General features: G+C 38.9%; 3 protein-coding genes and 1 long non-coding RNA gene across 5 annotated transcripts; 2 read left to right on the top strand and 2 right to left on the bottom strand.

The window, feature by feature from the left end:
- Positions 1–1,727: 1,727 nt before the first annotated feature.
- Positions 1,728–5,555, bottom strand: LOC134324200 (uncharacterized). 2 transcript variants are annotated; one of them, XR_010014158.1, is made up of 6 exons: positions 4,973–5,555; positions 4,554–4,657; positions 4,291–4,382; positions 4,013–4,201; positions 2,912–3,055; positions 1,728–1,915 (listed from the first exon to the last, which is right to left on the bottom strand). It is a non-coding gene; the product is annotated as an uncharacterized LOC134324200 (long non-coding RNA). The 2 variants fall into 2 exon arrangements; XR_010014157.1 differs by lacking the exon at positions 4,973–5,555 and having other exon boundaries at positions 4,554–4,932.
- A 9,022-nt stretch (positions 5,556–14,577) lies between these two features.
- Positions 14,578–31,054, bottom strand: ankrd50l (ankyrin repeat domain 50-like). Its single transcript, XM_063005901.1, has 5 exons — positions 30,990–31,054; positions 26,617–26,856; positions 24,799–25,505; positions 21,532–21,779; positions 14,578–20,450 (listed from the first exon to the last, which is right to left on the bottom strand). The coding sequence occupies exons 3-5, from the start codon at positions 25,233–25,235 to the stop codon at positions 16,864–16,866; spliced, it is 4,272 nt and encodes a 1,423-aa protein (XP_062861971.1). The 5' UTR covers positions 25,236–25,505; positions 26,617–26,856; positions 30,990–31,054; the 3' UTR covers positions 14,578–16,863.
- Positions 31,055–35,794: 4,740 nt separating this feature from the next.
- On the top strand, positions 35,795–39,099 carry hpxa (hemopexin a). The gene is made up of 10 exons (XM_063005895.1): positions 35,795–35,917; positions 36,124–36,149; positions 36,342–36,506; positions 36,767–36,921; positions 37,061–37,214; positions 37,508–37,720; positions 37,818–37,919; positions 38,027–38,151; positions 38,265–38,424; positions 38,572–39,099. The coding sequence occupies exons 1-10, from the start codon at positions 35,853–35,855 to the stop codon at positions 38,826–38,828; spliced, it is 1,422 nt and encodes a 473-aa protein (XP_062861965.1). The 5' UTR covers positions 35,795–35,852; the 3' UTR covers positions 38,829–39,099.
- A 91-nt stretch (positions 39,100–39,190) lies between these two features.
- Positions 39,191–44,682, top strand: gatd3 (glutamine amidotransferase class 1 domain containing 3). Its single transcript, XM_063005896.1, has 7 exons — positions 39,191–40,815; positions 41,813–41,865; positions 42,129–42,242; positions 42,497–42,616; positions 42,746–42,838; positions 43,595–43,751; positions 43,922–44,682. The coding sequence occupies exons 1-7, from the start codon at positions 40,687–40,689 to the stop codon at positions 44,048–44,050; spliced, it is 795 nt and encodes a 264-aa protein (XP_062861966.1). The 5' UTR covers positions 39,191–40,686; the 3' UTR covers positions 44,051–44,682.
- The last annotated feature ends 11,345 nt before the right edge of the window (positions 44,683–56,027 follow it).

Below are 56,027 nucleotides of genomic sequence, written 5' to 3'. Positions count from 1 at the left end.
TCAGCCAAATTGCTTTTTGTCTGTCACTAATGGGTGGTTTTCTGACTTTGTTTTAAAAACCCATTAACTCAACTTCATTAATTAAGCACTTTGTTGTTGTATTTACCTGGCAACATTTTTCATAAGCACTGTTGTATGTGAAAAATACAGTGTTTAAATACAACCAAATAAAATACTTGAATGTAAGTAGTAAACAGTTCAGCAGTGATACATGCTTACATTCACACTGTCCTTTTAATTGTGTAATGAATACACATGAATATACTGTTAGTGACTGTTCCTCAAACTTACCTGTGATTAATACAAAAAAGAAAAACAGTTCTCCTAAATTCTTAAACCTTGCTCAATTTGTTGTGCCCCTGATGCTGCCCACTCAGTGTTGCCAACAGTCACTTTGCCCGCCCCCTGTCACACTATGTTGCCAGCTTTTTCTTAATAAATGGATCATTTTTGGGTACTCATTTTCACCTTGTCACAGCTGGTGTAAATGCATGGTCACAGAAAAAGTGCCAGAAGCAACTGTGCCAGTCATTGTTGGCATGTTGCTGCAAGGTAAGAACCCACAATGAATGAGAGTGGATTGAATGGGTCATTCTCAGCAGTGGCGAATACAGTACACATGCTTTAGATGGCTAAAAGATTCCGTCCATATATTTATGGACTTTTACATACACTTTTTATTTTGCTTACTGCAAGACAAGAGTTTGTCCATACATGTATGTGTGCATTATAGGACCTTTTTTTTTTTATTTGTAGATTTTTTTTTCTTGATTGGAGAACTGATGTTGAGTTGATGTTTGTGGCTCATTATCTATGCAAACCTGCTCCTGTAAGTTGGCTTAGACTGAAATGGTTCAGCAATTCATGTGCGTACAGTAATGTCTAAAACCCGGAGAAGTGACCTCACCCATTCTTTCTTCAATAATGGAAAAGGACTGTATGGAAACTGTCAAATAATGAATGTTCACTAAAATATTTTTTTATATTTAAAATCTGAAAATGTACAGTGTGATCTCACTGGGGGAAAATCAATGGTTAAATCTGTAAAACACTAAAAGGGAATGTTTTTATTAATTTATAAATGTTTTACCTACAAATATCTATGATTTCTTGGTCTTTATTGAAGTGTGTTAAAACAACAACCAGACAAAACTAATGATATGATACTAAATCAAACATGGTAAGGACTCATGGTACTTGCCCCTCCTAGTGTATGCAATCAGTTGAGATTTGAGTTCTGTTCCTCTTGTTACTGACACAGTGAGGTCATTAGTCCAGTTTCTTTCTAACAGTTGTTTTTGGGCTGCATGCAGTGCTGTGGAACACAAGTGATCCCCTCAATTTCTCTGTCCGATGAAATTATCATGACACAGATCCAGGGTTCGAATCCCCAGAGGTGCTTTTTATGTTATGTTGTTATGTTATATTATTATATATAATTATTATATTATACTAATAATGTAGGGCAAGTCGTAGCCTAGTGGTTAAGGTACTGGACTAGTAATTAGAAGGTCGCTGGTTCAAGCCTCACCACTGCCAGTTTGCCACTGTTGGGCCCTTGAGCAAGGCCCTTAACCCTCAAGTGCTCAGACTGTATACTGTAACTGTAATGTAAGTCGCTTTGGATAAAAGGCGTCTGCTAAATGCCGTAAATGTAATGTGTCTACACCACAAAAGTAGACACTTGTGTCATGTGCCAAAGGTTATTAATCACTTATTTGTCCACGTAATTAACTTTTTTTTATTATTATTTATTTTTCATTGCTCAATCTTGACTCCTGTGTTCAGAGCATCCACTCAGCCGTCCTCATCGATCAGTGGTAGCAGAGTGAAGAATGCTGCACCTTGTGACTGCGAGACAAGTTCAGCGCTGAGCTCAACGCAGACATCACTGGGTGGTGTGTGAGTGAAAATCCTGGTAAAAGTGCAGAGAAAGCAGGTATGAAGATGGACAAACTAATGTAGCCTATCCAACACCACCACCACCCCAGTCCAGAAACTCCTGTTTAGTACTTCTCTAATAGTATAATCTAACGAAGTGTGCGTTGTATCCAAACCGGTTTAGTAAGCATGAACCAAATTTCCTATAGACAAATTAAAATGCCCATATTTAATTTAGATGAGAAGTAAAATCGTGTTCTGTTTTGTGGGAAAAGTATAGTTAAACAATGCATTGATGAGAAGCCAGTACCGTTTGAACCAGCAGTACTTTGTGAACTTTTACCCTTGGATCAGCATTTTCAAAGGTAACGCCTGATGCACATTGTAACCTAAGGGTACCAGTCTATCATAGAGCATCTCACACTTGCCTGTTCTCACACTTAACTGGTTTAAAGTATTCTTTTGCACATATGGACATGTTTTCTGTGAGGTGTTCTAGAACACCCAAGCCCTTCTTCAGAGCTGAGGTTCGAGCTGAGTTTGATCTACCAAAAAGTATGAGTTGCATAATTTACGACCTCCTCAAATTCAGTGTACCAAATGGGAAAACAGAAATACTTTGACTGGTGTGTCCATGCACCAAAATCTCATTAGCGTGTTTACAGTCCATGTCATACATGGAAACAAGTACTGTATCTGTTTGTCGATTGATCTGAAGTACTCTAGCAATCTTATTAAAAGAAGGGTGTTTTTAGTCATTTTTAGTAGGAATTTGTAGTTGAGAGCCATTTTTTTAAAAGTTTTTGGATGCTCATGTCCCTGAAACTGTGTAGCGCTCACTCTCCCTGCTGTGCCACCATCCAGCCCTGCTGTTTATTTAAAAAAAATCAATAAATCACTTTTCAAGGAATAAAAACATTCTGCTAAGCACTACTAACAAGCACAACAATATCTTTCCATTAATGAACTCCTTACTCTTCTAACTGTTCCCTTCAATAGATAATAAATCTTTTATCCAAATCTGACTTACCAAACTGCGAGAGCAAACTCATTCTTCTGGGCTCAGATGTTCTGACTGTTATCAGACTATTGTATTCAGGGGATTCATAGCGGGCCCATCGAGAGGATATGTACGAGCAGCCAGCTTCCAGGCTGTAGTCCACCTTCACCTGGCCTGCGGGCAAGACAGAAAGCCTGAGGCAGGAAAAAGCCAGTGGTGTGTCGGGCTCCAGGTGCAGTTTGGTCCAACACTCACCTTCTAATATCTGCAGGCTATTTTTATTAAGAAGTCTGAGGACCCAAACAGAGGGCAAGATGTTCTAAAGAAGCACTATCCAAATGGTCACCAGGAGTGATATGGTTGACCATATCGACTTGACAGAATTTAATAATAATTATAGTAATAATAATAATAAAAATTTTCTAACTTTTAATAAACTTCTGGCTTTTCTGTGCCCATATAATTACAACTAGTTTGAGTGCACCTAATACAAACTAACAGAACAGTAATCTTTGGCCAAAGTCGAGAAGAAAATCAAATCTGTCATTTGATGTTGACAGGAAATCTGTCTGAATTGTCAAAGCAAGCTTCACATTGCTATAGGCTTAGATGTTCACAAGCAGGGCTTTGTGTTCTGTGGCAACCTTTAAGAATATGATGGCGTAAAACTCTCTTGGTGATTTTTAACTATCTGGACAAATTTAGCATAAGATCAAAGTTATTTTCTTTGTGTCCTAAGTTTGTAAATGTACTTTTTAAAAGGTGTGGTCAAACTAGGCCTATTATTATGAGCACAGAGAAGTCCTAATTATAACCACTAATGAGAAATTAAAAGCTGCTGTTTGTAAATTTCTGACCTCATTTGCAATTAAAGCAAGCCACTGACAGACCCTACATTCACACTACTGTGGCTAATTGACTTTATTAAATAAGAACTGTCAAATGAATCTTATAAAAAAGATAAGCTCTTTCAAATGGTGCATGAGCTGCTGGATTGTTCATACCTGTTGGATTTAGTTTGCTCTTCTGACATTTAGCTTTGAATGTAATGCTTACTAGAAATTAAAAAGCTGCTGGATGTGGTTTTTACGTGTGAGTGAGTGGATTTGATTGGTTTATATTCGGCCCTACCTTGGTCATTACACTCTGCCAAATTTCATCAGCTCTTTCAAGTTTTAGGCTGTCTAGCCTTGCAGCGTTCAAACAAGCCATGACTAACAGAGGCGCAGTCGGCTCCTGAACTCCCCACCAGCAAGCAAACGCAAGTCACCTTCTCATTAGCTGAGTGAGATGTGGACAGAGGAACATGCTTCCTATTGACTGTAAGAACAGAATCAGCTGATGTCATAAAGTTCTATACTGTTACATTAAACCTTAAAACAGCAGGTGCTGAAAAACAACTCAAACACCTCAAAAGATGATTCATTCATTTATCATCATCTTTAGTAACCACTTCATTCTGGTCAAGGTTCTAGTGGGTTCAGAGGTTGTCTCTGTAGTGCTGTGGGAACAATGCAAAACACATAGAAGATAATTAACCATTCACATTTATTTCTTTAAATGCTTTAAAATAAGCTTTTTAAATCTGACTTTGACTAATATTAATAACTAAAACTTTTGGCCATGACTGTATTCATAATTACCATCATAAGAGGGATATGATAAAACTCACCTCTATTCTCTGTTACCATGGGAATATCTTTGTCCTCATCCCCATGAATATTTGCATTAATGTGCTGTAATACTTCTGTCCCTGTTCTCATGCCACTCTCTTTGCTGTATTTCATACACAACCAAAAGTAACAATTTGTTAAATATTTTTTATTAGGTACACTTGCCATATAGGTGCACACTGTCGGGAATTGCTAACTATACCCCATGGAAAGGAACCCCTACTGGATCATGCACTGCACACCATCATCCCAACAGTGAAGCATGGTGGAGGGAGCGATATGATATAAGGCTTTACTTCATTAGGGCCTGGATGGTTTTCAATCATTAAAAAAAAACAATTAAATGAACATGTAAGAATATGTAAATAATCTATGTCCAAGTAGGATGAACCTATTAAAGCAGAACTGGATGTTTTACCTTTATTCAATAATTAGCAGTTGGTGTGTTGGTGCAGTATAGAATTCGAATCCTGGGAACTTAGGTTTGATACTCAAACTGATCTTCAACTGTTCAAGTACCAGGACTGGTTGCTGTGTGAGTGATGCCTCGTGATAAACTGGTGCCATGTGATGAACTGGCACCCTTTCAAGGGTGTATTCTTGCCTTGAACCTGGTGATTCCAGGTGGCACCAGACCCACTGCAACCCTGACCAGAATAAAGCAGTTGGTAACACTAATTAATAGTTAATTATCATGTTGTATTTCTACTTAAACACGACCCCTAAGGCAGTCGCCTCTGTCCCAAGTTTCAAACTTGGAAAGCAAGCTCATTTTTCTGTATCTTAGCAACATCAGCAAGTCCTGTACACTGAAAGAGGAAGAGGGTGGATTAGTTTTGTTAGAGATACACTAACAGCTGGTTTGTGCACATATACCTGCAAACTTTGCATTGGTAAGACATTGTTTTCTCTTTTCATACATTAATTGTTTTAATATAATGAATACTGTATGTGCTTGGATTAAGAAAAAACATCGAGTACCTGCAAACATGGATCAATGAAGCATTTAAATGGAAGGTTGAGAAGTGGACAAGTAGCTTTGTGAAGTGTAAATCTGCGTTGCATAATAGCCAAGTTATACTATATAGCCAAAAGTATTTGGACACCTAACCAAAGTTGTAAGCATATAGTTGCCATGAATTCAATAGTTAAAAGGGGTGTTCCAATACTTTTTGTCCAGATAGTGTATTTTTGATCACCTGGTTGCACAAAATAATCAGCTCTTTATGTATGAAGTGTTTTGAAACATAAATGAATGTTACTATCTGGGATTTCTAATTGAAGTAATAGCTTTAATTTGTGAATCAGACACTTTGTTAAAACAATATTTTTAAAGAATTGTTAAAGAAATGCATATGTCAGTTATTTATAAGTACTCATCCCTTGTGTAGTACTTGGTTGAGCCACTTTTGGCTCCTACAGCAAGTAGTCTCTAACTGTTTTGCACAAACTGATCAAATTGCTTTATTCCTTTTGCTGTCCAAGCTCTGAAATTAAAGCTGGTGAGTGATTGTTAATACAAATATTTAAGTTTACTCCAGTTCTACCTCAATTAAACAAGTACATTGCTTCCACATTGATAAAATGTCCCAATCATCTATCCCATTTTATAATACTGCAATTGTTTTGCTGTATAATATCTTAATAATGTGGTGTAGGTGTATAAATAAATACATTTAAATATGTTTTTTAGTGTTTTCCAGACTCAAATAAGCAGAAATTGCAACCTTGAATATAAAGGCTTTAGGGGTGTGAAAACTTGTTCAGAGTACTGTACGTGTGCTTAAAATGTGCTTTTATTTTCTCAGTATCAGTAAGTTCTGATAGTAACTAGCAGCAAAAACCCTCATGAGTAATTTATAATGTAAAGAATACCAAACATCCACATGAATAATTTAGAATGTAAAGCCTGCCTAATGGAAACCCCACAAGCATGCTGTTAGTATATATTAAATATCCTAAACATTAAAATTTACTCAGGTACTAAAATGCTTTCATAGTACACTCTACATAAAAGCATGTGACATGTGCGATCATACCTGCCATGTTGCTAGGTAATCTTACACAATATATATTTCTTTATCTTTAAGAATCACCACATTTTTATCATGGTTGTGGTCTTGCACCACTCAGAAACACTGGACTCGAGGCAGGAAAATATACTTTATCAAAGGGAATCACACACTCACCCATCACACTTTTTCATGTTTTGGGTAGGTGAGGTAATCAGAGGAAATAGGAAACTTAAACTGACATTGGATAAAACACCACCACTCTGCTGTAAAAAAAAGTATTTGCCCCCTTTTCATTTTTATATTAATAACTTGAAAGATGTATTTTATGTTTCCTCATGTTGTCTTCATCTTATTTTAAAAATAGTTGGAAAATCTGATGCATTTATATGTGACAAATGAGCAAAAAATAGAAGAAATCAGGAGATGGGCAAATACTTTTTCACAGCACTGTAAATACCACTGAATAGAAATAGCAATCATAATAATTTGTCTCAAGTCTTGTGATAAATGGTGTTCAATTAGAAATCAATAACTGTATTAGGGAAATTCAATTACCCACAATAAAGCCTGAAGAGTGCAGTGTGTTTCTCAAGCACATGGAAAGTTTTCATTACAGTTACAGCTTTCACTCTAGCTGTTCTTCATCGGCATGAATTAAATATAAGATTTCCATGCGGATGTGTAATATGACACTCTAGTGAGAGATCAGATGTGTGTGTGGAAGTGGGGGGGGCTGAACTTTAAAAGGCTGACTTTACCGCCCACATGCAAGTGTTACTGTATAAATTTACTGTGCTTCATTTCTATCTCATATTTATCGTCCTCCATTTTCCCACATATCTCCTTTTTTTTCTTCAAACTCCAGTCCTCAGGGCACTCCAGTTTTTTAACATCTTCAACATGCATGCCAGTTAGTGGATTGACAGTTCGAAAGCGTTTTAGCAGATTATTTAATCCAAAGTGATTTACGATTGCGACCAAAACAGAGCAACCAGTTAAGGAATTAAGGGCCTTGCCCAGAAGCCCAAGACCAACAACTCGACCTTCCAATTACTAGTTCAGCACTCTGTTTGCTGAGCTACCACTGCTCCTTTCATAGGTGTAATGGCCAGACAGTTTGCAATGGCCTGGTACTCTGTGCCCAATGTTTATGGTAAACAATTTTGAACTTATTGCAATTAAGATCAGATAGTAAAAATGTTAATGTATATATTTAAATGTTATGTTGAACTGTTTGTCATGGTTTTGTTTTTATACAGGTCCCTGCAGCAAGACAACTTTGTAATTACAATCCATCATAGATCACATCCCATTTTGCAGCTCTGTACAGTGATGCTTCCTGAATCTCCAGTGAGCACCAAGTCTTCTCTTAGTACATCTCTACAGTCCCTGCTGAGCCCAATGGAACAATCTGATACAGAAGGTCCAGAGGAGCAAGAACAATGTACCACCATTTCTTCCCTTCCTTTGGCCTGTTGGGCCACACAAGCCCTCTGTGACTTGGCGCTCAGTGAGACAGAGCTCAGGCGGTTTCAAGAGCGGCAGGCAGTCGAAGCAGAGACAGTGAGCCGAAGTGTAGAACGTGCTGTGCAGGGAGTACAAAGAGAAGAATGCCGTCTTCTGGAGAGGGTGGAGCAGGATCATCGAGAACTGCAGTGCAAACTGGAGCAGTTACAGAAGGAGAATTTAGCATCTATTCGAGCTGGACAGGCGCTGGTGGATCAACGTCTGCACAAAATATATCAGTTACGAGAAAGCATCAAGAAAAGTCAGGAGCAAAATACTGATGGAAATGAGCATGGTTGCAACATGGATCCAAAGTGTGATCTGCTTCTTAAGGATTTGGCAGAGCTGCTTCAACCATGGGAGATTTCACTTGCTCTCCAACATGTTTCCTTTAAGCCCAGTGCCCAACCCAATGCTGTCACCTTTGGTGAGATTAAGCTGCAGGATCACAGTAAGCATTTTTCTATAGGTGGCAGTGGGTCGCAAGGAAAGTCATGTTCTATTCATGCCACTAAGAAGCAGTGTGACACATGGACAGAGCCAGAACGAGAAGGTAGAAGCAGCCCTGATGGAGCAGGCTATAGACAAGCAGGGATTCTCATGTCATCAAATAACTATTTAAGCAAGAGGGTGGTCAAAAAGATCAAAATGTCAGCCCAAAGTGATAAAGAATATGGAAAAGAGGTAAAAGCACTGTCACCACAAATCAAGCACTGGTCATCAAAGATAGCCCTTAGTAAGCAGGATTCATCAAACAAAGAGAAGTGTGACTCCCTCTCATCTGAATCCAAAGATGAGACTTTCTTAGCTGTACCAGAATTGCTAAACAATGCAGAGTCAAAATCTGAAAACTTAACGCATCAGCAAAATGGACTCGCCAGACGTTTTGCCTCACATCAAGTAAGGAAACAGAAAGAGCTATCTCAGTCAGATAGCAGAGACAACTCTTTCTGTGTGGATTTTGATTATAAAGATTTGAGGTCAGATATGGGTAGGTCCCAACAAAACCCCCCTAAAGTGACTTCTCGATTTATGTACTGTTCACTGCAGTCCCCTCAGGACCTAAAAGAATCCAGATCTAGCCAAAGCTGCCATAATCTGTTGGCGCATGGCCGCCCTTCGTCTACTCTAAGCACATCCTCTGATGACCATGCATACAACCGTGCTCCATCTCCAGCTGACAGTGTAGATTCAGGATACACTTTCATTGTCAGCTCTTCTAGAAAGAACTCCACCTCAGATCCCAGACTCTCTAGATCCAGTGTTGATCTTTCTTATTCTGATCAAGCCCTCATTAATAAAAAAGTCAAATTAAGCAAGTGGAAAGCCACTAGACAGCAACAGTCCTCACTCTCAAGTTCTTTTACCAGAAGAAAACCCTCAGCTTCAGATAGTACATCCTACCCCAGTCATGGTGATCCTTCTCAAAAACACCTACAGCAACAAGCAAGATATTCTTGCAGAGTTTCACGTTCCCAGTCTATGTCATTTATAGATGGGTCATCTCACGCAGGTCCTGGTCAGAAGTCCAAGAATGGGCCCAGGCTCTGGGGAGACAGAAGTAAATTAGCATTACTGGAGACTGAAAAAAATGCTAAGCCAGTGGCAGCGGAGGAACTGCATCTTGTCCGACAGTTTGGTAAACAGGGTTCAGGGCGGGCAGACCTTACACTGCCAAGTGGTGTCCACGTGACACCTCAAGGTCAGCTTTTCTTGGTGGACAGTGGGAACGCCCGTGTCCAGGTAACTGATCAGTATGGAAATGTTCTTCAGCAAGTGACCTCACAAAGTAACGATATAGGGGGCTTATCAAAACGTTGCCGCAATTACTTTGATGTAGCTGTCAATGACAAAGGTCTCATAGCCTTGAGCTGCACAGCTGAGCGAGCCCTTCTCATCTTTAATCGACATGGGCGACTCCTCCAGACTTTTGGGGGTGGATCATATATTGCAGGGGTACCACGAGATGAGCTGGAAGCCCCCAGGGGAGTAACAGTGACACAAAAGGATGAGTTCCTTGTTGCAGATATTCGTAAAGGCACATTAACTGCCATGAAGCTAGAGCCCAAAACTGGCTCAAGGCTGGAGCGAACAGTAGTGCCTGGATTCCACCGGCCTTACCTAGTGACTGCTTGTCCACACACTGGTCTGGTGGCAGTGTCTGAGAGGGGCAGTGAGACAAATCGACAGCCCTGTGTCAAGGTTCTTGGACCAGACTGGAATACTCTACGTATCCTGGGAATGTGTTCTGGATTGGGGCCTGTCCTTACCAGCCCTTGGGGTCTCTGCATCGATAGAAATGGAGCAGTACTGATAGCAGATTGGGCGAGTCATCATCATGTAGTGCTGTACCCACCTGAAGGGACAGGCAGAGTCATTGTTAATGATGGGCTAAGTAGCCCTCGGGGGCTTGCCTTGCTACCCAGTGGATTTTTAGTGGTGTCTGACAGCATGCACCACTGCATAAAGATATACCAGTACAAATAAATAATTCATTCAAAACTACAATGATGAACAGTCTCCCTGACATCTTTTGTTAGGTATTTTTTGCATAGGCTTTTCTGGCTCCGCTCCATTTTTGTTCAGCTAAGATGTTAGCTGTCTGTTAAGTTCACTTCGTTTTTACTTATTTATTTCTCAGTGTGTTGCTGCTGGTTATTTCTCTTGGCCTTTAAAACTGTTCAGAGGCTTTTTCAACCTCAAAAATGACACAGCTACAGACAAAGCCAGAGGGTGGCACCTACGCACATTTGTAGCTGTAACAACAGAAATGAAAACTGTTTCAAGTATTTGATATTCTTTTCCTGTCAGTTTGAACAATGACTAGAATGTAGTTCGACATGAACAAGTCTTTGTAATCCGTGTAAACTTTGAATGACTGTGGAATTTTGAGAAGTGTCTCCAAACAGCTCTGGAATGTTTCCCTGGTAGCTGAAGGATATCAAAAGTCAGGGTTTTCAATGACTGAAATCTTCCCTCCGAGAGAAGAGAATGGCTTGAAGCCAACAAACATACAGATTCCTCTCGGAGGCATTCAGACTTTATTTAAAGCTTATACATTTTAAATTGGTTTAAAATAGTGAGCTGTCTGGGTAGAAAACAATCATCCTCCGGGCGGCACGGTGGTTTGGTGGTTAGCACTGTCGCCTCACAGCAAGAATGTCCTGGGTTCGATCCCCAGGTGGGGTGGTCCGGGTCCTTTTTGTGTGGAGTTTGCATGTTCTCCCCGTGTCCACGTGGGTTTCCTCCGGGTGCTCCAGTTTCCTCCCACAGTTCAAAGACATGAAAGTGAGGTGAATTGGAGATACAAAATTGTCCAAAAACTGTGTTCGATATAAACTTGTGATGTAATGAACCTTGTGTAATGAGTAACTACCGTTCCTGTCATGAATGTAACCAAAGTGTGAAACCATGACGTTAAAATCCTAATAAACAAACAAACAATTATCCCCCAAAGCAAAACTATTAGTAATAAGAATAAGAAAAGTAAATTAAGTAATATTAATTCATTAATTTTTCATTGTTTTATTTCACTGTTTTTACACCACTTTATCCTATTCAGGGTCGCAATGGGTCTGATTTACTGGGCAAAAGGCAGGAAATACCCTAGACAGCTTGCCAGTCCATCACAGGGCAAACATGCATAGGAATATGATTTAATGACTTAAATGCTTCTTGCTTCAGTGCATCACATATTGTACAACAAATAAATAATACATCTTAAATACATTAATTAAAATTCAGATTCTTACAATTATATTTTTTAGAAAACAGCAGCTTTAATCTAAAGTACAATGTTATGACCTATTTTTGTAAAAACTGATGTAGCATTAGATCAGGTAAAGCAGTTTTATGTGGACAACACATATTATTTACTCAGTGGTAGCTCAGTGGGTAAAATTCTGAGCTGTTAATTAAAAGCTTGTGGGTTTGAATCTTGGCTCTGTTAAGCAGCCATCGTTGGGCCTTAACCCTCACGGCTCCAGGGGCGCCATACAATGGCTGAACATGCACATACAATGGCCGAACATGCACATACAATGGCCATGCAAGCTGGGATATGTGGAAAAATATTTTATTGTACTGTACACGTGTGTATGTGTGTGTGTGTGTGTGTGTGTGTATTTGACAAATAAAGGCATTCTGTTCTTTCTCAAGCAATGTTTCAGCATCAGCACTTCTCTACTCTATTATCAGCCAACCACTCTCAGTACATGTGTTTTTACTGAGCTTTCATCTTACACCAGCATGGTCTTTTATGAGCATGTTTTTTTTCCACAGTAACTCTTTATGTTTACACTGTTTTTAAACTACAGTCTCAGGATTTACAGTATTAGGTGAGTAACTTACATACATACAACATACATTTGTTAAACTATTGCTTATATCAGCTAAAAATTTAATCTGGTGCTTCTGCATCAGATGTATTAGTAATTGTTAATTTATAAGCATTTGAAATGGTTTGTGGTCTGGGTACTGGAGCCAATACTGGTTCAGATATTTAAGCCAGTGTTTGCGCACATCTTTTCCATCCTGTAAAACTTCCAAGTAGTTTCACACTAGGTTCCTTTTCCCAAAAGTGAGACAGTTTTCACAAGGCAATGTGATGTATAAGCGTGTGAGAAAATATGGGCTGATGACATTTTCAAAGTATTAAGATGGCACAGAAACCTGTTCTGCTTCTGGACTGTTTTGTTAAGTCAGATATAAATACCTGCATGTATCTGCTGTTCAACCAGCCGTTTATTCAAAATCAGCTTTTCAAACAATTTACCCTAATATAATTGTAGAACTTCAGAATGTATTTAAATTTGTATTAAATACATTTTCATATTACAGTAAAATAAATAAATAATAAAATAAGATACCAGGAACTCTTCTGAATCTGGTACTACAGGATATGATGAAAAGTAGCATAATTTACATAATGACATCTAATGTATGAAAATCTTTTTAATTGAAACACCATAGTAACTACCACATCCGGGTATTGCACCAGTATAATATTTCAAAAGTTTACCAGGCCACTGGCAGATCAGGTGTGCCAACTTTAGAGAAACAGGCTGCTTAACCGTTGAAGCTGTAATCCATCTTAATTACCTCAGTACAATACATTGGGAAAGGTAGTATTCAGACAAACAATAGTCTCAATTATCATGATTGCACAATGCTTGATAAAAACAGTACTGTATAAGAAGCTATCTATGAAAGGGGAGTGGACAGAGGCTTGATTTATGGCATAGTTTAATTTATACATGAAATAAAAAAATCAAGTAAAAAATGTGATGTGCCAACGGAGAGTGGAATTTTGTAATACTTTTAGGAATGTTAAATTGCTCAATGCACCACATGCCACTTGCCGGAATCCAAAGTTTGTGAAACAAAGTACTCTACCCACAGTGCAACTTATGTTTGATTAAAGAGGAATGCTTATAGCCAACATCACAGACGGTCTACAGCAGTCTATCCTGAGGACAAGCAGATTTGGCATAGCACAAGGTGCTTTCCATGGGTGCAGCGTGCATTACTTTACGCATGGTCACGTGTAATGCTTGTTTTCTATTGGCTGACATGAGTGGATTCATTCTGTTTAACCTGACAGCTCTAAAGTAGATCTGCTTTAGAGCTGTTTATTTACAGCTGTAAATCAATGTGCCATATCAAACACAGTGAAACCCCGTCAGAGTCTGGAGTATAATCATTACAACCATAAATACAGTTTATACTAGACCTGTATTTACATTTTATAATCATAAATTAAACAGAAAAAAAGAACAAATTAATGCCTTTAAGGTGCATGGAAATTAATGGTCTCCTGGCCATGTGCAAGTGATTGGACCTAATTGTTTTGTTTTCACCCATGCCACTGGTGGTATAGCACTAGAGTCCATCATGTTTGTGTTTAAAGAATGCAGGGTCCATAATGGCATGTCTAAAATGTGTGTGACAAGTTTCGTGAAACTCACCACATGGACCACAACTCCACTAAACACCTGTGGGATGAACTGAAGTAATAATTGCAAGCCAGGTCTTCTCATTAAACATCAGGACTGCATATTCACAACTTTCATATTAATACAATTTTGGAATGTTATGTTTAACAATCTGTAGTTTCCACATATGATATGATAAAGCAAAATGTACAAATGCTCAGTTTTCTTAACTGGAATTATTTCCTACATAGTTAACTTAAGTGTATACTAATATAGATAATAAAGAAGTGTGCACTATTTGCATTTATTTGTGGAAATCTGTATCTAAACTTGTATACGTCTGCTTGTGTGTTTAAGTGGTGGTTTGACTAACTTGGTTCTGTTTGGCTTCAAGCTTAAAGGAAATAGCAAGTAGGCTTTAGAAATGCAATAAACAGTTCCCTTTACTTAGATCTGTGTCTGTGAAAACAAAAAAAGATCTGTCTGTAAATTGAAGGAATGTTTGACATTTTCACACAAACTTAACAGGACAGCAACACAGATGGCAGAAAGAACAAGGTAAACATGAAAACATTTGGCACAGTTGAAGTTTTAATAGTGAAAGATTTAGCGCCTGTAAACATGAAGGACCTGAATATTAAAATATAAAACCAACTCATTTGGTGAACTCTAATGCTGTGATCTGTTTTGATCAAACTGACCTAGAGTCATTACTTTGTTTATGTATGGGAGGAAAGGAGACAGACAAGAATAAAATGTAGGTGCATGTATATAAAAGATCAACATATTCTCCTAATTTGTTTGAGGGAATGACAAAGTCTGTGACAGCAAGCCAGAAAAAAGAACACAGTTTTAAGAGCAGTCTTAGCAAGCGGAGAATTAGCAACTTCTTCACCAAAAACAAGTGACATTTTTATTTTAATTAAAAAAATTTAATTAAAGTAAATTAAATTATAAAACACTGAATATCACACCTGGCAGAAATTTGTGTTTTGCTGGATCCTTAAATAAACACTGCATATATCTTTAAATATACTTAAAATGTTAAAGAGGAACAGTCATACAGACAAATAACATGTGATCAATTGCCCCACCTCCTAACAATGGAAAAGAAGCAACATTTATTTGATGGTATGTTATGGACTATTTAATTACAGACGCTGTTGGGTAAAAACAAGCACATTTCTAAGTGCCTTAACAAAATGTACAAACGACTCCACATCTTGGTTCGTAAACTGTTGCATGACAGCCAAATGAGCTTCAGGGAGGTAAGGGCACACTCATCCATTTATGTGTATTTTGCATTTAGCATTTCTCAATTCACCCTCAAAATGAGTTTAATCTGAGAGTAATTGTTACAGGATGTGTATATGACAGTGTTTTGGTAGCCACAAAGTAAATTTAAAGAAGAACAAAAACTGAAACTGAAAATAAACAGGTCAGCAGCGTTCAACACATACGCTCATGGTGTTTTGCGGGGAACATTTACAGCTGCAATCAGAAATATTCAATCCCCCAAAGAAAATTTGGATTCATAACTCCTAACTTTTCTGCAAACTCAATTTTGCTTCAAGTCTTAATCAGTTGAATAATGCAGTAAATGGATGTGGTGTTAAAGAGTAGCAGTTTTGTTATACTGCCACAGTTACAGCTACAGCAAATTAAGTTACAGCAGGATTAAAACATTGGAACTTAATAACTAGCCTTCATCTGCTTCAGCTGTGATGTGTTATATAAATACCACCAGAGATTGTCAAATTATGTTCTCAAAGTTGCTTGTATGTAGCAATAAATATTCATTCTCTGTTTACAGAAGACTTCTTGTTGCATGTTTTCATTCAATTCTATACACATCATGAATCACAATACTGCTTAATGTGACTGTTCCTCTTTAATGCTTACGCTTGTCTGTTTTTGCATTGTATCAATTCTTACATTTGTTCCAACTGTAACATTAACATTTGTGGAGTGTTTATTCACTGTTTCCACAAGACACAAATATAAATATACTAAAAATAACAATTGGCGACAAATTTTTGCCAAGTTTTAAAAGCCAACAGAACCACATAGTCATTATCACTAATGACCTAAACAAATTATTAAATACAAAATCCTCTGAGATGGAGATAATTGTTGATCCATTTTGTCAATGCATGAGCCCTTTTGTAGCAGTCCTGGCTCTGAGCATTGCATTGTTACGGATGCATTCCAGAAAGGGTGGATAACTCCCAGTTTAGTCCTAAGATTTAACAGATGATTTAGCAAAGATGAAAAAACCCTAAAATGTGCATGACACTATGCATACTATAGATATACTATGCACACCAGTTCACAAGGGAACATGCACTGGATGGCTCCCTGTTGTCCTGTTGTGTACTTGCATGTCCTTTTATATTGAGTTCCTTGATCACACATACTATACCACCCCATCCTGTATGCAACAATTCCCTGCTTTGGGTTCCTGTGTAAGCATTTTCCTGCAATTGTTTGCTGCTCCATTTTGACTGAATGTAAAAGATAATGAATGGAATGCACACAGGATTTACCCTTTCAAGTCCTTTTTCCCTATTTTTGCTCCTTTTTGCCTCTTTACCTCTTACAGAGGTCAAGGGTCAATGCGTTGGGGCTGCTGGGCACCATTTCATTAACTGTTCCCCTCTACCCTGAGAGACTCACCTCCAGCAATTACCCACAACACTCCCTCCCCCTCTTTTGCTCCTAACCTTTAATGGTTACTTACAACAGGCAAAGGCATTAGCATTCCATACATTTTTGCCCAGTAGGCTGTGAAAATGTTACCCATGAGCAAAGTGTTTAATACAGCGTTTATAGGCTATTACTGAACTGAGCATATATTAAAGTGGTGTTTCCCTTTTGTAAAGTGCTGCACTGGTTGGCCCCTCAAACTGTAACTTGATGGCCTGTTTAAGGTTAAGATGGGGGTCTGTGGTTGTAATATTGAACACAGATTCCTTTACTAAGGCACTATGTTGGGAGATGGATAAAAGGTCAAAAGATGGGGAAAGAGATGTTTTTTGAAGGCCTTCCCAGTTTTCTCTTTGTGCATGGGACTGGAGGTGAAGGGGATGATAGCCTAACAGTGGACTGTCCTTACATTTTGTCTGGTTAATAGCTCCTTTTTGGATTGGTGTCAGTCCCAGGGACATCATTACTGAGTTCCACTTGTCGGCTTCACCTTTCTGAGGACTCTTTTCTGGCTTCTCTTCAATTAACATTGGGGCTTTGGGTTTTAAAAGGTAGTCAGCAGTTTCTGTGGATCCAAGCTCTTTAGGGCTATCAGGGTAAGTGTAATGTGTAAGATCACAGTTACCTTTGGAAATAACCTTCTGCTCATTCCCGGCAGTACTTCTCTGTAAACTGGAAGGGTTTGGCCAAGGCAGTGTAGATGGCCTACTGCGACAACGGGGTAGTGAGTGCTGCTGGATCTGCTGTATGAAGCTTAGAGTGTCAGCAGGCACAGTCTGTACAGTGGCCAGAGAGTGACATGTGGAAGATGCTTGAGATCCTGCCATTGAATGGAATCTCTCAGCAGTTGATGCAGGTGAATAAGAGGCTGACAATGAGTTTGAAGAAGTGGAGGAGGTAGCTGCGCCTCCATTGACAAATCCCTCTGAGGAACTAATGCAGGCCTGAGTTTTGAATATAGAGGAATGAGTGGATGAGTCTAAAGCCCCACATGTTCGTTGTGGAATAAATCCAGGAAATGGCTTTGCACCAAAGCTCTCTAGGAGGCGGACAATGCTGAAATAACCTTTCTTTCCAGCAACTTTTACAGGGCTGCGACCATAGCGATCCACGAGGTCTGGTTTTGCTCCTTTTTCCATAAGCATTGCAACAATTTCGGTGTGTCCTTCCTGTGCGGCAATGCTGAGTGCTGTGGCACCTTGGGTTTTGCAAGCTAGATCGATTTTAATGCCCCTAGCTTTCAGGAGAAGTTTTCCAGCACCCACATGACCTCTCCATGCCACAGAGTGCAGTGGTGGTCGACCATCAGAGTCCAGTGAATTTGGGTCTGCACCATACCTTAACAATAGCCCAATGGCATTCAGGTCACCGTGCCAAGCTGCTACATGTAGTGCCGTACGACCCTCTGCATCTTTTGACTCTAGTGAAACACCCCCTTTCTCTATAAGCAGAGTGGATATATTTAAGTGGCCTTCTAGAACAAGCAGATATAGAAGAGGTCTTCCTTCTGCATCTCTGACATCAGTATCAGCACCACGTTTCAAAAGTAGTTCCACCACCTCCCCATGTCCCTGAAGAGCAGCTGCACTAAGTGCAGAGTGTCCATCATAATCTCGATGATTTATGGGTGATTTTCTGTCAAGCAGGAGTTTCACTGTACTGCAATGACCTTCCTGTGCTGCCAATATGAGTGGAGTCCGTCCTTCTACGTCAAGCTCACCTACCCGAGCCATGCTGCCTTTCTCAGTGAGTATAGCACACACACTTCTATGGCCTTCACAAGCAGCTGCATGTAGTGGTGTCCAGCCTAGATCATCTTTGTGATTCTCATCTAGTCCCCGATCCAGCAGGGTTTGGACAACCTCTATGCTACCTTTAGCAGCAGCCAGACAGAGTGCTGTACGACCCTCCCCATCAATACCATCTACTGCTGCTCCCCAGAACAACATGCGGTTCACTGTGCCTGCATGCCCCATAGCGGCTGCTGCAAGGAGAGGTGTGACAGCATATGGGTAGGTGCCAGCACTCTCGTCCACATCTGCTCCAGCCTCTAAGAGGAGCTCCACCACTTCCTCATGTCCCTCATAGGAGGCCAGCAGTAAGGGTGTCATACCATCTCTGTCCTTGTGTTCTGGATCAGCACCCCTTTCCAGCAGTAGACTAACAACCTCTCCATGCCCTCTCCTCCCCACTGCTGATGGCACACACTGTGCAGCCACTGACAGAGCATTACGTCCATTCCTATCTGCTAGGTTTACATCTGCGCCAGCATCCAGCAAGATCTCTACTGCTTCTTTATGGCCCATATAAGCAGCAGCAATAAGTGGTGTACGCTCCTCGTGGTCCACGCTGTCAACTCCAGCACCATGGTCAAGGAGGATGAGCATGATCTCCTCATGACCGCCCCAGGCAGCAGCTCGTAAAGCAGTCCGGCCATCTGGATCGCAACCATCAACCTCTGCTCCAGCCTCAAGAAGCATTTTTACAGCTTCCTTATGGCCACCCCATGAGGCTGAACGTAAGGCAGTCCATCCCTCATCATCTGCATGCTCCAGCATGGCTCGAACAGTGTCATATTCCTGATCTTGAGACCATTTTAGAAGAACCTGTAGCACACCCACATGTCCTTGCCTTGCAGCAAGAGTCAATGGTGTTTGTCCCTGGTTGTCACTTAAAGAAGGATTAGCCCCACGACAAAGCAGTAGTGCAGATACATCTACAAGCCCTGTGTGAGCTGCAGTAGAGAGCAGAGTCCGTCCATCTGAGGGATCTGTTCGATTTACGCTGATGCCACTGTCCAAAAGAGCTCGTACTGAGTCCTCCCTCTGCAGCACCTTTCGTACTATTCCTTTTCCACCACTTACACAGTGTACACCCAAACTAGGACTGTTATCTGGAGAGCAGGTGGGTGGGAACACACCACTTTTCATTAGAAGCTGCAGGACATCCTGTTGAATCAGCACAGGTGCTTGAAGGAGAAATGAAGGCTGAGATGCATCAAGAGATCTGCCCCTGCCATTACTACTGAGAGTGGGAACTCCAGTCCATAGCATCCACAGTGCAAGCAGTGCTGGCTCCCCTGTGTGGATTCCGCTGCTAAGCAGGTGTTGGCCTAGCTGACATACATCTTCTGTGCTGAGGCTATTGGATCTCAGTGACAGAGACATTGCAAGTGAAAGGTGACCATCTTTAATACTGCAAAGAAACTTCTGTGTGCAGTACTTCACATCAGTTAACCAATCTGCAAAGCTGCCATGAAAAATGAGCTTACTGCCCTCAGGACCATCCACAATCAGTGGTGACAAAGCATGCATTTGTGACTGAAAGTCATCTCGTACCAGAAAGGCATCCCTAGCTTTTGCAGCATGATAGAGTTTCTCAGAAGTCAAAGGTTGTGGAGAAGCCAGAATAATGTTGAGCAAGGGCCTAACATGAATAAAAAGTCTACGGGGGAAGAGCCTTTGACAAAGCCACAGGTAAAGACCATTCAATGTACCTGGAATGTCCCTGATTTCTCTTAATCCTACTAAACCACCAGTTACACCGTCCAGAACTCGTTCAAGGAAAAGAAAACAGCCACCGCTCTTGATATGCAACAGGTTTAGCATGTCGGCTGTCTCTGGTGTGAGCTGCCTCCGTAGTTCCCCTTCCTGATCCAACCTCCGTAGAATGTAATGCTGAACATCTCGTACAGCCACAGGTTTCCTCAAGTCATCTAGGCAAAGCTTCCGAAATCCTAGACAACAAAGATAAAAAGATCAGAGATGGAAAGTTGAGTACCAAAGATCAGATAAAATGAAGAGCGTTCCAGGCTACATGCTGGGTTTCCTTCAAGTTTTCTTTTTCATTTTTGGATAAAATGGCTACTGATTAAATGTGGTTTAAACTACACCCAGCCTTTTGAGGGAGTGAGGTGGAATTAGAGGGTTTTAGAACTGGTTAATCCACCTGTTAAGTGGCTATATATCAAAAAGAATAGAATATAAGGTCTTACTAATCTATAGTCTCCAGTCATCACTGCTAATTCATGAAATTATGTTATTTGGCAGCAGTGCACAAACATGGGTTAGGAGCATTAATGTCTACTTCGAAATTGGAATAGGGAGAATGTGACTGTCATAGTTATTGGTGCAAGATGATGCAAAACATCCATGAGTGGAGGTTTTGTGAGTAAATGCCTTGCTGATCAGTGAGGCCAAATAGTCATAAAGGAATACTATGGGTATTCAAAAACCACATAACAACCATGATTAGCATCTTTAAAAAACACAACATAACCAATTTGAGGCAGGTGAGCTACAACATCAGAAACTATATTATGTAGTACGTCTATCAGCCAAGAGCGGGAATCTGAAGATAAAGTGGACACAGTTTCACCATAACTGGCCATTTAAAAATGATAAGGTTGCTTGGTCTGATTCATTCTAATTTCTGCTATGACATTTAAATAGTAGGGCCAGAATTTGGCATAAACAGCATGTCCTTGTCTCCTTGTTTTGTCCTCATTTTGGAAGTCAAAAGTTTAAATACATTTTAATTTAACTTGCATGTAATGAAGGGTTTTGTATAACAGCCCTGCTTGTACTGGTTCTGAATAAAGTAAGTTGCTTTGTGGATTGATTTAAATATGGGTAATATATGTATTGCATAAGCCTTTTTCATAAGTACTTTATTACAACATGCGTTTCACATTTTTTATATTCTTTTTACATTATGTTACATTTTGTATACAGATCTGAAACCACTTAGTGTCTTAAACATCAGAAAATCAGGAAAGAGGAAATACTTTTTTCATGGCATTTTACATGTATTCATACCTGAGAACATCTTGCACATGGCTTTGTTTTGTCTGCGTACAGAACAGACCAGAAGGATCCATGGTGGTAAGAGCTGGTGGTGTCTAAGGAGGAGCTCTGCTATTGAAAAACTCTGACTGCCTGCAGTCACTGTTGTCAGACCTTCACCAGTCCCGACACATGTTCCACTTCCAGTATCCAGAGAATCCACCACTATGAACATACTCTGATCTGGAGAGGGTAAGGAAAGCAGCGGCTCCAATATTGCTCTGAGGAAACAAGAGAGTAAGCATTAATCAAATGACTCATTTATTGATTCAATTATTTAGATAATTTTTGGCTGGATATTGCAAGAACGGACTATTTTGATTTAAACTTACATACCATGCAGAGATGTGACTGCATTATTTGATTAGGACCACACAATACGTGTACAATGTGCAAATAAGGGTGCTTTTAAAATCTCACAAAATGTGTGTTGTTGAATGGGACAATTAAGAGAATGCACAAGGAAGACTGAGAGGGAAGTGGGGGCACCACAGAAAAAGCAGTGCAGGAAGTCTAAGCATCAGGGGAGATGATGGAGAGGGAAACAGAGCGGGTGTATGGGGGAGAAAGCATGAGCACTGCTTTCATGATTTCAGGACCAGAAAAAAATCGAAAAGATGGAAACATGCAAGAATGAAAATCATGTCAGGGCATGAAATGAACTATTAGTAAATGAGGTGGTAAAAAGTCGTCCTTTTGCTTTAACACCATTTCTCAGTCCTCAGCTGCCTCTTTTCACACTTACCACATTTATCTCATCCGTCTTTTTCTGGCCTGAGGTGTGGCTGATGAAGCACTGTGAGTCAGTGCTGTGGAAGCTCTGAGATTTCCTGTGTATACATGAATGCTGGACGATAGCAAGATGGCACAGCACCCATTAACAACCTACTTTTTTATTAGCTATTGCAGCAAGTTAGATCCATTCCAAATCCTGTCTCCTCATATACAGCAGCCTGGTCAACAATACACTTAACAAAAGCAATCTAAGAAGAGACCAAACCTTTTTTCTAGCTATGCACAGCTTCAACCCTTTTGAACCGGAGACTTAGAGGAGACTTTTAAACTGTTCTTGCAATGCACTTCACCCAAAATGCCGTTTGCCATCCTTTTTGTAGGTCATTCTGCCGGTAAAATCTGAATTGAACTCTTACTTTCCTCACTCAGTACTTTTCCACTGCTTTGGTATTGTCAATAGTTTATTATATTAGCACTGTTTTTGACATCCAAAAAAATTTTTTGTCGTTTCTTAATTTTTTTCCAGAGCTGTATATAGTAGATGTAGCTTTTGAATTTGTCAATGAATCACAGACGTTCCTCCTTGTGATTTAATTGACTAAAGCTGGTAGTGAGGAGCATGCTGGTTAAAGGGCATCTAAACTGCTAATAAGATTTCACATTTTACTGCCAATATGGCAATACTGTGCAGCTGTCGGTAGCTCTGGTGTAGTACTAATAGCTTTTTTATGCTGTACACAATAAAAGAGAAGTTAGTATCATAAACATGATGCTCTAGTTCAAACAGCTTGGCGGCTCCTTATCTCAGGCGTGCATGCTTTCATGAGTTGATAAGAGTAGCACGCGCCACACAGTGAGGCTAATAATTCTATAATATACAATCTACTTCCTGCACAAGACCAATGCCATGCCAACTTTCATAGCCAGATGACTGATCCTTACTTGCATACATGCACTAATTTAAGTTCTTTGGCTTCTATAAACCCCTTAATCCTGGTTAGAGCCTAGTGTGGAAACACTATAAAAGTCGGGAATACATCTAGAGCTGAGCACAAAGAAGTTGCACGGCACCACAATCATTTACTCATACGTAATTTAAAGAACTGGCATGTTTTGGGGAGATAACATAAGGACATACAAAGAATGTGGCAAACTCCAAACAGACAGTAGCTAGAGACAGGAAATAAAATCCAGATCCCTGGAGGAAAAATAAATACTACTTTTAGCAAACTGTTCAGCTCTGCTGCTGACTGCTCTATGTAAAACTGACAAACTGATGCAGCCCAGTTTCTTAAACGTCCAAACATTTGTCCACATTAGGTCATTTGACAGTACGTTTGTAAATACAGCAGCAGGAGCACAGCGGGCCTAACCTTTACAAACCTCTACATACAACGACGCATTCTTTTGCTTATGTGAAACAACAAAACATCTCAGCAGTTTGTTAGCATTTGTGTAAGGATGTGTAGAATGTGGACACTTAATTAGCAAACAGAGAGGGTTACAAATTAGCAACAAGCAAAGGCTGACTGAAAACAGAGAGAAAGAAAAACAGAAAAAAGTGACAGACTTATGATAGTGGTGACCTCACCAACTGGACCCAACCTGACACAGTAGGGACAAATTTTTCAGCCTTTGGTTCCCCTCATCCACAAAAGAGTCATAAATACCAACTGCCACTCATCCATTACAAGGCCTTTTGTGATCGCTGTGAATAGGCTTCATTACTGGGTTTGGGGAATAAATAAATAAATGTAAGTGGTGAAGAGGCTGAACAATCGGCCCTTTCCTGTCTTTGGAATAAAGATGGTCATTCATAGGGGTTTGGCGATGACTTGTTGGCAAAGAAAAGACAAGGGAAAAACAAAGAAGAATACAAGCAGCGTTTAACCCAGATGCACCCACAAATTGCCACAGGATAGGGTGGTGCTTAGGTACACTTGCTCACACACAACAAGTTTTGTTTTTAATAATCTGCTGTAATCATGAACACAGTCATAACCCTATGTTTACTTCTTATCTTAATGCAGAATGAAATAAACAAGTCACAAAAATCTTGTAATCAACGCAATAAGAAAAAAAACAAGTGATCAGAATTAATAAATCCCTTTTATACCTTTAACAAGTGTATTTATAAAAATGGAGCTTACAGGCATTACAAAGGTTGTAAATAAGATGAAACCTTAGAAATATTATGAAAATAAAAAAGGGTTGTTAGCAGTAGCTTTGCTAACAACCTGTGCAAGGTACCAAGGAAGTACAGTAGGTGTATATTCGGTTTACAGACCCCAGTAAATTAAGACAATTGCCAAGGCTGCAAACATTATTTGCATTAAAACACCAATTGTCTAATGGCAATGTGACTCTGAAGATAGAAGGTGCTGTGTTGATGCTTTTGATGTCCACAAATAAAAAGTGTAAAAATGAAAAACATTCCATTAAAACTTAATTGTTACACATATAACTGGTAAAATCACATACAATACAAAAATCTGCCACACCCACCTTTTAAATGTTTCATCTGGGTCACGTTGGCAGTGAAGCGGCTCCAGGCAGGTAGCAACAGCAGGGCTGGCCAAAAGGTGCTCATAGTTTGGTGCCAGCAGGGGATTCTTACGCAGCTGCTCCACCAGCCCCAGAACAAATCTCCAGACCTCAACGCTGTCAGCATCCTCCTGTTTACAATAGTGCCAGGCCAGGCACCGTGATGCCAGTCCCAATGCTATGCCTGCTTCTGATTGGGGCCAGACCAGCTCTGTACAGAGGGCTGTTTTACCAGTACCAGGACCCCCAATTACCAGGACCCCTGAAGGGAAATGGGAAGAGTCCTGTGTCACTCTGGACAGGTTTCTTGCCCCCAGGCATTTTTTTAGCTTCTCCAGGGCCCATTCCCGACAGAAGAACCGCCGGCCCCGCAGCAGGCTTGGGCTGCAGCCCCTCATCTGGCCCACAGAAAAGGAGTTGGGCTTGTGGTTTGGCCTTTCTCCATGCTACAACACAAGCTGCACAACAGATACTCCTAGGAGTTTTAACTATCCGTTAGTTCATCTCTTAGTTCTTTGCATAAGGGAACACACAGTGCCAAGTTGTGTTGAAGGCAAATAGTAAAATAGTGGTTATCCAGGAATGAGGATCTCAGACTGTGTATTTAGTTTGTGGCAGCAGGTGCATTTGTATTTACATTTAGTTAGCAGTCCAGCTTGTTGAGATGTCTGTTAAAAGGAGATGACACAAACAAATATTCAGCTTAATCATTCCTGCTTCTTGCTTCAACTAATACTACTATCTTAAAAATAAAGTAAAATGTCAATTTCTATCCAAATAACATCAATTACATACAATGTGGTTTTAATCAGGTACAGGACAGAGACCGTATTTAAAATAATATTTACAGCCTATGCCTCAGATCCACAAAGGAGAAATGCAGTTAGTATAAAAAACCTCAAACTGACGTCCTGCAAGAACAGTGTGCTCATAACCCTGTTTTAGCCAGTGCACTAATGCGATGCCAGACAACTACGGCACGTTATTGGGTTTGCTCAGATTTCAGAGGATGAGCATAGGTAAAGTCAGCAATCAGGCTGGCAAGGCATGAACAGACTGCTTCTTAATCACATGCAGCCAACTTGCAAGCTGGAATGCCTCAACAGATAACAAAAAAATACTGATGCCCACAAGATGATATAACTGGCTATTAATTATTAATTCATTTTCATGAACTTCTTTTTCCTGGTCAGTTGTGATGAGTAGGCAAGGCAGAAATAGACCCTACATAGGGTGTTAATACTCACCAGGGCAATATTTACCAATCCACGTACAGCCCAGGTCTCCAGAGTTCTGGAGCTGTGTAGCAGGCACACACTTTTTTGTATTTTTTTTTATTTCATTAAATGATGTGATGAAAATTCCAATGCCATTTAAAGAAACTGCTAAATGTCATTTAGTGCATGATTACAAACAACTTTAAAACCTGTCTTCAAAAGTTTATTCTGCACAATCTGACTAATAACAAGGTAAGAAAAACAAGGTCAAAAAGAGTAAACTTTGAGTATATGTCATTAAAGCTACTACAGCTCTACAGTCCTCCACTACTTTGGGCATCATTCTCAAATACACAAAAACAGCTTTAATTTCTTAATGGCTCACCTCAAATGGAAACTAAAATAAAAAAGAGTTACAGTATCCAGTAACCCTAGACGCATGATCAATATGAAACTAATGTATGCCTGGGTAATGCTGTACTTGATAACCACATCAATAAACTGAACTGCACTAAGAGAAAGACAAGGCTAAGAAGGAGAGAATAAAAGAGGAAGTTCTTACTCGATCTCAAACATATAGCTGTCCATTTTTTCCTCCTTTGGTAGATAACGTGCTTACAGCAGTCTTCAGTTTTACTGTTTTTCTACTGGTTTCCTCTGTGTGTCCGCTCTCCACCAGAAGGTCTCCAGGGTTATGCTGACAGGGTAGGAATCTCCTCCTTCTTTCACACACTCTCTCTCTGCCTCTCACAGCTGCTTACCGGTTTTTCTTGTTCTCCGTTTTTCTCCTCCCCTCTGGTTCCTGGCATGTCAAGGCATGAAGAAGCATGGAGAGAGAGGGAGAGAGAGAGAGAGAGAGAGAGAGAGAGAGAGAGAGAGAGAAGGCATATGTTAAGAGTTTGAGCTTGATATAGGACAGTGAGGTTTGCTTCGTGATCAAAGTTTACTTAGACAGGAATACTAAATGCTATCAAGCCCATGGTTCCAAGCTGGCCTCAAAGGGCTGTGACTGTACAAGCTTCGAGGCTAATTCAAATCTGGATATTTTTATATTTTGTAATTTAAAAAAATTACACTCCTGATATAAAAGGTGTAGCCCCGCCCACACCAGCAAGAATTAAAAAATTAACCCAGTTTGGCTTAGCCAAGGTAGAACAATACTGTGACTAAAAAGCAACAAACAAAAAAGGGTAACAGAAAAATAGCACTGGCCAGGGTCTGCTGTGACCACCAAGCTCTTGGAAAGAGAGGAAAGAAAGAAAACCCAGAACAAGCCAGGGACAGCAATAAACAAGCAGCACTCCAACCCACCAACTGGCACAGCCGACTGGGTCCAAAATATTTCACTCCTTTTAAAATGTGTATGTCCCAGAATCTCAACCAATATTTTGTTTATTTCCTCCCAGACTTGAAGATTATGAACATGATTTGCATCTGAAGTGTCAAAATGTCTCCAATGTTGCTGCTGTAGAGAAATATGTTCAACAAATTACAGCAATAGATGCACTCTAAATGTTTTTGTGTCAGTAACACTGACAGCAAGTTCACTTCACACATAGCTTTAATTGTGAGCTAAAGTTAAACCGACTCTGCCTTGCAGTCACACATTAACAGGACTGTGGATGGCACAAGTTTGTTTTCAAAACAAACATCTGCTGTCCAAACAAAAAGCTTATCTCATTCAGCTAGCCTTTGAGTGAATACTAGAAAGTGGATACTAGCCTGTGGGGTGTACGTGCCTTCTCTTTTCCGGGCGAGCATGTGGAAAGCCTACTCTGCTAATGTCTTCACCTACCTGTTCTATCACCTCTCTACTATGGGCTGCGGATTGAATTTGGTCTTTTGTTTCTTTTATTCATTCCTGTGATTTTGGTCGCCCTTTACTTTGTAGTTTAATTTTTGTTTGTGGCTCTACCATGGCAATACATCCTGCATATTGGCCTGCTGCCTCAATGGCGAGGCATGTCCCGCCCTGTTACAGTTAAACTGCATTTCTCATTACCAATAAAGAGATAAGTCGCACTGTTCCATACAATTAACTTGCTTTTTAGTTGCATGTAATCCGGAGTGAAACTATGTCTTCATTTTGTACAACAAAACGTGGGAAAGACATTTTACAGCCAACACAATAAAACTACATAAAACCCTGTTTCTTTAAAAACAAATGATTTATTAAAATGATCATTAATCAACAATTAACAACAGATTTGATTGTTTCACATTGAACATTTCTTTGAACAGCTGCCTTCCCAAAAAATCCTTTTCCTTGCTTAAAATGTGTTGTGTACTACAGGTTTGTGTGCGGTCCTCTACTTTTCCCTCCGACTGCTTCAGGAGAAGGATTGAAGCAAGTTCACATCTTTACATCACAGCTCTAAATATATCTTACATGATTACAATTCAGAACAGCCCATTAAACAGACAGGTGCTTCCACAGTACAGCTGTACACAATCTGAGGTCTTGTTCAAACCAAGCCAAATCCCATGTCACATTTTCCTTCCTTTCTTACGTTGGAGCATACAGATGGATGACACTTTAATGGAAAACATTTTATAGAGTCTTAGTATGGTGTTGGAGTTTAGACGCCTCCAGAACAGCTTTAATGCACCACAGAACAGATTATACAAACATCTGAAATTGCACTAGAGAGATGGAACACTGTTCTTTTCTTCTTCTGATGTTTGGTTGGTGGTGGTGGAGAGCACTGTCTAACATGCTGGTCTGAAATCTTCTTTAGGTGTACAATCTGTGACTGTAATATCTGGTGACTGTAAAGGCCACAGCATATGATCAGATTTAAGCATAAGATATAACTTATACTCACCATTTACTGACCCAGCTATTTAGCTATTTGAGTATTAGAGTATTCTGCCTGCTCATTGTTTTTACTTGAATTTGTATACATAATAACTTTAATTGATTTACTTGTTTCAACAGACAAGCTACAGCTTGGTTTCCCTTAAGTATATTGACAGCCATATCAACACATTTAAAAAAATTGGGACAGAGGCAAAATAAGAGTAAAAGGTTTATAAAATAATATTATAGCATGCTATAGAGTTGCATTCCTGCCCACTAAATGGGTAAGTTGCATATGTGTGAATAAACCATTGACACAAAGTTTTGTATTGTGATTTTAAAGAAACATATGCTGCCATCAAGGCAACGTCCTTGGTTATTTTAGCAAGACAATGTTTGGCCTCATTCTGCAAGCACTACAATAGTGTGGCTTTGTAGGAACAGAGTGTGTGTTCTTGCCTTGCCTGCTTTCAGTCCAAACCTGTCTCCAATTGAGAACGTATGAAGAGGTGAATCAAACAACAGCAATCTCTGTTGAGCAGATGAAGTCTCGTATCAAGCCAGAAATTTCCTTTGCAAAACTGCTACAATTTTTAAATGTGTTGCAGGTGTCAAATTCATAATTTATTTGAATTTACAAACTAGTTTTTGTGCATTTTTCAAAATGCCCCAACTTTTTCAGAAATGTGGTTTGTTATTAAACCCTACCCACATCACTAGCATTACCAAAAGAGGACCACCAACATTCACCTCTAGGTTTATTTCATACCTGTGAAAATAATCAACCACCTGCTTAAAACATGAAACTGTTTGATTGGTCATTGGCCATTGTTGGTTTCCCCATTAAAATCTGTGAATTTACAAGGCAGTCACACAGCCACAGACGAACTACAGTATTTAGTTCAGTGGAAAAGTGAGATGCTATTACTATTAGCCAATAACAAGGCATCACACATTCATACTTTTAGAGTATCCAGTCCAAAATAGTACCCAGAGAAAACCAATGCAGATTAACTAGATGCAAAACACAACAAAAATAACTTTTGACCCTGAAGATGTAAGACACCAAAACAACATGTTGAATAAATTTGATCCCCACATTATTAATTAGTTGTTATCTTTTGGCTAAAGTGTTATTGGAACATCATGTCTATCCATTTTAACATGTTAACACACTTGTTAGGTAAAGTGCCAGCTTAGTGAAACTAATTTGTTGAAGCATGAAAATGTGCTTAAGAAAGAAGCAAAACCACTCAGATTAATTGAAGCTAATTATAAGGCTACCAACCAACCACTGCTTTTATGACAACAGCATGAAAGGATTAAAACTCATGTAAACCCGAAAAGCCTGGTTTATACAAGAAAGGCAATTTTCATGGCTTATGCTTTTAGCTGTCAAAAAATAGTTTAAACGTTTACGTCAATGTTCAAAAGTTTAAAATACATCTTATAAAAGTTTTAAATAGGTTATTTAATAGGGATATGTATGTTGTACTGTAGCATTAGAACACATTTGTGTAGAAAGAAAAACTGCACTGGTAGCTGCTGTTTCACCTAAGAGAGAGTTTGTTTAAACTACCAACAGAACTAAATAAAATTCTATTAAGTCCATTTCTTCAAAAAGTTCAATTTAAGAGGTTTTACACGTGTTTGAGACTAAACAGTTTCTGTGCTGGGATCTGTTTCAGAAAAACTTCGAGCGTAGCAGCAAGCGCTTTTAGCATTACCCAAATACAAATCTCGTTAGGCCTCGCGAGACTACGGTAGTGCAGGTGTATAACCGCGCCCATGAGTCACAGCACTAACCGTCAGGCTGTTTTTGTTTTCACCCTGAAATCCTAACAATAATGATCATTAAATGATAATCGACATAACATAAACACACAGTCCAGTCAGTGGCCTTGTCGTTTTAGGGTAGAAAGCAAATAACTAGTTTTACACGACTCGAATAGTATCTATGCTTCTCAGCTCCACTAGCTGATCCGTCATTTTTCGTGTCGGTTTACAGGTAAATACAGGAGAATGGATTTTTCTGAAGTACACGTGGGAGAGGCACAATACACAGAAAACCTTACCAGTTTTAAAATCAGTAAACATTACACCTCGTGACCTCGTTTTCTGTATAAAAGTCGTACCTTTAGCCCCAGGTTCCATCTACGAAGCGTTTCCAGTACCGTCCTGTCTCTGGTCCTGTGTATCTCACTGGAGTCTTCACACTGTTGAGTGTTTTACATACAGCGTGGTGTCATTTTGCCTGCCCAGCTTGAACCCCCCTGTAACTCCACAGAGACGCAACAGCCGCGTGTTTCAGTAAACATGAATACCGAACCAACCTTCAATTTCTCAACAACAAACTGCTGTTCTATTTACTTTCATTACATCAAAATAACATTACCGTTACCGATCACACTATTCCAACCTCCGAGCCGAGATCCAACCTTCTCCAAACCCATAACGTTTAAACTTGAAAAAATCCAATCAAGTCTACAAATAGTTCTATAAGCCAGTGTTATTTATTTTTGTATGGTTTTGTCTTTCTATTAATAGTTTATGTACTACATTCTTAATTTTTGAAATTACACAAATTAATGCTTTAAACACAATTTAGTTTTTAGTTTTTTTTAATTAATAGTTATTATATAGTTATTTAATTCAATTAAATAATTTGGAGCATTTTTATTTAAAGGGGCTATGCATAATTTCAGTTGAAAGTAAAACATCAGATATGCTTTGGTATATATTTTGCATTTTTATGTAAAACAAAAATGTGTTTTAATTATTCATTATTGTAATTAATTATTAACAGTTCAGGATGCAAAATCTGTGTAAGACTTAGTATTAATAACTGCTAGAGCCTTATGAAGCAAAAACCTTTTTTTTTTTTTTTTTTTTTTTTGCCACTAATCTAATTTGATTTAGGTAATTCGAAAACTTCATTTTCTTATAAAAAATATTCCTCTGTCTGTACTCTCACCGGTTTTGGGTCACTTATCAAAATATCATAAATATAACTGTAATTTTCTTCTTTCGGATGCTCCGGTATTTAGGGGCCACCACAGAGGACCTGGTCTACGAACCAGACTCTGGATACCCTTTTTGAGGCAACCCTCCTATTTTTATCTAGGCTTGGAACCAGCACTGAGAGCACAATGACAAGTGCACCTCCCAACGGCTATTATTGACTAATTACTAAATAATCACAATTCATTACTATTTTTTATTTAATCCGAAAATTGGTATTATTGTATTATTTACAAGTTAATTATGTACTCTACTTAGTCTACATAGCATTTCTAAAATATGTTGTTAAATTGAGTTATTTTAAAATGATTAAAAACAACAGCATATGAAAACCACATACTGTAAATGCAGATCACAGAGCACAGTCAGTTAACTGCTGGGTGAAATTGTTCTGTATGTTTCAGCAAGTTTCCTCTTGCCCTGATTGCACTGTCTTGTTTTTGCTCTGTTAGCACAGCTGAATTACAACAGTAGGTTATTAGTTGGCTATAATCACTGTAGGTGTAGTGATTTTCTTTGTGGGTGTTTTATGTTCTTTATCTCATTACGTCAGTCATAAATGTACTGATAGACTGATATTAGTGTTCTAGAGACTGAAAATAACACATTAGCAGGTTTTCTATTAGATGCTTTTCATTATTGACAATATGTTTCTTGCTTTTCATTTTCGGTGTTGAAAAACATAAAGCAAAACCTACTAACTTTCTAACTGTGTAAAAATGTTTACTTTAGTATTCACTTTAGCACTTAACACCAAACACACACACATTTTACATCTAACTCTGTCTTATGTACATCATCCATGCTGGTTAATGAGATCCACAGACTAGCACATGTGTGAAGACAAGGGACTTCTCACCAGTCATTGGCAGATTACACATTACACAGCTGTAACATCCTTATACATGGCTAATTGTGTCTGTGGAGCACCCAACCAGGCTGCTGGCACTGCTGAGACTTAACCCGTGGTAGACTACCAGGGAAAGCCCACACAGATAAGGGGAGAGGATGCTAAATTATACACACAAACAGGAGCGTTTTCACGTGTAGTCATGTGTGATGGAGATGACTATAGTGCCATCTATAGGTCTGTAAGCTATTTGTGACTTTCTTGGGTTTCTTAACATTTCGATCTTACTGGTGTAGGTATGATAGATTGGTGCCCTGTGTAAGTTGTATTTTCTTCATGCTCCCAGCGTTTCCAGCACAACCCTGACCAGACTAAAGTGGTTACTCAAGATAAGAGTGTGAAATAAAATCATGTATACATGTTTTGTATGTGATTTGAGATTACATGAGAGCAAAATGATACTTGCATTCATCTATCTTCACTAACCACTTTATCACCTGTTTGTTACAGCATTCAGATCGGAACCAAGAGTTTTCATCTTGAGTAAACTGAGACTGCTGTGTTGTTTTTACTCTAGCTCAGTTTTATTCAGTGGGCACTTTAGATACATATCTCTCTTTTTCTGCTGTTAATGGTTGTCAGCAACTCTGGAACAGAAAACCAGCCTCTTATGCCACTGCTTTTCCATGTAAAAAGGGAACATTTCCAGAAACTTGAATACAATGACTTGAATGTTGTCACAAAGTTAAAAACAAATCTTTTTACCATTACTTTAATGGATTGGTTTTGTAAATCCCTTCACTGTTTTAAAACATTTACAAACATTTTTATATTACCATTGAATAATGTCCCACATTTATCCACCCTTCTTCTAGTTTGTGGTAAGAATCTGAAAAATTTGGGGTATTAGGACAGACAGAATACAACCCACTAAATAATCTTCATAATTTCATAAACGTTGCTCTGACTACAGGGTTCACAGCCTACTAATGGTTGAGGTCAACAAGGTCACTTATCCTGATATAAGTTCTTATCACATTCATGCATCTTAAAAATCCATACTGAGATACTGAGATTCAAAAATTGGAAAGATCCATCCAATATATTAGCCCTTAAAACATTTCAGTTGTAAAAACTTGGACATTTTGCACAAGAAAATATAAATTAAATATAAAGTTTACAAAACTTAAAACAAAATAGTTTACAAAACAAGAGGTTCAAATGAGACTTACTGATTTATTGAAAATCTCACTGACTAAATAAATAATAAATGCTACATAATGCATGCACATATAGTTCTGGTATTTCTAAAACATGCAGTAACCCACTAAATAATCTTCATAATTTCATGAATGTTGCTCTGTAGCAGAGACTACAGGGTTCACAGCCTACTAATGGTTGAGGTCCACAAGGTCACTTATCCTGATATAAGTCCTTATCACATTCATGCATTTTAAAGTCCATACTGAGATACTAAGATTCAAAAATTGGAAAGATCCATCCAATATATTAGCCCTAAAACTTTCGCACATTTGAACCTACAATATTGTTTACTGTTTTACAATTGCTGAAGTCAAAGAAATTATTAATGTTCTTGCATAAAAAGGACATATAAGGCCATGGTTTATACAAGGCTTATCTCAACACTGTAGTTTTTTTAAACTATTTGTTCACTCTAATCTAGAAAAGGTTTTTAACCTTAAAAGACTTTGTAACGTTGTCCATTAAAGGGGCATGTTGCCAGTTGCATAGTCAATACGTATATTGGGTTCATGCTTATCAGTAGCAGAGAAGATTCATTTGTTCTTGGTGACCGTTGCAGAATCTGGTTCAGTTTTAAATTAAATCAAATTCTTTTTGGATGACTTTTTATGTTTTATGTAATATGTGCAAAAATAGTGTAACTAGACAGGTATATTGTATAGTAAAATTATACCAGTGCACATTTGGTAGCATATTAGTATTTACTATCATGCTGTACATCACCTTAAAAGTTAAACTAACATATACACAAAAAACATTTGCTTTTGACAAACATGCTTATACGATGGGGAACATTAAATAAAGTAAACATTGAATATAATACACATAAAACATTAGTTAGATCAGTGGGTCCCACTGTGTAATAAAAAAGTAATTGCCCTCTTAGTAACTTAATCAGTTATGCAAAAGATTTCTAAAGTGAACCTCAGTAAAAGCCCAAAGAAAAAAGAAATTGTAACAGAAGTAAATGACCTACTGAAATTCCTTCAAGAATGCATTAACAATTTAGGAAGTCACAAATTAATTGACCAACTGAATGACTGCAGGCATTGAAAAATTTTTGTTGCAACTGTTACATGTAAACTGGTATAGTATATTTAGCTGATGGTCTTTTCCTTTTTAGTGCATGCCGTCTACTATTGGAGGCTATTACACAAATATCAGAGCAGTTGTCACACTGCTGGAATTTCTGAATTTCTTTGACTGCATTTGGTTGCAATGATGCAAAATCAGTTGCTGATGATCATGTTACATGCTAAAAGCCCACCAATCTTGACTTTCACTTTCAGCAAAATCAGACGGAATATTGTGCAGTGTATTCATATTGTTTTGTATAGCTTAATTACTATTACTGCTGTTTCCTTTATATGAAATGACTGCCTTTCAACATGCAAATTTTTCATCCATCTACCTGTATGACAACATAGCTCATAATAAAGCTCTATATGTTAATTATATTTAGTAAAACACAATGCAAAAATAACTTTTCCAAATTTTTTTTTTGCAAAAATGTTACTAAAAACTGTGTGTAATTTCTTTTAGATGTAATATAAAAGGGCAAAAAGAGCAGAGCTCAGATGTTTGGTCTGTAAATATACCTTAGGTCAGCAATCTCTATTTATTTTTGAGATGCACAGTGTTACTAACCCTGCACCTTGACCAGGTGCTGAATGTGGGGTGAGTGTTGTATGCGCTTACATGGGCATGGGTAGGGGCACAAAGAGACTGTGGGTGTCTCACCTACTTTCTGTACAAACTGTGGGCGTCTGGCTTGTTCGGGTATAAATAGTGGAGGGTGGCAGTATCTCTGGTACCTCCACCAGCTGAGCCTTCTCTCCAGTGGAACCAGTGGATCATCCTGACGATGAGGCTGCTCATCCAGACCCTTGCCATCTGCCTGGCGCTCTCTCTCAGCTTGGCAGCTCCCTCGTGAGTGCTGTTTAACTAAGTCTTCAGAACCTCTTTTTTTGGTTACAACTGGTTAATAGGTGCATCAACAGCAACGCTTTTCCTTATGCATGAGAACTGGTTTCAGTTGCATATATTTTTTCCCAAAATAATGTAAAATGTTAAATTAAATTAAAGTGTTATAAAATGACTTTGCAATCTCACATATTTTCTTTCTTGTTGTCCAGCCATCATGGTGACCATCCTGCTGGAGGTGAGTTCATTTTAAACACTTGGTCATTTTCAACCTTTTTCTGCTTAGTTCGGGTGCTGCACTGTACATGCTATGCTATACCAAACTATACTACATATGTTGTATATAGATTATATACATACAGAGACTATTTACAAATAAACTATTTTCAGTATGAAACATGCTATATACACTGTTTCATGTCTGATTTAGATGAACCTGCTAAAGACCATTCCAAAGACCATTCCAAAGACCATTCCCATGATCATGCCCATGACCATTCCCATGATCATGACTCTCACCACCTTGACCGCTGCAAGCACAATGAGTTTGATGCTGTGATTGAAAATGCAGCAGGAATCCCCTACTTCTTTAGGGGTAAGTAAAAGAAAAAAACTTGATTGAACATTTGTGGTAATACAATAACACAATTTGAAAAAAAAAAAACTGTGTTTGATATGCTGAAAGTGATGAATTAATTAACAGGCCTTATTACCAATTTGTTTGAGAAATTCTCTTGAAGTGAAGGCAAGACCAGTAGTAGCTTATTTTTGCTCTTCAGAGTTGAATGCAACCAAATTCAATAATAAATGAAAGTAAATGACAATGTAATGAAATATCACTGTTTTTTTAATCAGGTGACCACCTGTTCAAGGGCTTTCATGGTGAGGCTGAACTAACTAACAAAACCTTTCCTGAGCTGGATGACCATCTCCTTGGGCACATAGATGCAGCATTCCGCATGCCCCCAGAGGACAGCCCTGACCACCATGAGCACCTGTATTTCTTCCTGGTACTTTACATTGACTGTCACCTTAATTTTAGTTTAGTTTCAGATGTACCAAAGTTTTTTTGTATGTTCCTTTTGTCACATTGCTATACTGTTAAACATTTAAACTATTTGAACAAATGTTGTCATCTTTCTGTGCTAGAATGACAAGGTTTTTAACTATGAAAATCACTCGCTGGTGAAGGACTTTCCAAAACCCATCTCTGAGGTTTTCCCTGGCATTCCTGATCATATTGATGCTGCAGTGGAATGTCACAAACCAGACTGCCCCAGCAACTCTATCATCTTTTTTAAGGGTAAACATATTGCACTGTAGAACTGTGAATGTTTTTTACAGGGTTTCCTAACTCCAGCTTGGAGGTCCAATGTTTTGTCTTTTTTGCTTCCAACTTGTTTGTGTGTTCCAGTTATAAAGGGCTTGATAATTAGTTTAATAGCTAAAGCATGTTTTGGGAGTAGGAAGCATGGTACTCTGCAAAGTATTGGGCCTCCAGGACAGAGCATGAGAAGCCATTGTATATTATATACCTGCTTTTAGTATTATTGCATTAAGATACATTTACAACCATTGATTCTCTGTATACCTCAGATCATGAAATCTTCCACTTCGACATAAACACCAAGAAGGTGGATGAGAAAGAGTTCAAAAGCATGCCCAACTGCACCGGTGCCTTCCGCTACATGGGTCACTACTACTGCCTCCATGGCCACCAGTTCTCCAAGTTTAACCCTAATACAGGCGAGGTGCATGGAAAATTCCCAAAAGAGATTCGTGATTACTTCATGAAATGCGACAACTTTGGTAGGTGAAACTTTGGTTTGTATAACAGAACAAAAGTAATCAACTCAAAAACAGTGCATTGTATTGTTTTTGATAATATGCCACCCTTGTGAATTAGGTGACAAGACAGAGAAGGAACACATTGAGAGAGAGCAGTGTAGTCATGTTCACTTGGATGCTATCACCGAGGAGGAGGATGGTGATATGTTTGCTTTTAGAGGTTAGTTAGACACATTCTACACTTACAGTTTTATACATAGGTGCAAATTTAAAACCATTGCATTTAGGAAGAGAGTAATTCACCCAAGCTTCTTTTTTTGCTGACAGGTCACTACTATCTTAGTAAAATCGGAGGAAAGTTTCATGCTGGCACTATTGAGAGTGCCTTCAAAGGTCTGCACGGTGATGTAGATGCTGTCTTCTCACATGGAGATCACTTACACATAATCAAGGTTAGTGCTGATCACCTACATTTGCTGAACCAAAGTCCCCATTAAAACCAGACCAGTTTGATCAGCTAGCACAGCTTCACACTCTTATTCAAAAGATGTGTTTTGTACTGCAGGGTGACAAGGTGTTTGCCTTCAAAGTGGCACACAAACCTGGTGAGGAACACACAGCTCTTGATGGCTACCCCAAATCTCTGAAGGAGGACTTGGGCATGGAGGGTCATATAGATGCCACCTTTCACTGTGCTAAAGATAACATTGTTCATGTTATCAAAGGTAAGGAAGCACCAGAACTGTGGTATTCATAAATGAATACAGAAGTAATATACAGCTTTTTGATTAGGTTTGTTTATACTCAGCCTTGGATGTTGTCTGTCCAATGGCATCACATTATTTGCTCTAACAGCATCACATGATTTGCAGATCACACTGTCTATGATGTGGATTTGAGTGCTACCCCTCATGCCATTGTAAAGCAGAGCCCAATACCACACTTTAAAAAGATTGATACGGTTATGTGTGGTGCAAAGGGTGTGACGGTAGTGGTGGGAGACCATTTCTACCGATACGGAAGCCCCATGGCAATGATTACTTCCAAGATCATGCCAGCAGAACATGACTTAACCCATGAAGTGCTTGGCTGTCATGATGAACACCCCCATGTAGAGCACCACAATTAAAGGACTGCACACTAATGGTTATGCTATGAAAAATGCAACATTCAGCAGGTTAAGTGCATTGCACTGCATTTGTTACAATTGTCTCAGTTTTTTCCTACCTCTGGGTATGTTTAACTAAGCATTTTATTTTACACAAACTAAAGCTAAAGGATCTCTTTGCTGTTGCACTGTCAGGCAGCTAAAAAAACTGTGTTTATTACAACAAGGCTTCATCAGTGCTGTGTGTAGACCTGTGCACTTTGTGGCTGATAAATAAAATGAAGTGAAAGCACATATGATTTTTTTCCTCATTATTGCAATCTTCCTTGTAAATTTATTCTACAGAGTCACCGGAACTAATCTTTTTAAAGTTGTTAGTAAATAAAATAATATAATATAGTTACCAATCATAGAAATGCATGCAAAACACAGGGAACGCTTAATTTTTGCAAAACAATTAAGAAATATAATTTTTGGTGCCCAGGTGGCACAGCGGGATATTCCGCTAGCACACCAGCATCAAGTTTCTGAACTCCTCTTCAAGGCTCGGTGTTGCCACCGGTCGGCTGGGCACCATCTGGCGGGCATAATTGGCAGTGCATGCAGCAGATACTAATTGGCCACCGTTTCTGCAGGGTGGTGGCCAGACTATGTGTGGGTGGGTGGGTCTTCATACGCTGTGTAAGGACCCTCACTGGCGGAAGAGACGCCTGTGCAGAAAGCAGGGGAGAGAAGAGGAGGGCTGGGCACGTGTCGGAAGAGGCGTGTACAGTGATGTGCTCTCCTCGGATGCAATCTGGTATCTCTCAGCAGCGGAAGAAGGAGAAAATGCATTAAAAAAAAGAAAGAAATATAATTTTTTAGCTAAAAACATTCTGACAATCTTGTGCCGTGCAGTGAGGGTTCGACTATTCAGCAGTTTATCAACCGCTACGATAAAGTTCATATGTTTGTTGTTAACACTGCTGCCAAGCAGTTGTCTCTTATTTGGTGCTGCAATGTAAATGAATGAGTTAACAAACTGTCAACAAAATCATCAAAATGATATGAATACAGAGTGAGGACTTTTTTGTTTACAAAGGCACACCCACTACATCAACATAAAATATTTGGTTAAAACATCCAAAAGTTAGTTGAATCGAAGATACAAAATGATGTTTGACACTGAACTAATAGATCACGTGTAAACTGTAACTACATGTCCTGTCATGAATGTGACCAAAGTGTAAAACATGACGATAAAATCTTAATTAACTTCCATAAGCGTGTCTGCCTGGGTTTACTCCGGGTGCTCCGGTTTCCTCCCACAGTCCAAAGACATGCAAGTGAGGTGAAATGGAGATACTAAATTGTCCATGACTGTGTTCAATATAACCTTGTGAACTGATGAATCTTGTGTAATAAGTGACTACCGTTCCTGTCATGAATGTAACCAAAGTGTAAAACATGATAGTAAAATCTTAATACACTTCCGTAAAAAACATGACTGTTCCTCTTTCAAAACACTTCTTACTGTGGCCACAGGAGGCGCTACAGTAGCGCCTACACGCCTGATATGGCACTGAAGACGTTTTACCGTAATGTTACGATAACTTGAGCAGGTAAGTGGGTATTTATACTTAAAAGCACGAACAGGTTGGGTTTCTATACAGTATATTACGTTTAAAATGAACGCTGTGACGGCGTTTGATCTTATGTTGTAGCTGTAAAACTAAAACAAGTCCAAAAGAAAGATTTCAGCGCAGATAAACAATATTTACTCTGCTATTAAGTTTAATAGAGTTTATACTGGTACAGCACGGTGACCGGTTTGACCTTGTTTCGTTCAGTGCTGTCCTTGTTCGAGCTGTAGTGCGAGTGTAAGTGAGGTTATTGAACGATGTTTGCGGTGCGTTCATTCGTTTTCAGACCTGCTGCGTTCCTGCTGAAGCCTCATATCAGCGCTCAGGTCAGCGGTGCAGGCTTCGTCCACACAAGCGCAAACTGTAGCGGCGCAAAAGTAGCTGTGGTGAGTGTGGTGTTCTCAACTTCATACTTCTAATACGTGTTTACACTCCTGTGGAACAGCCAAGCAGTGTGCGTGGAATTTTGGCTCCAGTGGTTATACACTTTAAGGCCAAAAATATTTGGACACCTGACCATGAGCTTATAAGTCCCATTTCAAAAACAAATGGTATTAAAATAGTGACCTCTGTGAGACTCTATGAGAGAAGGCTTCTCACTAGACTCAGAAGTATGTCTGAGGGTATTTCTGACCATTCTGTTAAAAAAGCATTTGTAGACTGGGCACAAATCCTGGTCAAGAAAATCTCAGTTGATGTTCCAGTTCATTTCAAATCTGTTCAGTGAGACTGAGGTCAGGGCTGTGTGCCGGCCACTGCAATTTCTTTAAACCAAGCTTTTCTTTATGTCTTCAAGCTTCACTTTTTTTGCAGTCACTCTGGTACAGGAAAGGGTTTTCCCCAAACTGTTGCTGCACGTTGGAAGCATATCATACCATTTTATAAGTGATTTATTAAACCTCTTAACACCTGTTGTGGCCGAAACACATGAATTCAAAAATTTTAATCCATATGGTGTGAGGTGAACTACAGCAGCAGATTGTGCCCTCCAATACAACCATAGTATTGTAAGATGCTAGTCATGGAGCCTGCCATGTTTTCATTTGTAAGTAGTAAAAGATAGTTGAGGACTGAATTTACACAATACGTAGCAAAACCGCTTTTGCTCTTCTGTGCCATTGTTCCCTATGGAGCATAGATGTTAATACAGCAAATGTGGTAATCAGCAATTTTATGTTCAATTAATTTTTTTTTATGTTCTTTCTCCTCCTTTTTGTACAAAATCTCTCTTTCAAGTACATTACATGTGTATGAGTAGTTGAGTGCTTAGAGTACTTGGTATTCCTTTTAATTAAAGTAAGTAAAAGTAAGACAAAATTCACTTTTATTCTACAGTACAGAGCTGGCCTACAGAGCTTTACTTTGTATCTGTGCTTATTCTAGGTGCTGTCTGGATGTGGAGTATATGATGGTACAGAGATCCATGAGGCATCAGCGTAAGTATTTGAGTACATTCAACAATGGTACCAAATTGACCTTCACTATTTACGTAAGAAAGCTTTATAAGCATGCCATAGATTTTTGCTATTTATATTGTTCATTTTATTATTTATTAATCCAAAGTGGATAGTGAGTAACTAAGTACATAAACATTGTTTTGGAAGTTGCTTGTACTTTAATGCCCATATTAATCACCATCATTTTTATGACAGATGTTCTCAAATCTTCACTTTCTTGAAACTACAATCTTTGTTTGTAGAATCTTGGTGCATCTAAGTCGGGGTGAAGCTGATGTCCAGATGTACGCTCCTGATGTTGCACAGATGCATGTCATAGACCATGGCAAGGGACAGCCTGCGGAAAACGAATCCAGGTGATAAACCTGAATAGATTCTCAGATTCATGATTTGCTTTGCTCTTCTCTTTTTTCAGCTTCTTATATTAATAACCTTTATTGGGTGCTCGAATGGCGCAGCGGTAAAGCCCACTACCGCTGAGATCCAGGATTTGAATCTTAGCAGTGCAATCAGTTGGTTAGGCATCAACACAGACATGATTGGCTGATAGGGTTGGAGAAGAGCTGAACAGTGTCTGAAGAAATGAATAACCTGTATGTGTTTTGTCCAGGAATGTTTTAGCTGAGTCAGCTCGGATCGCCAGGGGTAACATCAATGATTTGGCTCAGCTAAGGGTCAGTAACCATGATGCAGTCATCTTTCCAGGAGGCTTTGGAGCTGCTAAAAACCTGTAAGGATTGACACGATTTTTCAGTTTCTGAGGGCAGATTTAGTTCCACTGATTGTACCTCTTAATTACTTTAAGCTGGTTGTCAGAGTTTTTAGCACTCTCCTGTTTGTGATATTCTGTGGAAACCAGGTCAACTTTTGCAGTTGATGGAAAGGACTGCAAGGTGAACGATGAGGTTAAGCGTGTGTTAAAGGACTTCCACAAAGCAGGAAAGCCTATTGGGTAAGTGCATGTATAGTAATAGTCCTATTTAATTATGTAAATGTCCAAAATATGGATGATTAAACCCCATGGCTTCTTACCATCCCATAACAGCAAGATATCTAGCTAACCACTAATATATTACTTACATTTATAACAGGTTGACATGCTTCTATAATCAGGATTTTAATGACTATGTCCATGTGGGGTTGGGCTATCATCGACCGAGATCCAATTTTGATACTCACCAGCCGGGCATATACACAGACATGATTTGCTATGTCTGGGGGGGAATTGCCAAAGCCCTACATTAAAGCGCTATGTCCAGGGTCTGTGCGTGCCTTGCATCTGTTGATTCCGAATAGTACTGGACCCACTGTGACCAATATGTATACTATAATGCAGATTTTCAGCCTCAGAGCATCAACAATGCCTTAAAATATAATTTTGGCCCAAATCGCATATATAAGTGTACCAGATGTTGTTGTCATTGGTATTCTAATTAGCATTAAGTGGAACACTATGCAACTTTTAATGCAGAACCAAGTAAGCTGCACAACAGGCAGACCCCAAGAAAGTCTTATTTATCACATCAAAAACTTGTTGTGTTTATCACTTTACAAAATGGACATTGTCAGGCTGAGACTAAAAGGCTCTGTTTGCATGCTTCATTAAAGCAATTTTATAAGAAAAGGGGGTCTTATGTGCGTCCACTATTTGCTTACACTTGTGCTTTTTATTATCTTAAACTGATTCTGTTTCTGCTGTGGTTGCCAGGTTGTGCTGTATCTCTCCAGTGTTGGCAGCTAAGGTGCTCCCTGGTGTGGAGGTGACAGTGGGTCATGAGGAAGAGGAGGGGGGAAAGTGGCCATATGCTGGCACTGCTCAGGCCATCACTGCACTTGGGGCCAAACACAAAGTTAAAGATGTCACCATATCCTCCTCAGCACACATGATGTATTGTTGCTTAGTTGCAAAGTTTGCGAATGCGTTGATATTTCCCTCATTTAAAAATCCCTTGACTAAAACACAGTTTTTTGCCATTTGTTTGTGAACCTCTTGTGCCTTAAAAGCCTGATATGTTCCTTAACCTTTGACCATCACGAGACTCAAATTGATGCAAAGAATAAGGTGGTCACTTCTCCTGCATTCATGTGTGATACCCAGCTACATCTGATCTTTGATGGGATTGGCGCTATGGTCCGAGACGTCCTGAAGCTCACTGGGAAATGAGCACTTATGTTTAACACTTAACTTAGACACAGTCACATATTGTACACATACCTGAGCGTTGTGTTTAAAGGCTCAACAAAAGTACTTTTATCATTTAAATGCTGAATATAAAAGCTCTCATCCCATGTCATAATGTAACTGATCATAAGCTTATTTGATTAGTTGATGAAACAGATTTTCTATCTTACTGCAGTGGGCCATGAATATTAAAATAGTCTTTGGCTGTATTTTTAAGAATGTCCAGAAGAGGGCAGTATGTGACAACTGTTCTGTTTTTGAGCTCGTAAATGTTTGCCAAAACGAATACAGTACAGCGTTTTTACATGAGAAACTTTAAATTATGTGGTAATAGCATAGTAGTGACAGTGCAGTTACATAAAATGTAACAATGTGAAGATTTCTGCCTAAATTGTGTATTTATTTATTATTATTTTTATTTTATTTCCAACAATTATCACATACTAGAACTGAAAGAAGTAAACGGTCAGCAAATAAAAGTATTGTAAGTGTATGTCAGACATGGTTAAAGAGGAACAGAGTTGCAAGTGCAGGTATACTTGAATACTTCACATGATTAAGCTGGAATTAATAACAGTTTTCATTAAAAATAATAAATTTGATTTATATAGGAACACCTTCCGTGAGTCTGTGAATGATTTATGTTTTCTCTTCGTGATAGCACAAATAATAAAGATAAGATAGAATGAACAGACAGAAACATAATGACTATCCTGCCTTAAAATGACACATACGTGTTAAACATGGCATTAAAGTCCAAATAAATAAATAAAATTCTATTCTGTCCGTGAGGTAAGAAATGAACCTGGAAGAGCACAAAAACTGAACCCCATGATGATACGTTAGTGTTCACCAAAGTTCTTACATCTGTTTAGAAAAGCCAAAGGATAACTTCTGTGATCAGTTGAATATAATAGAGGATCCATTATGAAGTTTGTTATACTGTTAATTTTCATTGAACTACTTCACAAAGTAGCTAAGTAGGAAATATTGATGTTAAATTTACCGTAATGTGTTAATAATTTGTCTTTGCATATTTAAAAAAAGCAGTTGATCAGTACTACGCAATAGTTTAGACACACCAAGTTAAACTTTGCACATTGTTAGACACAATTACTGCTAATTTGCTACATTTGACATATGAAAAAGGTTAATGGCACTTTTTACTTTTTACTGTCCCCAATATGTTAAATTTAGAAAAAAAATAGCTACTGCACTAAAATCTGCAGACAAGAATTTAAATTGGTGTTTTACAAAGGATGTTTTCTTATATCTGCACTTAATAACTCAACAAAGCATGACATTTGATAGGGGTGTCCAAACTTTTTTGTAAGCCTGAACTAATTTTAATGATATAAGTAATAAAAAAGCATTTTTTTCTTTTATGAACCTTACTAGGATGCAGTTTATAATAAGTACCTGGGTTCAAGGACGGATTAAGGATAGTCTGGGCCCCTGGGCGCTGGCCCCACTGGCCCGGTCAGTAATCCAGCCATGCCTGGGTTACACAGTGGTGAACTATGCTGGGAATAAGAACCCTGGGTCCTAGTGGGTCCCAGTGGTGCTAGTGGCTGGTAGGGCGTCTACATACAGACATGGCTATGTTGGGGGGATTGACGCTAAGTGTTTCCTGGAAAGTTGGACCTGCTGTGAAACATACAAATGAGATAAGATGAAAAAGTTCATACTTGGAAAACCAATAAACACAAAGTTTAACATTACTGAAACTTATTACTGATTAAAGAGTATTAGGGGTAACTATTTTCCCCAACTTTAGCTACAGAACCCATAGCATTAAGCTTAGCTCAGGCAATAAATCCACAACAATGGACAGCTGGCCTTCAGTAGCATGTTGTGACACTGTAAACAGTGGGGTTCATTCAGTTATGCATTAAAGTACCTGTTTTAACATGGACACTGTCAGTAACTGTAATCTACCAAATGATATAGTCACATTTTATTAAGTTTTAGTGGCTGACTAGTTTCATATGTAGTTTTATCTCTCGTCCCTTGGTTGACAACCCACTTGACTATTAAAATTTTTTTTGAGTCCAAAATCCACCGAACTTTGTCCACACCACACTGTCTTAAGAATAATTTACCAGTTTTTTAAAAATGTTGTGGTTCTCAGGCCACTCCTTGATCTGTGGCTAAACTCATGGCCTGGTTTTTCAGTCAACCCAAGCACTGACTAAACTAAACCCATTAATCCTTGTAAAGTGGATCCTCTTTTTATACCCAATCGTAATTCCCCCACGTTACCAATTAACCTGCTTATTCTGGAACGCTGTAACTTAAATATTACTTAAGTTAAAGATTTAAGAGGATTGGCGATTCACAGTTTTTATTGTGTACTACAAAATGTTCCAGCTTTGTTGGAAATGAGGTTTGTACTTTTGTTCTGCCATTGGTTCGACTAGTATGTATCTAGTATTTCCATATACAAATTTATGTGGCACATCTTCTCAGTGAGTCAAGTGGAAAGACAAGAGAATCACTGATCCAAAGATAAAAAGGAAAACATTAAAATGTGGGTGTGTTTGAGGTAACAGGATTAGTTCTGCTAGTGCTGCTTTCTACCAGCACCGGTCATCATATGGCCTAACGCAAGAAACACACACCCCAAAGTGACATAGAATCCACCCACACACACACTTTCATTTCCTGATCACTCAGCCGCATCTTATTACGCCTGACAGACAAAACAGCTGCATGCACCTTTTCATTACACTTTGGTATTTGATAAACTAAAACAATGCAAAAATTCTAGCATAGTTAAATATTTGCAGTGTATGGATGGCAATGAAGGACTATATTAAATTATAGTGCTTTATTACAAGTGCAGGTAGAAGAAATGAAACTTAAATGCATCAAACTTTTACACAATAGGTCTAAAATCTGTTTTTATTATTTTTATTTATTTATGTTTTCATTGTGAATTAAAAACTTGACTGTTCCTAAGCAAGATATTGGTTTGCTTTACTACAGCAATTAAGCAACTTTGTCCACTAGGTAAAATAATATTAATGACAAAGTGTGCAAGTGTTATGACATGTAGTCATGAAACAAGAGTACAGTAGCCATGGAGGAGGTTGAAACTGACATTATGTTGGTATTTATTGCATTGCTTTATCATGCAAATTAATGTTATACTTAGTGTAAAAATAAAAAAAATGCAATTTCAAACTCCACAGTATTGTCCACATGCATAAATGCATACCATGCCACCAAAAGCATGTACAAAACACTTACTGGCCACTGTGTAAAAGCAAGCCTCGTCTTACATAAAAATAGCATGAAATTTACATTATGTTTACATGATACTTTAAACTTTACATGGTATATTTTCACATATTAGTTTAATATAATGTTACACTTTTGCACACAATCACACTTTATTTTACACTTGATCTCTGGTCAAGAATGGTAAGCTAATTTAGTGTAATTGGGTACAGTGTGGGTAACTTGTAAATAAAGTGGCAATGAAAACAATGACTAGATGTGGGATCTCTGATTTTGAGAATGTATCATACATACACATGGAACATGTAGGTCATAGAGGCCATTTTACTGTACGTTGTGCATCAATCTATTCAGATTTGACCTATACCAACTCAATAGATAATTTTGGAATTGATACTGGGTGGAAACCTTTTGGGAAATTCAACTATAATAAGTTTCCTCTGGGAAAAACAAGTCTATTTTTAGGATTTCCTCTATAAATAATCCTCTTCAGTTTGTGCTGCAGTATCTGAATTGAATGAGTGTAATTGACTTGATCATTAAACATGCAATTTTATTTCTTTCGAAAACCATTTTTTAATTATAGTTTTGGGGCAGTTTTGCATTATCTTTCAACCTCTATTACCTCTCATATTATGAATACTTATAATGTCATGTGAAATGTAATACATTTTTTTTAAATTAATTGTTTTTCCAATCATTGCAAGCTTTCTAGGCCCTAAGGCATCAAAACAGCTTCAAATGATGATGCTCCATCCACCATGCTTAACATCTCAGATGGATTTTTTTTAACATAACAATTAATTCAGCTAGAATACTGATTCACATCTCCAAAGCACAATGGACTGAGATAAGACTAGATTTCTTCATTCATTTCGGCTTTTCGTTTAAAGTCTTTTTCTCATCTCTACTCAATTTTGCTCATCCTCCCTCCTGCAGAGTGATCAAGCCTTTCTCCAGTTCTTTCCTTTTCTGGAAAGGTCAGGCAGATGTGGTCTTCCTGCTGGTTACTTTAGCCCTCACACACTGCATATGAGGCCAACACTCAGACTAAGAGATTTATTTTCCCCTGTTCCCAAGGCAAGTGTGCGGTGACTGGCTGTTCTCTTAGCTGCTTCCTTCTATCCACACATCCAAAATCTTACTATTGGCATACAGGGGGCCTGGGCAAACAAGACCCTGAGTTCTGCCAATTTGTCTGGACAAAACGGGGGATTTGGGGCCTACAGCCTTTCTGATGTGATGCTAAGTGTTTGTGTGGCAAGCTGAGACAGAAATGCCCCCCCCCACCAAGTGACTGCTTGCTTTCTTTTAGACAGATCACACATGCTGCCCTTTGACAGACTTAACCAGGCACCTGGCATTGTCTAACTTTTTCATCTTTCTCTTCTAAACTTGTCTAGTTCACCTGTGTATTTAGCTTGTCTGTAAGTTTGTCAGCTAGATAGTTTCGAGTGATATTTTGCTGTTGCCTAAAATAAAATGTGTGTGTTTGATGAAAAGCTGGATACGGTGATGGTAGTGTGAATAGGCTGAGGCCTCTGTGCATTAGTGTGAGTGGGGCAGTCAATCAGGGGCTGGCCTGGGGCCTCAGACCCCAAAAACCTCCTGGCATCCCGATCAGAGGATTAGTCAGCACACTGCTTGGAGTCAAGAGCATGCCAGTCGCACTTTCTCTCTCGTACACACAGCAGACAGCAGTTTTCAACCTCTTACGCCTGTCCAGAAGAGGCTTGTGTCATGCTGGTCTACGGATTAGGCCCTGTGTGAAAGCTTACTCTCCTCATTCTTATTCTGATTGGCTTATGCTGCTGAGTGTCTCTTAGGCTACAGTGAAGCCATTCTTCTCACCATGCTGAGCAAGATAACTATTTTCTCATGACATCATTTTCTTGCACCCCCATCGCACCACCATCCCTTAAGCATTTCGAGCTGACTATCTACTATCTACAGCTCGGGAGCAACACGGTGTTTGCTCGGCGATCGAAACTCGGCTCTCAATCGCTATGTGTGAACTACTCAACAACTCGATCCGAGCGACCGAAGCGAGATTTCTAGCATGTCAGATATCTGAATCTGAGTTGCCCAACTGGCAATGAGTGCTATGTCGAACAGCCAATGAGAACGCAAGATACAGTGTGAGGGGAAACGAAGGGGAGGAGTTGTAAAACAGGTGGGACAGGGGCATAATATAGTTTCAGAATACATCGGCACACACGTTTTACTGTATTTCTGACCTGATCGTTCTCTACAAAACACCAACGCTGCATTGCAAAAATATTTATTAACCTCCAACTCACTATAGAACAATCCATGCTGGTCACGTAGCCAAATCCACTCATTCATTTATTTTTTCTCCTTGACTTTACTCTGCACATCAGCGTACAAACTATGATCGCTCGCTACTTGTTGACGTGCTTTTTTGGACATAGAATCATTAAACCCCTCGTCACTTCTCTCATTTGTTTTCATGACTAAACGTAGTTTGGGAGACCAAAGAAGCTCGCCTGCGATTCCAGTTGGTGATAGATCGTGTAGTGTGAAACCCCCTATCGCCGATCAATCGTGTAGTGTGAAATACACACAGACTTGAAAGACTCCCAAACTTGGCATAAGACAGAACATCTAAGTTGGGTCAAAACACAGATTTTCTACTTTTTAAATGATTGTGTTATTAATATACTTTAAAATAATTAACTTTGTCATTATACTACAGGATGAAATGCTATCCTGACGTTGTCCAGTAATACATCCTTCCTGTAATGTTTCTTTGATTATAATACTTTATAATATTATAATACTTCCTTCACCATGCCTCACAATTCATTTTTGCCTTTTGTGGTGAATATTGTTTAACCATATTTTGTTAAATATAGACAACACATCTAGTAACTGTGGACTTTTGACCATGAGAATGTTAGACATCCCATTTCAAAATCATGGGCACTACAATGAAGATGGAACCCATTTCCAGCATCCACTTTTCTTTTTCACTGTTATATTGGACACGAAAGCCACTGGAGTTCCTCTACACCAAACTCATCAAATAATGTTTTTTTGGACCTTGTTTTATGCAGAGGGGCATGTTTAGCCTGAAATAGAAAAGGACCTTCCAAAATTTGTGGCAAAAAAGTTAAAGGCCTATAGTTAATTGTACATAAATGTTTTATACAACTACACAATTAGTGTTGCTAATACTTCAACTCAATAATTCAGTGAGGTGTCCACATAAATTTCTGTGTTCATGCAGCACTCTAAATCAGTCATTAAGGTTTGTGAGATTTTGCTCTCCTCAATGTTACTAAGAGCAAGTTGTAAACCAGTTTATTTTAACAGTTTAGGTTACTCTGAATGGAAAATCCAGGACCAGATTGGATTCAAGACCACTCTTCAAACGTTTTTGTGCTTATCTTTTTCTGTTAAAGTTTGGTTCTGTTTCACCTCCATCTTTGCAGGAAGTCATGGTTTTCTCTCATTTGTGGACTATTTAATGTTACCGTGGACTGATGGACACTTGTATCTCTTCAGGTTTTAGTTTCACTTCCTCTGGAATTTGATTTAAACAGGACATAGGTTATGTGCCTTTTTATAGAACATGATCTATAACTCACTTGACCAATCTTACATTATTAATTGGAATGCTAGATTTTTTAGAGGAGTATTTAACTGGTCTGTTAATGGTTTGGTTTGTAAATATTAGAAATATTCTTTCTTCAGTCAGTTAAATAAAGGTTTAACAGAATTAACTAATCATATATTCTTTTTTTATTGCATATTTTACCTATCAGCTTTTTTTAAGTTTAGCAAGTCTTTTAATCTGGACCAGTTTTTCTTGGTTGAGTAGATTTTTTTCTTGCTTTGAAGTCTCGGCCACATCACCATTAACTTTTGAGAGATTTGCGTTTTTGTATCCAGTGCAGTTCTAAAGCAGCAGCTGGTCAGTGTGGGTGTCAGTGGGAGTGGCTGGACCCCTCAAACCCTGGAATTGGATGGTGGTGGGTTGGTGGTGTTGGGGGTGAACAAGTGTTATGCCCAGGGAAGTGTGTCATGTCTGTTAGTCTACCCCTTCTCTGACCCCTGGCCATCCTTCCGCCATACCTCAATAGTGGGATGTCTTGTTGGCCTCAGCATGAGGTCCCAGCATCCTCAGCTTGTGATGGTGGGGGGCACGCAGCAGGGGGCCTTTGGAGTGAAGAAAACGGGAGAGGGGGAATTAGCAGCTAAAATAGATGCTCCAATCTCCATATGCATGCTGCCAACAAGTGTTACAGAAAAATCCATGGCCAATACGTGTGCAAGGTGGCCCAAAACAGTGTGCCTACACTGCGGGCCTTTTGAGGAGAGGAAGGACTGCAATATTGTTGTAATTCACGCAAGACACTCACTATCAAAGAGAAAGGCACACGATAATTAGCCAGGGGTAAGAAGAAAAGAGGGGGAAAAGAAAGACAAAGAAGAATGGGGGACAGAAAGGAGAAAAACAGGCGATTTTGACGCGTAAATGGTGTGTTGGTGCATTGATTAGCATATGGTTATTTGTGCGGCTTATTCACTGGTTGTGCTGAATGCAACCTGTGTGTGGAAGTGACTTTTTTCCTCAACCACCTTTTCAGTTCCACACACTCCCTTGTTCTTTCATCACTTTCTTTTCTGTTGCCATTTCCTTTTTTCTGCATTGCCTTCAAATCATTACTGTGTATGACCTCATAGTTATTAAAAAATGGGATTTCCTTAAATTCTTCAAATCTGTGTGTTTTAATCTGCATATATAATCTGTATATACTAATCAAGTGACAACAATTCAAAACATTCACATGGGCAACTTATTATGGTCATACAAGCCATAGACAGCCTTTTTCATTCAACATCAGGGCCTGAACTCACAAAGTCTCTTGTGGAAAGCCTTCTTCGAAAAGTGTAGCCTAATAAAAGGAGCGGGGCATATTAATACTAATGTTTTTGGAATAGAATTAGAAATGTATACACTTGTCAGCGTATTTGAAGATATACATTTTAACATTTCTTTAACAGATTGTTAAAAAGACTTACTTGTCAAGTTTGACTCAATTGTGTTTGTGTGTCCTTAATGTCCTTTTTCAACTCAAGTAATCGCTTCAAAGATTCTCTTTTACTAACATTTACACTACACATTTTTTTATGGCTTGTCTCTGCCGGGCATGTACGGATCTGATTCTGTTTTTGTTTAGTGGCAAGCAATGACCATGAAATGGTTATGGCCAAAAATAATGATTATGCAATGATTAAAACTTTTGTTTTCTAGATTATCAGACATTTGTACTTTATCATGGGTCCATTAGGTCTACTGGGATTTGTTACTGGATTGTGTCATGCCTGATATGAATAAAATTTATAAACCTTTGACTCAGAGTTGTGCACCAGTGTGTTAATGAGTATATAAGCAATTTTGTGACCTATTGTACAATTGCCGAAAGTAACTAAACACACATTTACATTTTCGGCATTTAGCAGACGCTTTTATCCAAAGCGACTTACACTTGTGACAGTATATAATCAAAGCAAATGAGGGTTAAGGCCCTTGCTGTAAGGGCTCAACAGTGGCAACCTGGCAGTGCATGGGGCTTGAACTGGCAACCTTCTGATTGCTGGTCCACTACCTTAACCACTAGGTCACATCTGCCCTACATACAAACAGCCCCTCATCACCAGTATTAAAATGATCTGCAATTTGATCCACAGTTGCTCCTTTGTTGGTCCATATAAGATGCCATAACCTTCACCCTGTCAGTGATTCATGACCACTGTCTGTGGGTACTCATCATGGCTGATTATGAACATCTATTGCTGTTTCCAGGATACTTTGACAATATGGACCTAATTAAAATTACTTATGTAGGGATGTCTGATCATATCTGCTGCATTCAAAACATGTACTATGCAGTACTACTATCTGTCCAACTTTTGATATACTCCTGAATGTGAAACGAAGGAATTGTTTATTGTAGTTGGCATTAGCAATGCTTGGCACTGCTGTTTATGAATAATGCCTTGCAGATAGTATTCCCATTAATCTTAAGGTATAAGATGGGGTTGAGGTTAGGCCCCTGTGCAGATCAAGTTATTGTCCACCAAACTTTGCAAACTTTTTCTTTATGATGCTTATGTTGTGAAAAAAAGCTTTTACAAACTTTATATTTCACATAAATCACCAAATATACATCAATCCGATTTGTATCTATATAACTAATCCATTTAATCCATGTATTTTAGTGTATTTTTGTGGGAGACCTGAGCTGAATACCCCAGTAACACACACAACAATACCTGTCAAGCCATTTGACTATGCACAAAACCCACTACACTGAGCTTAGTGCTCAACCTTATTCCATCTTTTATTCTTTCTGTACACTGATTGGCTGAATGATGCAAATGTTAAACTCCTGAACTTATTTTCTGCTCTTTTTCTCTTTCACTTCTCCATCTTACCATGTTGCACTCTCTATCCTTGCAGCTCTCCCTCTCTCTCTCTCTCTCTCTCCCTCTCGCTCACTCTCTCTTTCTCTCTCTCGCTCTCTGCCTGTCACATAGCACAATGTCGTTGCATTAGTATGCTAATGAGGCAGGGGGTGACAGGTGGCCCGCTAGACAGCTCAATTAAGCTGCTTGTTAAAGGCCAAGCTAACGAAGCAGCCCACACTGCCAGCCCCAACAAACAATGTGACTGTGCGGGCTACAAATTGGTGGGGAGTGCTAGTGTGTTTGAGTGTCTGTGTGTGCATGCGTGTGTTTGTGTGTGTTCATGCATGTGTGTGTGTGTGTCTTTAAGTGATAGAGCTTAGGAGAAACTGTTTCTCTGTGGGGGTGTGTGGATGTGGGTTGCGAGTGATAAATGTTAAGAGATTACTAAGATTGCCTATGATGGACATGACTAATAATGACTAATAAGGCAAAATGCTGGAAGTCCAAAACCCTTTCCCACCCCCTCTATTCCCAACACTCTCATGAAAACCTGAAATAAAGCCATTAAAAACTAATCATCACTGTTTCACAAGTTACTTCTTTCTAAAAACACATGATGTTTTAATTTAATTTGTTCATTAACTATCAGTAACTGCTTGATCTTGGTTAGGATTATCATGGAACCAGTAATTATACTGTAAATCCATGGCTTAAGGTGGGAAAACACACTAAATAAAATGCCAATCCACCACAGGTCACCACCTATTCATTCACACTTTGGAGTTTGACAGTACAGTACTCAGGCCTGTTGTCACTATGTGAAACTCACACAGTACAGGAAGAATTAACAAACATGCACCTAATAGAAATGATCAAATCTGAGTTCCCAGAGCTGTGAATGCAACAGGTGCCAATAGTACCTGTTGTGCCAGTGTGAGCAAAAAATTAATTAGCATTAACATTAAAGACTCAACAATAAACAAACAATAAAGACACCATTGGTACTGCACTAATTTGACATACTATTTAGTGTAATTGTATACAGTAATAACATACATGTAAAACTAAGGATCTTCTTCTTCTTTTGGCTGCTCTCTTTAGGGATTACCATAGCTGACCATGATGTAAAGCCAGATTCCAATACTGAAATTCCACTTGAGTCCACTTTTTGCCAAATGCAGTCTTTTTTTTTATCAATAAATCAGCAAAATTTTGGTCTCTCTGTGTTACGTTACTGTCAGAAATTCTTTTCCAGTACTCATTTTCCAGTTTTGGTACAATATTTTGTACAATTTCAATTCTGCTTATTGGCATGAATTTATTTCTAGAAGATTAATGTCATAAAACAAAGATGGAAGGGCCTTAAGCTGTACTCGCTTGGGTATGTGAGCTAAACCTATTAAAAAGGAATAAGGCCAGTGCTAACCACTCCTTCTCTTGTACAATGGCATTTATGTGAATTAGCATTAACATAAGTAATTCAAAATAAAATTGCATAGTTTTCCTTGTACAGTTTTATGACAAGGTGTCACCATCACAATCAGGTGCTTGTGGAGCATGTTGTCTTGCTTTGGTTTGCTCCTTAAAGAATCCCTGGGTGACCAGGCGTAGTTTGTTGTGAGTCAAAAAAGTCGTAGCACAGGCACAACAATTAGTGTGTGTGTAACCTTGGTCTGGCAAGACAGGTAATGTGTCGGTGAGCTCAGTGGGGCGTGAAATGGCAGCAGTGAAGTGTAACTGTAACCCTGCTCTTCTGTTTGCCTCTTCTAGCATTGAAGGATCAGAGGCACTAATGGGGCTGCTAGGGCCCTAACAAATGGGGTTACATACGGAGGGAGAGAAAACGACAAGGGCCAAAACAGAGACTGGCCGTTCGGCACAAATCTGGCGGCCTCATGAATATGCTAATCTGCATGGACCCAAATACTAGCAGGGAGAGGGGACAAGAGGGAGACAACAATGCTCAGTAATTAATAAAGAACAATGTGGCTTTAATGGTGGCACTGTCACTGTGCGAGGTTTGAGGATGAAACTCAAGAGGGGAACGAGAGGGTCAGCAACACAGAGATGAGGAAGACAGTGATGGGCATTTAAGAGGGAGAGAGAGTTGTTTCTTTTCCTTAGCTGACAGAAAAGGTGAAGGCTAGCTGAGATGCCATCGGGAGAAGGACTGGGGGAGACAAACAGTTGGACAAACAGACAGGATAGAGGTTAGGAAAGTGATCTCTGTCTGAATTTAATTATCTGAAGAGACAGGGACCAGCTAATTAACTAAGAA

This window comes from Trichomycterus rosablanca, chromosome 12 (assembly GCF_030014385.1).
Source record: "Trichomycterus rosablanca isolate fTriRos1 chromosome 12, fTriRos1.hap1, whole genome shotgun sequence".
In the NCBI taxonomy this organism is placed as follows: domain Eukaryota; kingdom Metazoa; phylum Chordata; class Actinopteri; order Siluriformes; family Trichomycteridae; genus Trichomycterus; species Trichomycterus rosablanca.
Note: the sequence above shows the minus strand (reverse complement) of the source record. Positions and strands in the feature narration are given on the sequence as shown.

Coding starts and splice junctions, on each gene's coding strand:
- gatd3 (XM_063005896.1), top strand. CDS start 40,687: ATGTTTGCGGTGCGTTCATTCGTTTTCAGACCTGCTGCGTTCCTGCTG. Junction 42,839..43,594: donor AAAGCAGGAAAGCCTATTGG/GTAAGTGCATGT, acceptor TGTGGTTGCCAG/GTTGTGCTGTATCTCTCCAG. Junction 43,752..43,921: donor ACAAAGTTAAAGATGTCACC/ATATCCTCCTCA, acceptor TTTGACCATCAC/GAGACTCAAATTGATGCAAA.
- hpxa (XM_063005895.1), top strand. CDS start 35,853: ATGAGGCTGCTCATCCAGACCCTTGCCATCTGCCTGGCGCTCTCTCTC. Junction 36,150..36,341: donor TGGTGACCATCCTGCTGGAG/GTGAGTTCATTT, acceptor TGTCTGATTTAG/ATGAACCTGCTAAAGACCAT. Junction 36,922..37,060: donor AGCACCTGTATTTCTTCCTG/GTACTTTACATT, acceptor TTTCTGTGCTAG/AATGACAAGGTTTTTAACTA.
- ankrd50l (XM_063005901.1), bottom strand. CDS start 25,235: ATGAGGGGCTGCAGCCCAAGCCTGCTGCGGGGCCGGCGGTTCTTCTGT. Junction 21,780..24,798: donor CCAGATGAAACATTTAAAAG/GTGGGTGTGGCA, acceptor TTGTTTCCTCAG/AGCAATATTGGAGCCGCTGC. Junction 20,451..21,531: donor CATGTGCAAGATGTTCTCAG/GTATGAATACAT, acceptor TTTGTTGTCTAG/GATTTCGGAAGCTTTGCCTA.